Source organism: Oncorhynchus nerka, linkage group LG15, assembly GCF_034236695.1.
Source record: "Oncorhynchus nerka isolate Pitt River linkage group LG15, Oner_Uvic_2.0, whole genome shotgun sequence".
Classification (NCBI taxonomy): Eukaryota; Metazoa; Chordata; class Actinopteri; order Salmoniformes; family Salmonidae; genus Oncorhynchus; species Oncorhynchus nerka.
The window spans coordinates 62,962,874-63,034,962 of record NC_088410.1 but is presented as its reverse complement, the minus strand read 5'-3'; the positions used below and the strand labels follow the sequence as shown (position 1 = coordinate 63,034,962).

At 39.6% G+C, this 72,089-nt stretch overlaps 6 protein-coding genes across 6 annotated transcripts in view; all 6 read left to right on the top strand.

Moving 5' to 3' along the window:
• The window catches only part of LOC115143696 (homeobox protein Hox-C10-like), a 4,272-nt gene extending 2,077 nt beyond the window's left edge, over positions 1–2,195 (top strand). The window contains exon 2 of the mRNA XM_029684169.2: positions 1,580–2,195. Coding sequence (XP_029540029.1) covers positions 1,580–1,854 — 275 coding nt within the window. The 3' untranslated portion in view covers positions 1,855–2,195. The remainder of the gene's footprint in view (positions 1–1,579) is intronic.
• A 14,346-nt stretch (positions 2,196–16,541) lies between these two features.
• Positions 16,542–19,772, top strand: LOC115143695 (homeobox protein Hox-C9a-like). The gene is made up of 2 exons (XM_029684167.2): positions 16,542–17,166; positions 18,461–19,772. Exons 1-2 carry the CDS (start codon positions 16,596–16,598, stop codon positions 18,703–18,705), a joined length of 816 nt encoding a protein of 271 aa, XP_029540027.2. The 5' UTR covers positions 16,542–16,595; the 3' UTR covers positions 18,706–19,772.
• A 3,450-nt stretch (positions 19,773–23,222) lies between these two features.
• LOC115143694 (homeobox protein Hox-C8a-like) lies at positions 23,223–26,945 on the top strand. Its single transcript, XM_029684166.2, has 2 exons — positions 23,223–23,941; positions 24,502–26,945. The coding sequence occupies exons 1-2, from the start codon at positions 23,506–23,508 to the stop codon at positions 24,840–24,842; spliced, it is 777 nt and encodes a 258-aa protein (XP_029540026.2). The 5' UTR covers positions 23,223–23,505; the 3' UTR covers positions 24,843–26,945.
• Positions 26,946–37,895: 10,950 nt separating this feature from the next.
• Positions 37,896–44,460, top strand: LOC115143096 (homeobox protein Hox-C6-like). The gene is made up of 2 exons (XM_029683170.2): positions 37,896–42,534; positions 43,327–44,460. Exons 1-2 carry the CDS (start codon positions 42,135–42,137, stop codon positions 43,623–43,625), a joined length of 699 nt encoding a protein of 232 aa, XP_029539030.1. The 5' UTR covers positions 37,896–42,134; the 3' UTR covers positions 43,626–44,460.
• Positions 44,461–46,555: 2,095 nt separating this feature from the next.
• LOC115143095 (homeobox protein Hox-C5-like) lies at positions 46,556–48,865 on the top strand. The gene is made up of 2 exons (XM_029683169.2): positions 46,556–47,238; positions 48,190–48,865. Exons 1-2 carry the CDS (start codon positions 46,731–46,733, stop codon positions 48,402–48,404), a joined length of 723 nt encoding a protein of 240 aa, XP_029539029.1. The 5' UTR covers positions 46,556–46,730; the 3' UTR covers positions 48,405–48,865.
• An 18,336-nt stretch (positions 48,866–67,201) lies between these two features.
• Positions 67,202–69,239, top strand: LOC115143693 (homeobox protein Hox-C4a-like). The gene is made up of 2 exons (XM_029684165.1): positions 67,202–67,662; positions 68,238–69,239. Exons 1-2 carry the CDS (start codon positions 67,224–67,226, stop codon positions 68,621–68,623), a joined length of 825 nt encoding a protein of 274 aa, XP_029540025.1. The 5' UTR covers positions 67,202–67,223; the 3' UTR covers positions 68,624–69,239.
• Positions 69,240–72,089: the final 2,850 nt, after the last annotated feature.

The window sequence follows — 72,089 nt, the reverse complement described above, 5'->3', positions numbered from 1 at the left end:
GATTATTCCTAGACAAAAAACATCGTGTTCAATGGATATTCACCACTGAAAGTGCTTAGTCCAAAACTATGTTAAAACTGTGCACCAGAAACCGTCCCGGGAAGACATAGGCCTACAGACAAACTGACAAAAAACACATCACAAGGCATTTGCGTAGGAAAGTTTCTTGGAAGGTGAAGGGCAACGAAATGGCTGCTACATGATCGCTGCTGTTTTTCAGTTTGTCCACCTTTGAAACGACATTTTGAAGCTAAATTCTCGATAATCTATTGTTGTACGTTTTATAACAACAAGTATTATGTACTATGTTGTATTGTATGTATTATGTTGCTTCCTCAAGTTCATTACATTTCATTTAGTAAGTTATGTGAAATTTAGGGTAATGGTGAATCGATTAGTATTATTAGGCATGTTATTATTATTATTATTATTTATTCTACTTAGGCCTGTTATTGAGCATATGTTGCCACACCGCGTGCATCCGAAATTCACGCCAATGCTTACACAATGGTACTTTATCTCTATGTACGTGTTGTTGAAAACAACTTGTGATTTAGGTCGAAATAGAATAAGTTGCTTCAGTCCCTAATTTATCTCTACATTAAATCTGAAAATTAACGTCAGATTCGTTACAATATTAATAACTTTCTATTAAAATATAACTTTAATCCCAAATGTTTAAATAATAATTGATCAGTGATTCACTGAAAAATGAAGCGATGACTAGGCTACATAAAAACACTGGTCTGGAATAGTCTGAATGTGTAGGTTATAGGGCTATACCTTTGCGCAGTTCACTTACTAGGCCTATATGATTTCCAGATTGTGTGAATAGTTGTATTTTTCGTGCCCGTTGAGCCATGTAATCAAGACGGAAGTCAATAACATTTAGATTTGAAACCCCTCCGGACTCCTTTGTCGGTAGACTAGACAAGTCCGTCATATCCATCCCACTTACCAAGAGCTGTATTGTGGCATTCACTAATATAGGCTACATTTTATTTCTCTCTTTTGGGCTATTTATGAAGGGATTGAAGAACATAATGTAATTCTTATCGCCAAAAGGACCCAAATTGCCCAGATGAATTATCCATTGATTTCCTTTATTTGCCTGATGAAATCTAGACGAATGTTTTTCTATAGGCCCTGTCTTTGTACTTAATTACTTCAATTGAACTTGAGTGAGCGTAGACTACTGAAGATTCGCAAATAATGCAACATTATTTGTAGGTCTACCTCTAAGAAGCGGTCATGTATTATCTCACTAAAAGATAGAGTAGCCAAATTATATCGTCCGTTCATAAAGACATCGAAGTCAACGACAAGTTGTATAACAATTGGAGTAGAAATTAGAACGTTTTCCAAGCATCTCAGATTAGTGGGCCTACTCCTTTCAGCTAAAAATGGACGTTGCAAATATAATGGTCGAATAGATTAAAACAAAAGCTATAGTTTTGTTGTCAAGACGTGGCCTTTGTAACCTGATTAAGTCAGTGCATTATTGTTTTCTATCACAAATAAGCCTATGGTTAGGCTATACACTGAGAATTACGTTAATTTAACTCATTCCTTTTTACAGGGGACAGATTGGAGAATGTCTTTGGAAACTGGCTCACAGCGAAAAGTAGACGGAAAAAGCGTTGTCCTTACACCAAACATCAAATACTGGAACTGGAGAAGGAGTTCTTGTTCAACATGTATCTGACGCGAGAGCGCCGCTTGGAGATCAGCAAGAGTATTGACTTATCTGACAGACAGGTCAAAATATGGTTCCAAAACCGACGTATGAAGCTGAAGAAATTCAACAGGGAGAGTCGAGTGAGAGAGCTAACCTCTGCTTATGACTATACTTAAACCTTACATCTTATTTGGAGAGAAATACTTTTACGCGTAAGCTCCACATACAGGCTAGGCATGCACACATACAGGAGAAAACATCTAGAGCAGGATAGGAATTGTAAAGCCTTTCAAACATCTTCACGTTTTTTTCGAGCCCATGCATGGTTTTATGAAAAATGTAAGTTTCATGATTTGACAGTGAAATGCTATGATGCTCTAAAGATGCACATTGTTTAAAAGGCTGGATATTAAAGTGGCACTCCAGACTCCTTTTCACCTCATTTAACACCTGATGTAGTTAACAAAAGGCACATCTCAATAGGTGGTTCAGGTATGTCATGAAATACATAGCAAAAGTGGTGGTGTGTGGGGGGTGGGGGGGGCTTTCCTCTTTTCTTCTCTATTGCTCCTCTATTGTTCCTCAAGCAGGGGGATGCCGATGACATCACGAATTTCCATCAGACCAACTCCTTGAATGCCCTACTTCTTGAAGTTTGCGGTTGTGTCTAGAAAACATTATTTTGCTCAAAAGTTGTTGTTTTTTTTAACCTGGGGTGTACTTTACTGTATTTATACTTGGGATATCGCTTTTCAACAGTAAATGTTATAAAAATCACGAAAGGAAGTCTTTAATTGTTTGTGAAATGTGTCTTAAAGTGACAGTCCTGTGTCTGAAATGGTTTCCATGCACTTTTAATGAAAACGTGTCATTACTTGGTCTCTTCCTTTTCATCATTTCTGTTCTTATTGTTTTGTGTTTGATTATTTTGTCATTTCTGTGAACTTGTGCATTACAGCATCAAAGTGCATTAACTTCTAAAGCATTATCCCAAGAATTATGTTGCTGGACATTTGTAAAGATATCAAATAAATGGGGTTTGGAGCATCATTTACCCTGGTTATCCTTCCCTTTCGTGTCCTTGATGGCTTGCTTTGAGAAAGAGAGGGGCGAGAAAGGAGTGGAAAGACCGACCATATAGCGGTGATTTAAATATTAGCCAGGTGACCAATAAGTCAAGGTCATAAAATAGTAATGTCAGGATGGTCGGAGTACAGCGCCAGAGGTGGGTTTAATGATCTGCAAATATAATGTGCGCCGCGGCAGTAAAGATGCGTTTAAAGGTGAGGAGGAGGAACTCTATACCCACAGAGCCGCACTACGATGGGGCTGGTTTGCACGGGCACACGCCACTGCTTTCACCGGATGAGGGAAATGCGACATTCTCCAACGGGTGATGGAGGATAAAGAGACCGGGTGATTAAGGGAATGTATATAATGGCACAAAGTCCGCAACGAGACATGGCTGCAGGAGCATGGAAACGGATCCTCGCATGCAGCCAGGTTTGAAGGTAGGAATATAGCCGCTGGCATTTCTCTTCTTTGCTTTGGACTCGATCACGTCTGGCAACACATAACATTTATTTACACCGATGGTAATTTCGTGTTTTTCTGTTGTTGTCATTTTTTTTTTTTTTTACATCCTAAAGACATTCGAAATCCGTCCTGCGATGTTTATGGGGGTTTTGTATGTTTGCAAGTGGATTTTGGATTATGATGTGTGATGTGATAATTTTGTTGAATGTACCTCTACCTTGGATGGACAACGATGTTTTTTCATATAACGAACAGACGATTGTGCACCTGCATGTGTTCATGGAGTATGCTATCTATTTCACTATTATACATTTTGTGTTACAAAATATCTTCCAAAATATGTTCGCTCCTTGGTGGATGTCCACTCAGATCGTGGACATCATAGGCTGTATTACCTTGCCCTTTTCAAACTGGATTTAGATTCAAAACAAGACACATGCATGAATCATATCAAATTATTATTGGGTCCAGTATCCCGTTGTTGAAGTTTAACAGGTAGCTTTAGTTGATGAAAATGGAAACGTAGACTAATAGCCTAGGATCGTTCGTCCTTGTCTAGAAATACATCACGTTGTTATTCGCATTTTTTCTATTGATTTTCTTTCCCATCGGTCAAAAGAAAAGCGTTTCACAGTATGCGAGACGTTTGATATTGCGTCTAATTCTCAATGGATTGCCCTTTCACGCTTAGCTGATCCGTGGTTTAGGTAGTTTCATGTTGTTGGGATTGACTTCCTGGCTCGGCAACAAAAAACTGCCTTGATTACGTCAGTTCGCCTTCATCAAGGGCGTCCATTTCCGACAGATTATACTCTCTGCTCTGGAGTCGCCGCAAATGGCATTGTAAATGAACCGAGCCACCAATATCCACGACGATACCTTTTTTCTTTGCTCTTTGGCTTTATGTGGTGGACACTAAAGGTCTTTTGGCTGCAGTGGGAGAATTGGGGTTGTAAACATCACGGGGTAAAATCCTTTCAGCTTTGTGTTGTTGCGCAGACTTTTGAGGTCTAGCCTTGCAGACGGGATTATTGACCGGAGGTGTTTTAAGGATGGTAATCAGCATTCCAAGACCGTCTCCAGGTGCCTATATGGGACATCTGCCAAGTAGTGAAAATCCAAGTCTCATCTCTAGACTAATTTAGATATGCTTTTGTTGGAATAGATAGACTTGATCATGATAGTGTCTTTATCTATCATATTTTATCATATGATATTAGTGTCCTTATCACATCATTTGTATGATCATTAAATAATAATAAATGTGAATGTCTATTAAAATGACTCTCAAGATTATTAGGGCTTGTTTTATATTAACTGAATTCGTTATTTAGGTGGGCTTGCTTTCTCTTTTGCACTTCATCTCATCTGAAATAGCCTAAGCAAAATTGTAATTAGGCCTAAACATGGTTTTGCTACATAAACCATTTTGAAACATTACATGAACATTACATCCCGACGGTCTTATGTTTATCGAATGGTCACGGAACAGAAATGTGCCACACGCTCAAATGTGCAGCACGCTCTTGTGTCCACTTGAACCGATTTAGTAGACTAGATCTGGGCCTTTTTGCAATCTTAAATTTGCTGTTATGAATTTCTCTCAACGTTTTTGCTACATAAAGTGACTGATCTCCGTTTGTTATGACACTAAATTGAGTGACGGAAGCAAACAAATAAATCATTTTTCCGTAAAATGAGACATACATAATTTATTCAATAAGCGTTGCCTATAATTCACTAACAATTACAATTGGCCTATGTTACATTGTAACAAATATAGGCTTATCTGTGTTTGTATATTATCGCCTATTGTAGGCCTATTGTATTATATAAGACCTCGATTCAAAATCTGCTATTTTAAAATATTTTTCTGTGTATTTGAGTATTTTCAAATGGGCCTACACAGGCCAAAACAAATAATTTTTCTTAATTTTTATTTGTAAAAATCAAATAGTCTACCAAATTGTATTTGACAGTATTTTGACAGTAAATGCATGAGAGTGTATTTGATTCAGAGTATTTGAGTATTTTCAAATACTTTCCAAATGTATTTCCAAATTGGCCTACATTAAAATATTGTACTTGTCTTTTCCAAAAAAATAACATCTTAATATTTACTTCGAATGTATGTGAACGTAATTGAGTTATTTGAAATCGTATTTGAACCCAGGTTTGATGTATAATGACTGTATTTTGGATATTACAAGTTTAATGGGTTGAAAGAACTACACAGTTTCTGAGGCCGGTAACAGTAAATATTCACCATCTGCATGATATCAGGTTTCATAATGCAGAATGAAGGGGTTGACCTATTAGGCTACTAGCTCTTTTGTCTCAATCACGACGAAGATTTGACAAAATGTAATTGAAATCATCCATGAACGACAAAACATTGACATTTACCACAAACATGGGCCAGAGCAAATGTTGGCCCCGTGAGCACATATATTGATTGGCTCTTCCCTGGTCTGTATATTTAGTATTTAGTACATTAAGTATGTTGTGTATGTCATGGCTCACTTGTAAAACAGACATGGGTATTAATCTGACTCCCTATATAAAATAGGTATATGTATATATATTGGCTGATATTGTTGTTTGCCAGATGCTTGCGTTCACTTTTACGCACGGACCACAATCACACATAGGCCTATACAGACGGAACGTGTTTCAATGACAGCGTGATCTGGCTTGGTGTCTGCCTGCAGGGATGCAATACCAACGCGAGGACTCAATATGACGTATTGGAATATTATTAGGCCCTTTATTAATCTGCCGTGCGGCGCCCGTCTCCGTGACCAAATACATTTCTACCATTTATACATAGTCTTCAAAAGTAACCCTCGTAAGAGAAAGAAGGCCTAGCAATGCTTTAACGCCGAATTGCTGCCCCAATATGAATGTCTTTACTATATGATAGCTTTTATTCAAACGTTTCCTTTCAGTAAGGCCTTTAAGTGGTGGCTTTAAATGCGTTTACGAGTTCGCAATGTTACTCCAACTCCACCAAATGAACGTCTGTAATAAACAGCATTCTTCCAATCCCGACGGCTCTAATTTCGTATCCCACGGCAGAGGTATAGGCCTAAATGTATGTTATGCATTTATACAAAATATCAATACATACACACATAGACTCTCTATTGTCATATAATTCCAGAATTTAATAAACAACAACTGAAAAAATATTTCTGGGTTCATACTGAATATTAGTTTATAGGATTATTCCCGGGAGCATTGATGTTTAAGAAATAACGTGTGGCTGTTCATCTACATTTCAGGATATATGAAAGCTTGAGAGAGAGAGGGACAGACAGACAGACAGACAGACAGACAGACAGACAGACAGACAGACAGACAGACAGACAGACAGACAGACAGACAGACAGTGGGCTGAAGGTCAAAGAAAGAAAACATCAGGTTATAATGAACGATAGTCCCACCATCTTTGCTAATATGCTACCTTTCTAATACCTACTAATGACTAACTGGGTATGTTGTTTAATGTTTTCAATAACGTTGTTAATGTACTCAAATGGATGATGTAATAAAACATAGGCTACATTATGGACATTAGTCAGTAAACAGTCAGGGTAGCCTATCATTACAGATTTGTTGAAATGAAATTACCTCACATCTTAAAATACAGTTTCAATTTATTTATTTTTTTTGCCTTCCTAGAAGAGTGGAGGCATATTATTGCCATTCATTTAAAAAAATAGATGTTCGACTAGCAGGCGTCCACATACATTTGGTAATGTGATACATATAATGAATACTTCAACACTTGGATCCATATTAAATAGGCAGTGATTTCACCTTAAACTAGGCCTACTAGGCAAATGGTGACCGTAGATTGCCTGATTCGCATTGATTATCCGTCACTCAATATTCGTATCTACGTGCACATTCATATGATTCCAGTTGTAATTCCTCTTAGCACGTTGTTGAGTGTTTCAACACTCCCATGTGACTGAATAATATAGCTAATATAGCTGTAGCGGTGATAGAAGTCAAGACCCCATGTGTTCATGCCTTGCACTAGACTGTGGAGTTGACCAATGTTGCATGCGGTGTGGCCATGTCATTTTCTTAGCAACCGCATGGTGCTCAAAATGCACTGAAATGGGTGATGAACAAAGTACAGCATCCTATGTATTTTAAGTATATTCGGCTGTAGGTAATAATGCAAGAAACGTACGAAATAACACACAAAACCATACTGTGTGTGTGTTGGTTCGATTGCATCTTCCCAATATTATATAAAGGTTGTTTATGTCAATTTGATTTCAGATCCAGATATTTTATTGAAATGGAAAAGATCCATCCCTGAATCTTTTTAAAGAGGATCTAAGGCTACCTTTAGACAAACACACCAATTCAGATCTTTTTTTTCTCACTAATTGATCTTTTGACCAATCAGATCAGCTCTGAAAAAAAATCTGATTGGATGTGATTGGTCAAAGTGGATATAATATCAGAATTAGGTTGCCTGTCTAAATGCGTCCTTATATCTCTAATAATGTTGAGTTAATTGAAATGGAGTCAACACCTATCCTGGTTAGTTTCAAGAAATCACACTGGACACAAATGCTCAATGTTCACTGTTTATTTGTTCAGTTTAAGGTCACAAAAAGGGAAGAAAGGCTGACATGGATAATGTTACAAAAAACATGTGAAGGCTTACATGGGTGTAGATCATAAATAGAATATGAATTACGTATTAATAAGAGTGCAAACTAGTCCTACACCGACACAACTCAATAAAGCGCTAACTAGAACCTGGCATTTACATTTCTCCAAATGCGCTAGCGCGGAATGCATAAATGTGGGATAGAGCTACACACAAACATCTGGAATTATATATCCTATAAAACAACATTTGCATTCGAAAATATTCCGTATGGCTGATTAACCGACTTAAAGAACATATAATTCTAATTATAAATGTTGCATTATCATTCATGTAAGCTACTGTATACTTACCACTGAGATGGTAATCACACTGATTCCTCATAAGAAATAATATTTGATTTCTACGGGAGTTCTTTGCTATAGTTGGTACTAAAATGCAGAAAATGCACCATATAACCTTATATAGTTTATTACAACAACAACATAAAACATTTTACTAGTTTTTTTATCAACCTTCCAGGCAAGAAAGCACACTATCTGAGTGATACACTGTTGTATTTACAAATTAAACTATAGAATATACACTGAGTTTACAAACCATTAAGAACACCTGTTCTTTCCATGACATAGCCTGACCAGGTGAATCCAGGTGAAAGCTATGATCCCTTATTGATGTCACTTGTTAAATCCACTTCAATCAGTGTAGATGAAGGGGAGGAGACATGATTAAAGAAGGATTTTTAAGCCTTGAGATAATTGAGACATGGATTGTGCATGAGTGCCATTCAGAATGGGCAAGACAAATGATTTAAGTGCTTTTGAACGGGGTATGGTAGTAGCAGCCAGGCACACCTGTTTGTATCAAGAACTTCAACGCTGCTGGGTTTTTCACGCTCAACAGTTTCCTGTGTGTATCAAGAATGGTCCACCACCCAAAGGACATCCAGCCTACTTGACACAACTGTAGGAAGCATTGTCCACATGGACAAGCATCCCTGTGAAATACTTTTGCCAGCTTGTAGAGTCCATGGCCCAATGAATTGAGGCTGTTCTGAGGGCAAAAGGGGGTGCAACACAATATTAGGAAGGTGTTTCTAATGCTTTGTACACTCAGCGTGTTTAACTTGTGAAAATCTATCTCTTTAAAGAACATCTTAAAACATCCCCATGCCAATGACACCTACTACCATACCTCGTTCAAAGGCACTTCATCTTTTGTTTTGCCCATTCACCCTTTGAATTTCACACATACACAATCCATGTCTCAATTATCGTAATGCTTCAAATGTATTCTTTAACCTGTCTCCTACCCTTCATCTACACTGAAGAAAAATGCACTTGTTTTTTCCTACCAGCACTAACTTTGCTGATAAATACTTTGTTGAGGGAAAATGTACTTGCTACAATTGTGATATGTTGTCTCACCTTGCTATCTTAAGATGAATGCCTAAGATAAGAGCAGATGCTAAATTACAAAAAATGTAAATTGAAAATGATTGTCCATTCACAGGAACACAAGGTATTGCTTTTGCAAATCAGAATTGAGTTTTTTACTAGTAGGCTAGCATTAGCCTATAATTACTAGAACCCGTATGGTACTACTATAGTAGCAGTACTTGTATTAATAGTCGTATAGGTCTATAGTGGTTGGCTCCTTGTAATATATTATTTGAGAGGGGGCTCATTTGTCCATGAAGCTGTAATGTACAGCATCTATGTGTAACTAGACCATAGGCCTACAGCTCACAATCAAAGAGCAGTCGTGGAGATATTTTTCACTATTTTGTTGCATTTTGCTGATACAGAGGAACATATGGATACTTTGCATGATATGCAGGCTATTTGCCTACCACCTATTCATATTTTGAGACATACGTTTACAGAATCTCTGCAATATCCCGACCACCAAGATCATGAGACAATGAAGATCATAATAATTGAAATTGAGATATAGACAAGGTTTAGGCTTAGAGGAAATGCAAATGACTTTTTTCCATCTACTTTTATGCATAACATACAGCATTTATGCACACGAATAGTGGCCAAAAGCAATGCTCATGCTAAATGTTTGGCTTTGAGATACATTCTTGTTTATATATACAGTCGTGGCCAAAAGTTTTGAGAATGACACAAATATTAATTTCCACAAAGTTTGCTGCTTCAGTGTCTTTAGATATTTTTGTCAGATGTTACTATGGAATACTGAAGTATAATTACAAGCACTTCATAAGTGTCAAAGGGATTCATTGACAATTACATAAAGTTGATGCAAAGAGTCAATATTTGCAGCGTTGACCCTTCTTTTTCAAGACCTCTGCAATCTGCCCTGCCATGCTGTCAATTAACTTCTGGGCCACATCCTGACTTATGGCAGCCAATTCTTGCATAATCAATGGTTGGAGTTTGTCAGAATTTGTGGGGGTTTGTTTGTCCACCCACCTCTTGAGGATTGACCTCAAGTTCTCAATGGAACTAAGGTCTGGGGAGTTTCCTGGCCATGGACCCAAAATATCGATGTTTGTTTACCGAGCCACTTAGTTATCACTTTTTCCTTTTGGCAAGTTGCTCCATCATGCTGGAAAAGGCATTGTTTGTCACCAAACTGTTCCTGGATGGTTGGGAGAAGTTGCACTCGGAGGATGTGTTGGTACCATTCTTTATTCACAGCTTTGTTCTTAGGCAAAATTGTGAGTGAGCCCACTCCCTTGGCTGAGAAGCAACCCCACACATGAATGGTCTCAGTATGCTTTACTGTCGGCATGACATAGGACTGATGGTAGAGCTCACCTTGTCTTCTCCGGACAAGCTTTTTTTCCTGATGCCCCAAACAATCAGATAGGGGATTCATCAGAGAAAATAGTTTACCACAGTCCTCAGCAGTCCAATCCCTGTACATTTTGCACAATATCAGTCTGTCCCTGATGTTTTTCCTGTAGAGAAGTGGCTTCTTTGCTGCCGTTCTTGACACCAGGCCATCCTCCAAAAGTCTTTGCCTCACTGTGCATGCAGATGCACTCACACCTGCCTGCTGCCATTCCTGAGCAAGCTCTGTACTGGTGGTGCCCCGATCCCGCAGCTGAATCAACATTAGGAGACGGTCCTGGCGCTTTCTGGACTTTCTTGGGCACCCTGAAGACTTCTTCACAACAATTGAACCGCTCTGTCACGTTCTGACCTTAGTTCTTTTGTTATGTCTTTGTTTTAGTATGGTCAGGGCGTGAGTTGGGTGGGTTGTCTATGTTCGTTTTTCTATGATTTGGTATTTCTGTGTTTGGTCTGGTATGGTTCTCAATCAGAGGCAGCTGTCAACCATTGTCCCTGATTGAGAACCATACTTAGGTAGTCTGTTTTTCACCCTTGAGTTGTGGGTGATTGTTTCCTGTGTCTGTGTTTGCACCATACGGGACTGTTTCGATTTTCGTTTGTTCTTTCAATTTGTTATTTTGTATTTTTTCAGTGTTCAGTTTTACATGTTAAAATGGACACTTACCACGCTGCACATTGGTCCGACATCTCTTACTCCTCGTCAGAAGAAGACAACAATCGTTACACGCTCTCCTGCAGCCTTACTGGCAGCAATATCCTTGCCTGTGAAGCCCTTTTTGTGCAAAGCAATGATGACAGCACGTGTTTCCTAGCAGGTAACCATGGTTGACAGAGGAAGAACAATGATTCCAAGCACCACCCTCCTTTTTTTATATTTTTTTAATTTCACCTTTATTTAACCAGGTAAGCTAGTTGAGAACAAGTTATCATTTGCAACTGCGACCTGGCCAATACAAAGCATAGCAGTTTGACACATACAACAACACAGTTACACATGGAATGAACAAAACATACAGTAAATAATATAGTAGAAAAAATAGAAAAAAAAGTATATATACAGTGAGTGCAAATAAGGTCAAATAAGGGAGTTAAGGCAATAAATAGGCCATGGTGGCGAAGTAATTATAATATGGCAATTAAACACTGGAATGGTAGATGTGCAAAAGATGGATGTGCAAGTAGAGATACTGTGGTGCAAAAGGAGCAAAATAAATAAATACAGTATGGGAATGAGGTAGATAGATGGGCTGTATACAGATGGGCTATGAACAGGTGCAGTGATCTGTGAGCTGCTCTGACAGCTGGTTCTTAAAGCTAGTGAGGGAGATGGGAATCTCCAGCTTCAGTGATTTTTGCAGTTCGTTCCAGTCAGTGGCAGCAGAGAACTGGAAGGAAAGGCGACCAAACAAGGAATTGGCTTTGGGGGTGACCAGTGAGATATACCTGCTGGAGCGTGTGCTGCGAGTGGGTGCTGCTATGGTGACCAGCGAGCTGAGATAGGGCGGGGCTTTACCTAGCAGAGACTTGTAGATAACCTGTAGCCAGTGGGTTTGGCGACAAGTATGAAGCGAGGGCCAGCCAACGAGAGCATACAGGTCACAGTGGTGGGTAGTATATGGGGCTTTGGTTACAAAACGGATGGCACTGTGATAGACTACATCCAGTTTGCTGAGTAGAGTGTCGGAGGCTATTATATAGATGACATCACCGAAGTCAAGGATCGGTAGGATGGTCAGTTTTACGAGGGTATGTTTGGCAGCATGAGTGAAGGAAGCTTTGTTGCGAAATATATTTAATTTTTGATTGGAGATGCTTAATGTGAGTCTGGAATGAGAGTTTACAATCTAACCAGAACCTAGGTATTTGTAGTTATCCACGTATTCTAAGTCAGAGCCGTCCAGAGTAGTTATGCTGAATGGGCGGGTAGGTGCGGGCAATGGTCGGTTGAATAGCATGCATTTGGTTTTATTTGCTTTTAAGAGCAGTTGGAGGCCACGGAAGGAGAGTTGTATGGCATTGAAGCTCGTCTGGAGGTTAGTTAACAGTGTCCAAAGAAGGGCCAGAAGTATACAGAATGGTGTCGTTTTAAAGCTTCCAGTCTGTTATTCGAACTCAATCAGCATGACAGAGTGATCTCCAGCCTTGTCCTCATCCTTTGTTAACGAGAGAATCCCTGACATGAAGTCAGCTGGTCCTTTTGTGGCAGGGCTGAAATGCAGTGGAAATGTTTTTGGGGGGGATTCAGTTCATTTGCATGGCAAATAGGGACTTTGCAATTAATTGCAATTAATCTGATCACTCTTCATAACATTCTGGAGTATATGCAAATTGCCATCATACAAACTGAGGCAGCAGACTTTGTGAAAATTAATATTTGTGTCATTCTCAAAACTTTTGGCCACGACTGTACACTACCGTTCAAAAATTTGGGGTCACTTAGAAATGTCCTTGTTTTTGAAAGAAAAGCACATTTTTTGTCCATTAAAATAACATAAAATTGGTCAGAAATACACTGTAGACATTGTTAATGTTGTAAATGACAATTGTAGCTGGAAACGGCAGATTTTTAATGGAATATCTACATAGGCTTACAGAGGCCCATAATCAGCAACCATCACTCCTCTGTTCCAATGTCACACTGTGTTAGCTAATCCAAGTTAATCATTTCATTTTAAAAGGCTAATTGATCATTAGAAAACTCTTTTGCAATTATGTTAGCACAGAAGAAAACTGTTAAAGAAGCAATAAAACTGGCCTTCTTTAGACTAGTTGAGGTTCTGGAGCATCAGCATTTGTCTAGAAGGCCAGCATCCCGGAGTCGCCTCTTCACTGTTGGCGTTGAGACTGGTGTTTTGTGGGTACTATTTAATCAAGCTGCCAGTTGAGGACTTGTGAGGCGTCTGTTTCTCAAACTAGACACTCTAATATACTTGCCCTCTTGCTCAGTTGTGCACCGGGGCCTCCCACTCCTCTTTCTATTCTGGTTAGAGACAGTTTGCGCTGTTCTGTGAAGGGAGTAGTACACAGCGTTGTACGAGATCTTCAGTCTCTTGGCAATTTCTCACATGGAATAGCCTTCATTTCTCAGAACAAGAATAGACTGATGAGTTTCAGAAGAAAGTTCTTTGTTTCTGGCCATTTCTAGCATGTAATCGAACCCACATATGCTGATGCTCCAGATACTCAAATAGTCTAAAGAATGACAGCTTTATTGCTTCTTTATTAATCAGGACAACAGTTTTCTGCTGTGCTAACATAATTGCAAAAGGGGTTTCTCATGATCAATTAGACTTTTAAAATGATAAACTTGGATTAGCTAACACAATGTGCCATTGGAACACAGGAGTGATGATTGCTGATAAAGGGCCTCTGTACGCCTATATAGATATTCCATTAAAAATCTACCGTTTTCAGCTACAATAGTAATTTACAACATTAACAATGTCTACACTGTATTTCTGATCAGTTTGATGTTAATTTAATGGACAATTTTTTTTTGCTTTTCTTTTAAAAACAAGGACATTTCTAAGTGACCCCAAACTTTTGAACGGTAGTGTAGGTTAACAGTTAATCCAGATATTAGGCCTAGGCCTAAAATAATCAAAGGGGAGCAATTATCGGTAATAACATAATATTTTGTATAGGCCTAGTCTTTCCAAAGTTGCATTTTGATTGGTTATTGACAGTTGCATTGAGAATAATATCGATATGATCTTATTCATAAAAAAATGTGCTACACAGTAATTTCTCGTCTGTGTTAGTCCATGACCTACAGTATATACCTATTTTCGTGCCCCTGTAGGCTACAAGTATAATGTCGATAGGAACCTACCAAATACTAATGTGTACATTTGAGTGTGATTGATAGGTCCACCAAATAAACATAAGCCTAGACCTACTTTTTCCAACATTTGGTGTTTGATATACCACTTAATATATATAGCCGTTTGATTATCAGCATGGCACAAGGCTACATCGTGTCCAGCAAATTATATTTTAACATTTTAGGCTGATCATTTAACAATGGCGATTGATTCAGTTTCAGATTGGAGAAGACGTCAATGTTTGTTATTTATTTAGTCTACAACAGTCACAGAGTCATAGCAAGTCTGGAGGCCTAGTTGTTAGGCTTATTGAATTGATTAATCGAAATGGCTTAATCCAGTTGGCCATCTTTTCCGTGAGGTTTCAAAAGACAGCATTGCAAAAATACAGGTGTTATTGCATTTGTAGTTTATTGCATTTCTGAATAGAAGGTGATTTGAGCCTTGGTATCCTATTTGCCGTGAAAAGAGAGAAACGCAGACTGACGTGTTGAGCCAAAAGGAATATTAGGCCTAGCCCAGACTGAATTACAATGACTGGTCCTCCGACGCCCAGACACCGCACTGCGGAGTGTCCTAGAACATCATGCATGCCTATCATGCATCCCCCAATTGATCATCATGAATAGTAGCCAAAGTTACTAACACACGTATATAGATTTCCAGATGTAGGCTACCCATACCAAAGGTTTCTTAAAGAGATCAGGTGGCAATTGCAGGTTTGCTATTTTTGTAAGGTTATTCAATTGACTTATTATGCTTTATTTTCCCTGATGACCATGACTTAAAGTGTGAGGTTGGGAGGTGCATGTGTAGTAGAGCATGCACACAAACTGGTGGGCGAAAAATAGCAAAGTCAACACCCAAGAGACGAGCACAGTGTCACCCTTAACTGCACACCAGATATACCGTAATATTACCACTTAAACCCAATTTAAACTGGACTTACTCCACAAGGCGCTTAGTCATTATATAAATAGGGACTGACTAGCCTACATGATCACAAGTACACTATGTTGTGGTAGGTCTAGGCTATTTGCTGTTATCGACACACCATCCAACCAACATTTTATTTTATGGATCGGCCTACGTCTAGGCCTACTCCGAATTGTCCCTCAGACCAGGGATTCCCAACTCCTTTCTGATGCATAGGTTTAGCATGTGATTTTTTTTCCTGCATTAAATTGTTGTGGAATGTTGTTTTTATATTGTCATTCGTGCAATAGTTGTAATTTGCTTATCGCTCTTCGTCTATGTTGGATTTATGTTTATGCGATAATATGAATGAATCAGTTGTGTTTTTTTGATTAACGACACATTTATGAACAATCAAATGGTCCTCATAAACATTTATTGAGGGACATAAAAACACCAGAGGCCTCTATCCGAATTAGGCAGCAGTGGTGGGCAAGAGTTCCGAATCTACACAGACACAACGTTTTAGACTCCATGAACTGGTCTTATGTGTTTCTACAACATAAAAGCCTCATGTGAATCAAACATGTGTTGTGTATTATTGTATTATTGTATCTTTAATCTCTTTTCGCTATTGTGCATGTTACAGCAATGTTATTACCATTGAAGTCCACGGTGCTTTCAGATTGGAACAACTCTAAAGGAAAAAGGCATTCGTATTTTCCTAAATGGTTTCACTTTAAGAATATCCCTCAAATTTCAAATGTATCATTCAGATTATGGTCGAGAAAATAGATAAATTACGTCGGGAAATAGGGTATCGTGCTCTGTGATCAATGTACCTCATGCTACAATACGAGGGGATATAGCCTACCGTTCTCCATTTTTTTATAGACAAGGAAAAACGAAAAAAAAAATGATAGGTGGTGAATCCGTCTTAATGATTGCTCATACAATAGAAATCCTATACATAAATAGCATTCAAATGTCTGTGGTACATCACAGTCCTAGGAGTGCATGCGCATTAATCGACTGTATAATTTTGGGGTAAATATAATCACGTGTTCAGCGGTGGCCAATAAGAGTCGAAGAACCCCCGAATAAATAATTACCTTGCTTGATTGTTCTACGGGTAAGATTTGTTTTTAAAGTACACATACAGTCCATATAATAATCGGATGCATGTTAAAGAGACGAGAGGCATCGTCATGTCGACCACTGGTCCCATAAACAATTATTATGTGGATTCTTTGATAAACCATGAGAGCGAGGATGTGCTGACATCGCGGTTCTCAGCCCCAGAGCTTCTCCCCACCGGTTCTCGACCGACGACACTAGCACCAGAGTGCTCCGAATACCCCTCCTGCAGTTTTGCGCCGAAACCTCCTGTCTTTACCTCCTCCTGGGGCCCAGTTCACCCCCAGTCTTCAGTGGTATACCACCCATACACCCACCAACCTCACATTGGAACGGACTCGAGGTATGTTCGCTCATGGCTAGAGCCCATATCTGGAACAATATCCTTCCCAGGCTATCCTGCGAACGGCAGACACTACGGACTCAAAACAGATGGTTTTCCTCAGCCCGGTGCCGGAGACTCCATCGCCTTTAACCGCCACGGATACCCGGATTATTTCTACAACACCTCGGTGGACATCCGAGACAAGACACAGCAGATCATCCCTTCTCCAGAGACAGAGGTTTTGGCTTCTGGAAAGCACAAAGACGGCAAGCCAGAATTTGACCCAAGTAAGTAGAAGCCATGGCAGTTTACGCTGTTTTTACAACCGGCTATTGGAGTCGTTTGTTTGTGGGTGAGTTGGGGGTGTTTGTCTTCCATGGGGTTTTCGCTCCTTGTCTGTTGTCCTACTATAAAACGAAATCTCTTTTCCCTTCCCTTTGTACGCGAGGGGAACTGGGGGCTGTTAGACAGTGTTAGACAGGACAAACGCCAATCCCCTTAAGGTTGTAAAATAGGAAGAAGCTATAAAACGGCTATAAAATGGGGAACTCTGGAATCAAGCTTTTCATTGACGAGATTAGAATCTCTAGTAAACTCCCCTGTTTTACATGGCCTAAACTTGTGCGTAAAGGCATATTTTATTTTACTTAGATACATTTGATGTGGTATGCAGGATTCATACACAAGAGGTGTGGCCCTATTAATCATATAATTTGATTTACAGTGGATTATTTATGAATGTATTATTATTACTGTAATTATGATTATTATTTGCATTCTGGATTAATAGCCTACGATTGGAATGCACATCCAAAGGCCTAAAAGGCTAATACAGCTTGTAGGAACGATCAACAGTCACCATAGATTTGATCTGCAGTATGATTATAATAGCTCGTTTTTTTTCCATTTATTGTAAATCTATACTGGTTTATTGCCACGTATTATTTAGTCAGTAATGGCTTATTTCTCACGTGAATATTCATAGTTCTGGTACAACCGAAGCCGAGTAGCCTAAGTCACAAAACATAACGTTGAGATTCAACCTATTAAGCGAGGACCACAACCATTGATATTGAAAGTTCCTCATATCAGTACTTATCAGACAACAGCGAGCAAACTCCCTACAATAAACACAGAACATAATATTTGAGGCCACAACAGGAATGCCAGGGTGAAATGCATCTAGCTGTATCTGTTGCAGACCTGCCGAGACTTGAAGCTAAAGGCTTTTAAAATCATTTATGGGCCAATAAAACAAACGGGCGCACTCACAGTTTTACGACTCGGTACTTTTCTAGCACTGTTGACGCTCTTAAAATATGGATGTCTATAAGAGAGATACTTATTTATAATTATTAAGGAAAACATTGATGACACACTTGACAATGTACATAGATTATATTGAACCAGGCGTATTGTAGTTTTAGAAAATCAAGAGAGGTATGATGCTCTCTGTTTGGTTTATTGTGTGTTGAAGTGTTTATGATAATGCTTTTAAAGTAACTTGTAGTTTACACACTGCAAAAGTTCATCAGAAGTTTTCAATTTATTTACTTTTTTATCTGTCCTATCATTTTACAGGCAACCCGGTGGCGAATTGGATACACGCTCGTTCAACAAGGAAGAAACGGTGTCCATATACAAAATATCAGACTCTCGAACTTGAAAAGGAGTTTTTGTTCAATATGTACCTTACCAGGGACCGTCGTTATGAGGTCGCTTTGGTTCTTAATTTGACGGAGAGACAGGTCAAAATTTGGTTCCAGAATCGGCGGATGAAGATGAAGAAAATGAATAAAGAGAAGACAGAAACAAATGAGCAGTAACGTGTCCTATGGACACATTGACAAGTACACATTCAGAAAAATGCCACTCATGAACTGTGGGCGATGGTCTCTCCTCTTGATAGATACTATTTTCCTTTTTTATCTGATATAATTAAGCCATAGGCCTATTATTGGCAAGGTAGCACAGCGCAATTTAGGCCCACGTCTCAATATGAATGTATGCAGCTTGTTTAGACTATTTATTCGTTATTAGGCCTACTGTTTCATGTCAAGACCCACAAATGGGATTTTGGTAAAGAAAGGTAGCCTGTAAGGGGAAGTTGGATAACTATGCGTGAATGGTGTTTCATCTGTTCACGTGTATAACAAAACCTGTGTATTTTTGTACATGTTGCATCTTATTCAAGTGTAAATGAGTGTTTTGTACAAGAAAATGCAACAAGGTACATGGAACGTTTGTCTGTGTTTTCGTCTGTGAATATATATTTAGTTGTAGCCTGTATGTCTTTAAATCTTTTTTTTCTCTCGACACTTGAACTTTATACTGTATACTGTAGATTTTGGTCATCTTTAAATATAACCCAAATAGTCTAATTTTCTGTATTTGTTATGTCATTCTTATTAAAACGTTTAAAAAACTCTTACCTTGATCAGAAATATTAACATATGCAAAAATGACATTGGGAGATGGCAGTGTTCAAGACGCAGTAAATTCTTGTTATGAGATTAGTAATTCAACAATTCAAATAGGCCACATACTACAGTTAGATATACGGGCCACTTCTTATTGAAAGCAGCTGTGACTTTTAACTCATTATTCTTCATTTTCTATTTCCTTTCATAATGCACGTTTCCTGACCACTTCCCGCCTCCACTTTTTCTTCCTGCAATCTGAATGGTTCTGGGAGAAAAATTAGGTGACATTTGAGGCACTGTGTAAACTCATTGCTCAGAAAACATCACGTTGCTTCCTTCATACGTGTTATCCTTTCATAACCATTTCAGATTATTGCAACCATTTCAACGAATAGCTTTTAGGTTGACATTCTGGCATTGAAATGTTTTCTGTAGTACAAACGTCCGTATCAGTCTCAACCTGGCTATATTTCTAATGGGTGATCACTTAATAAAACTTGCCACACGGTATAACTTCATTATTGTGACTCAGGTATAATAAAGGCCTATTTTCTAGGTCAGGGTGCATTTCATGCAACCACGTTGTATGGACCTATCTCAATGTAGGGCTTTAGTCCGTGCTTAATTTTAAACAAGGTGTAGGCTAGTTTACGACAAAGGTTGTTAGATCTTGGACCACGTGAGTTGTTTTATTGTTTTTTTTCTCAGCCTTCTTGTGCCTATGGACTCCACAATATTTTAATCAAAATGTTGGCTATATGAGTGTTGTTGTCACATCACAAATCTTGAACATAGGGCCTACACGTTGATGGCATTACGAAGTAACTTTCAATAGGGCAATGCGTCATGCAAACTATCCGTCATTGATTCGAGGCTATTGTGGCTTGAGTTGGCGCTCTATGTTGCAGTTTAGATGGGTAATAATGGTCATGTGTCGTGGGTATGTGAGACATATAACCCACAACAAACGTCGACAGATTTGCTCACACCCTTTGTCATGATGTTATTTTTGAACACCTTGGACACCACACTAATTTGCCAGTCATATTTTGCATTCTATCAATTCATTTGAGAGGATGTGTGAAGTATCTTGTCTGGCGTTTATTTTTCCTTCTTGCTCGCTTTACTAAATAACTTTCCTTTGAAAAAAATGCCACAAACAATACTGACAGCATGCAGAGATTATAGAGCCTAGTATAGTTGGACAGTTCCCTCGTGCAGCGCTGTTTGTCTCGAATGTAATCTAACAAAGCAACCCTGACAGAGCTGGCTAGACGTCTGGAGTAAATTACTTTATTGTTCTTATTTGAGGATATGGTGTGCTCGTTTTAAAGGGGGCTTATTGCACTTGTTTTTGTCTACTGCAAACGTGACTCCCGCCCGCTTTATTTTTCCACTCTGCATGTGGCGGAGGGGGAAAGAGCAACCAACACATGAAAGGGCCCAAATTCCACTTCCTTTATTCCAAATCTAGCACAGTGCACCAATATTCTGTTTGAACGCTGGCACTGTCCCCGGTCTAATGGACATTTCCGTAAATCTGAAATAGCCTCGATTGAATTCAACCCATACCCATCTATTTATAACTTTGGCCTGTCTATGGCTTCTGTATAGCCTTTAAATGTCCACCATACCATAATTTCTAGTTTTGCTATGACTATATGCCAACAATGATGAAGACCGCTATGACTGATATAAATGTTATGCTCATTATTAAATGGTTATTATTTCTACTTTCACTATTAGGCTATATGATTTGTATCTTTAGAAGAAGTTATCAAATAGCAAGCTACCAGCCGTAGCAATAGGCCCATTTGTGGTAGAAGCATTCTATTGATATGATTCATACTGGCATATACTTTAATTATATCCAATCTTCCGCTATCATTATATAGCCTACCATACAACACCACCAATAGTATTATAGCCTAATAAATAATAATAATGATGATGATGATGATGATGATGATGATGGTGAAGTTTATAATAATAATAATACAAAATGAAACATACATTTTTAAAAATAATTTTCAGCAAAGATTTCGTTTTTCTGTCTTAGTTTTTTTTGTCTAAATTTCAATTCAATTGTATTTCCTAAATACAATATTATTGTGTCCATTCCCATTTTGTTTTCATTCGGATGAAGGCCATTGACTTTCGAAATGTCATGATTTGAACCTAGATTAGATAAATAAAGCATAAGTAAAGAATTAGATAAATAAAGCATCAATATTTTAATTGTGAGCGAGAGTTGCACCTATTCCTTCCAAATTGTCTAAATGTCAAGAAATGATTGTGGATCATAGTGTAATCATGCCAGATTGAAATAGAATTGCAATGCACTACTACTACACAGTCTCAACATTAATCCCAACCCAAACATTGAAGAAAGAGTAGGCCTATAATTATAAAATTTGAGGACACGAAATAAAATGTGTACTTTTCAAGAACCGAAGAGACTGAATCTTCTACCAAATGTGTAGGCCTAGCCTATATTTCCCGAAATCACACTCTCATGGCTACACGTGAAGTACTGTAGGTCTATCACTAGTCCAGTTAGTGTAGTACCACACACCAAAATGCCACGGGATGTCGCTGTTGACTAAGTATTGAAAACGTTCGAGCCCGTGTAGCCTGTTCCCCTATATATAGCCTGTATCGGAAGCCTGTGGGGGACTTCGAGGTAGATGGTGTCCTTACAGACTAGACCAATGATTAGGTCTACTAGTCACACATATAGAGATGAACAACCAATGAATACAACTGAACAACCAACAGGGCCAGTTTTTTTGTCAATAGCCTACCTCTTATTAATAGTCTACGCGTAACTTTTACGGAGAATAAGTATCTTTCTTCACTCTACTATGGGCAGTAGTTATCTGAGATATGCCAATCTTTTTTTTCTTCTTAAAAAAAAAAGATCGATAGCGCAATTTATCTAGACTATGTCTTACGACACTCATGTATCTGTCTGCCTCTATCTCCTTTTTTCTTGTTGTATTATTATGAAGAACACTTCGTTGAGTTCTAACTGATTAATACTATTGTATCGATATGTTTTATGGATAGCCGATAGGTGTAGTGTTGAGTAGCCTAAGATACACCTGCTATGGCCTCAAAAGAACATCAGAACATTTCGGCCAAACTTAATGTCTAATGTCTCGTCTTTGTTATTGTAAACATATTGTAATATTTGTATTATGTTTGCTTTAATGAAAGACAAAATAATTCAACCAACCACATTTATTACAGTTTATTTTCATTAATAATTGTGTAAGTCATGTACAATAATAATAATAATAATACATCAATGTCATCAACAACTATTAAAACATTATAAAATAATTCTGGCAATAGAAAAACAATATAAACAAAATATTTATGATTTGTTATTAGCAAATACAATTTTTCTACATGTTAACCATTTCAACTCAAATATTTTACTTTCAACAGGCTATAGGCTACAATACCTTTTCTGAATTCCACTGCCACTGGGTGCGGATGTAGGCTGTGTGCGCGCACGTGTGTGCGTGAATGTAAATTCTTTACGCAATGCATAAACCCTGCCTTAGCAGTCAGAATAGATTTTTTTATCACTTTCTTAAGAGCAATAAAGGTAGGCCTATAAACTAGATTTCCATGTTTTTGTGCTTATAAATGTACCACTACTCTTTCAAGTAGACAATGCATAGCCTATAAGACCAAACAAAAGGATAGTTTACATATAGGCCTAGTCTAGGCAACAGAAAATGTTTTTTTCTTGTTCTTCAAAGCAAAATGCACAATCCCTTCCTGCTAGTCGGCTTCAAGGTATAGACATTCGAGAGCGCGGTGAGAATGGGAGGGGGTTGACGGTTGGTGCGGAGAGAGGTAGGGGGGTCAAAAACGCTTGTGACTGTGTGTGGAAGGGGCTAGCCAACTTTAGCTATAGCACACATCAACCATTCACGACATAAGAAGCTGATTTGAAGCTGCAAAAGGAAAAAGCAAGAAAAAGCAAAGGACTTCCATTGGTAGCAGGGCAGTGCTGGAACAGAACGGTGGTGAATAAGGAAACAGGATTTATTATCTTATTCGTTAAACCTGTCTCTATGATTTTGTGGTTTCGTTCGTTTTATGTATTGGGTTTGGAACACGACTAGGGCAGTAATTGGAATGGTCGTAAACCAAGTTCTTCAGCTGTAACATTGTGAATAGAAAAACATGAGCTCCTATTTTGTGAACCCTCTCTTTTCCAAGTACAAAGGCGGTGAAACGTTGGAACCAACTTACTATGACTGCAGGTTCCCTCAAAGCGTCACCCGGAGCCACGCGCTGGTGTACGGTGCAGGATCGGCGGCGCCAGGCTTTCAGCACCCGCCCCATCACGTTCAAGACTTCTTCCACAGTGGGACGCCGGGGATCTCCACACCAGGCTACCAGCAGAATCCATGCGCCTTGGCATGCCATGGAGATGCCACAAAATTTTATGGATACGAAGCCCTTCCGAGACAAACGCTTTATGGCACCCAACAAGAGGCGAGTGTGGCGCAATACCCAGACTGTAAATCGTCAAATGGCACTAACCTCGGAGAAGGACAAGGCCACCTAAATCAAAACCCGTCTCCTAGTCTCATGTTTCCATGGATGAGACCGCACGGTTAGTAGGCTACGTTTTAATATGCTCCTGTGTGGTTATGTTGTTGTACTTTTCATGGCATGTAGCCTACATCTGCTAACGTATGATTACGTTTTCGGATCATCACTTATCACTCAGTAGGATTTTATCCGTTAACCGTGGCGCAATGATTAAAAAATGCCAGTTAATCTGAGTCAGTGCTGTGCCATTCACCGCGGCTCAGTTGATCGCTAGTAGTAGATAAGAAAATTAGCTGAGATGAATAACAACAGTAAAAACGAATTCAGTGAAAGTTCAGCAGAAGCCCTTGGCATGGCGTTTATCTTCACATTAATCCCTACAGCTATCCAACGGCAGAGTATTGGCTATAGTCTTGGAATATACTGTAAACAAAATGTGGATGTCACCAACCTCTAGCAGATTTCAAACAAGTTATAGTTCTACGAACTACCTCCGGCACACACACATACACCAATCAATCTTTTGTATTTTTTAAAACGATTTAATAGCAGTGTAAACTAATAGCATACAGGTCTTGCAACGATTCCTGCTTACTTGTAAGTGCTATTTCCATTCTATAGCCCCCGGAAGACGCAGTGGCCGACAGACCTACAGTCGATACCAAACACTGGAGTTGGAGAAGGAATTTCTCTTCAACCCTTACCTCACCCGTAAGCGTCGGATCGAGGTGTCTCATGCTTTAGGGCTGACGGAGCGGCAGGTTAAGATTTGGTTCCAAAACCGACGGATGAAATGGAAAAAGGAGAACAACAAAGACAAATTTCCGGGCCAAAGAGGAGAGATGGAGGTGGAGGGAGAGGCAGAGGGCGAGGGTGAGTGCGAAGATGAAGGCAACGATGACGGTGAAGGGGAAGAAGGAGACAAAAAGGAAACGGGAGAGGAAGAGGACACAAAAGAGTGATTTGAATTGCTATTTTTATGATTACATGGCTTAAAGTTGAAGATGGTAGAGAGAGAGGCCCGGAACATTGAATTGAGAGAGAGAGAGAGAGAGAGAGAGAGAGAGAGAGATCACATTTTATGACCACCGTTTTATTGGGTTAACAAGTAAGACAAATCCTTTAAAGACACATTTAAAACACAAAAACAAATATTCCACAATACTGACGACGGATCTTCTATAGAGATATTGCAATTTATGCCTGCACATAGGCTATTGTAGGCAGCATATTATCCTTACCCAATCATAATGCACTAACTCACAAATTGGGCACATCATTGCGCACATGTTGTCACACATCATGAAACACATAGAGGCAAAAATGACAGACATTAGCCTAGTCGCAAAATAGAACTCAATTGATTCAACATTACATTGATTTCAGTATTATTGAAATAGCCTATATAGGCTAATCTAGCCTATTGATATTTTAATGCAGTCATCTCAGTTTTCTTTTTAAGCGAAATGTTATCCTTCACTTGTTTGTAACAATTGTAAATGCTTTGGCAACTTTGTATTTGTAGTCAACTTCATTCTGAAGTTAACGGCAGTTACAGTCAGACAGATTGCCTAAACATCTTGATTTCATGTTTATCGGAGATCTTCTGTGAATAAAGTCACACGGAAGGGGAAAAAGCGTTTAAGGATGCACTTTGGCTGCTCTACGAGTGGTCTGGATCACTTCTACATGTACGAAGGTTGTTAAGAGCCACGATACTAACGAAGGCTCTGGGAAACACCTCGGCTATTAAAGATACATCGTATGAAGGTTCTAATGATGATCTTAACGCTACGAAGGCTCTGGGAAACGATGCCCAGCTCTGTTTTGCAGAAAATAACTATCTTTAGGAGAATAATCACTGCTTATAATATCTAGCTTAAAACGATGCAAATGCCCACAAAACACAGAGACTAAGCACTAGCAAAACACTCATATGGTCCACAGAATGTACAAGCGGAGGATGGCTAGAAATGTTTCAATGTTCAATCAATGTTGTCATTCGAGGAAAAGGGTTGATTATTAATACACATTATTTGTACTTTTTGTGTTTTGTTTTTCCTCCGAAGTATTATTTATGTGAATTTGTATGTTTGTTGGGGTGATGGGAGTTTTTTTTATTGGCCACTGTCAATTCCACATTTGGAGTCATGAGTAGTCTCTATAATGTGGGAAATTGCAATATGGATTATTGGTTAGGAGGTACATTTCATAAGGGATATTTCATATTATTGTCTCAAATATACTATTGTGTGTATTGTAATGTATTTTTTGGATTGCAACTGCTCGGGCATATTCAATCCGATAAACCTATCAAAAACAAAACAAATAAGAAATTCTCCATATATTGAATATTTATTGATTCTTGACCTAATTTTGATAAATCAAAGATTCTAACCATATAGGAAGGCAGCAATAACTTACGTTTATGTGATTATTAGCCTACTGCTGATTTGAATATCGTGAAATCAGCCTTTACTGCCTAAATAGGACGCACTTGGAGGTAATGCTAAAATCTACCAACAAAGCTGTATTGTCATTAACAATGTTGATCTATACATTTTTACGAAAGTGACAAGGCAGTCCAAGGACAGGCCTATAGCTATAACACATTTATTGCATTTGATTGCATGATACTTATGGTGCTACTTGTGGCGGTACAGTTCTAGGCCTATATTGATATATCTTTGAAACAAGTGTCTCTGCGTCACGTCATACTAGCTAGTCAGCCATTGGACTTTGTCACAAACATTGGTGTCCCAACAACTTAAACTGCCTAAAGTAGCCTAATGCACATTTATTTAACCAACAGCCTATGTTATAATTGAACGAGGAATTGTACTTCTTCGAATATTTCATAAACTTTTAAACATTATTACATTATTGTGGTGATCCAATAGACTCGTTTTTTTTATTGCACTGATGATGACCTCTACGTATGTCTTCGTATATCTTGTTGTATTGATAAGCTTGATTTCTTATGTTTTAAGTTAAAGGAGGGGATGTTGGTTCTGAATGCACACACCCTTGACATTGACTTGTTGAAATAAATGGCAAAACCTGAATTTCTCTTCCTCATTATTGATACAATAGCCCATAATCCACCCAACACACACACACACACACACACACACACACACACACCAGTGAATTATAAGAAAGATAACATTTAAACATCACAATTGGGGAGAGTGGGTTAAATGTAGCTATTGTTTTATTTCAGCATCACGCTGTATAGGTAAACATTAAACATAGTACTCTTTCTAACAAAGATATCTACAAATATTTCAGGATGTTGTGCATCACTGGAAATAATCAGAATTCATGTAAACATTACAGTTTTGAAAACAAAAAAAAATACAATTTTGTCCCCAGAAAAGTGGTCTCTTGGCACAACTAACCCTGGGTATGGGGTAAGTTGAGCTGTGGGTTAGGGTAAATTAAGCCTCCTACACATTTCTGTACTGAAGGAAATATTGCTACTACGTTTTTAAACCCAAGTCTATCTTTATTTCCCAAAGACAATTCAGCATATTCACAATCACTTTTTTGTCTTTTAATCATTTTAACCATCTATTCACACAGGCTTAACACCTAACACGGAACACAAACCTGCTGCGCGCGTGAGCCATCGTCCGCCATCGTGCATACATTTATTTTCTCCCCCCACACCAAACACGATCACGACTCGCAGGTTAAAATATCAAAACAAACTCTGAACCAATTACATGAATTTGGGGACAGGTCGAAAAGCATTAAACATTATGTCAATTTAGCTAGCTAGCTTGCACTTGCTAGCTAATTTGTCCTATTTAGCTTGCTTGCAGCTAGCTAATTTGTCCTGGGATATAAACATTGAGTTGTTATTTTGAAATGCACCAGGTCCTCCACTCCGACAATTAATCCACACATAAAAACGGTCAACCAAATCGTTTCTAGTCATCTCTCAGTTCAACTTTGAACTTAAATGGCGATTGGCATCTAAACTTTCATAGTATTACCACGATGACCGACAGCGCAGTTTGACTTTCAGTCACCCATGTGGGTATAACCAATGAGGAGAAGGCACGTGGGTATCTACTTGTATAAACCAATGAGGAGATGGGAGAGGCAGGACTTGCAGCGCGATCTGCGTCACAAATAGAACTGACTCTATTTTAGCCCTTGGCAACACAGACGCTCGGTAGCGCGCACGAGCAGTGTGGGTACAATAACTCAATAATATAGATTTCTAAATTTATTTTGCAACGCTCGCGCACGCGACGCGAGCGGTGTAGTCAGGGTGTAACAAACACTTAGTACTTTTTTAAAACACTTTTAACATAGGCCCAAGCCTTGTTGTTACCTCATATTCCAGCCATAATGCATTGCATTATGCCTGGGAAGAAAATACTTCAATTCTTTCAACTTGCCATTAGCTCAACCATTGGCTCAATTTACTCCAAGGCAACCAATTTGACAAATTAGCCCCCACAGCTACAATGATGCACTTTCATGCTAGGTTTAGGACCTCATATTGAAGCTAAGAGAGACCCTAACTAATGTATAAAACAATCTTAAAATGATCTACTTTGGTTTAGATAGAAGCACCATGAAAACTCTATAAATTCATTTGACTTGGTGAAAATCAGTTTTTCCGTGGGGTTTCTTCCTCCACAGACTCCATGAAATTATGACCTCTTCCTAAATATTTGGTCAAATTATACATTTTGTGTATGGTTTCCTAGAAACAAGGGTGGCTCAATTTACTCCTTTAGGTCAATTTACCCCACTCTCCCCTATCTTAAATATAGCGAAGATATGTTTTTATCACAACCTTGTTTTCATTCAGCTCAATGGACGAAGGTGTGGATACGGGATACACCCACTAGCCTGTACTGCTAGTGGGTAAGAGAAAATGTTTGTTTGAGACACAATTCATGTAAGGAGTTATTTGACCAATCAGCAGAGACTGTTTTGGTACATAGAAAGTGTTTGCTCACCTAAACTCTTGCCTAGGCCTTCATTTCCAATGCATGTAGATGCGTAAATATGGAATATCCATTTGGGTACTTCCTACCAAGGTACTAGGTGCCAAAAATATCATTGTTTGTGTGCACGTTCGTGCTTGTGCACAGAGCTATTCTTGTTTGAGGCCTGCCTGTATAGAGGTTGGTGACATTATATACAGACTGGCTTCTGCCTGGGGCCTCCAAATCCCTGTCTGCCCCTGTGTAGGGAAAACAATCGGTGCTTACGTTGGTTACCGAATTTGCACACAACACCTTTTTCAAACGCAATCTTCTTGTTGTCTGCTTGTTTAAAGTCCATTGCAAAACTAAATTTAAGAAAAGTACATGTCTAAAGATGTATTTTCAACATTACCTGCTCCCAAGCGTTCTCATTACTATCGTTAGCCAAGTGAGTGAGTGCTAGCAAACTACCAACTAGAACATTAAGGGTGCGTTCATAAATTGATTCTGGCTATCTACTCCGATTTCAGAATACTCTCGTCTGAGTGTGCCAGAGCGCAGTATAGCTGATTAATTTACGAACGCGCAACATCTGTTGTATATGACCGGTGTCAGTAAATGTTGGCATTTAAAAAAAATGTTGCCAGCAGCATAGTTAGTCACCAACACTAGACAACATGAAAACAGCCTAAACAGGTCTGCTTAGGGCGAGTAAAATGGTCAGAGTGAGGTGTTCTCTCATTTGTGTCTGGAAGGCCAACATGAGCCAATTAGCTTGGGTGCTTGACTGCCGTTGTGAGGTCAGAACACTCGGATCAACCCTACTCCTCGACCAGAGCATCCTGTGTGCGCTCTGAACTCTCTGAGAGCGAAGCATTATGAGTGTTCATAAATTCAATCTGGAGTGTCAGAGTGCGCTCTGGGGGTTTGTCAATTCAGAGCCTTGTCAAATTGTCCGTATGTAAATTCAGAGCGTTTCACTCTAGTCAGAGCGTACACTGGACGCTCTGGCGGGTTGATCTGAGAGTTCTGACCCCAAAACGGCAGTCAAGCACCCAAGCTAATTGGCTAATGTTGGCTAGCTTGCTAGCTACTTCTAGACACAAATGAGAGAACACTTCACTCTGACCATTTTACCCTCCCTAGCAGAGCTGGTTATGATGTTTTCATGTTATCCAGAGTGTTGGTGACTGTAACTGTGCTGCTGGCAACAATTAGCTTTTTGCCGACGTTTACTGACACAGGCCATATTCAACTGGTGTTGAGCATTGTAAATTCATCAATTATGCTGCGCTCTGGTACACTCCAACGAGAGTGCTCTGAAATCAGAGGAGATAGCCAGAATGAATTTACAAATGCACCCTATGAATGTATGAATGGACAATCTGACAATGCCCTGAATTTACCAATATCCAGAGCCAATCTGAGCACACTCTGGCACTCCAGAGTGAATTTACAAAAGAACTATAAAGCTACAAGTAGTGAGTGGAGTTACAAACGGACTACACTTAAATGAGTTAAATATCTTACCAGTGTTGAAATATTTTCAACACATATCTGCTTGTAGCCTACTTAGTTGGACACCTGGTCCCCACAATTTCCCACTCTCCACACCAAATAGTCTGAAGCCACAGGGCTTTTCTCTTAGGTTCTATTTCCCAACCTGGGAGCATTGCAAACCGTAGGTCGTGATTTTTTTTTAACCTGCTTACATGTACAACACAGTTGCTTTTTGGGCTTTTTTTGTTATTTCTGTATAACTAAATACCAACTACGAAGTTGGCTCTTTTACAATGTGGGTCAATGGGACATCATATTTGTTTTCCCCAATTTGTGGGCGTGGTCAAGGGGAATTTCTCATTATGGCTTAAATACCGACTCGGTGTATAGCTGTCCGGATGCATGGAAAGATTAACACCATGCATGTGTTTTGAGGGGACATTTTCCATGTATTTTGGAGTCAAAAGTCTACATCGCGCCTACCTCTTCATCACCACTATACAAGGTATACAATCACTAGATAGCTTAGCTGTATTTTTATCTCAATCTCAATTATCTCAGTTATAAAAGGACAGTCGGCTAGAATATTAGAGTATTGGGCCAACAATACTTTAGGTTTCGGATAAACTGTATTATGTAAATAGTTATAATTAGACTATATTACTGTAGTGTATTGTTTGAAATAGGTTGGCCTGTTGTTTTTTGACCAGTAACGGAAATGCAAGTGCAAATGTCTCTTTTTTTATGGAAAGATAAATATCTGTGTAGGCTTTTATGTGTATGTTTTATTCCCTTGTATTTAATACGTTATTATGAAACCATTGGAGTAGGCTACAATGCAAGATGTTTGTAATGTGTTACCTATTTAAATTCAATCAAAACATATAACCTACTCAGAGTAGATGATAAGAAATCATATAGTCTACACATAGGCCTACTTGTTTTCAGAAATAAACTGCAGTCTACAGGAAAAAATACATATTAATTTAAATGTTTAGTTATTTTAGGCCTATAGGCCTTGTCTAACATTTCCCTAATATCTTTTTAGGTTTTTGTTGTTTTATCGAGCTTAAACAAAATATATTTGTAACCAGCGCAGTGTGACAATTGGAATAGGGTGCATAGCCTATGCATATTTTTACATCATATTTTATTTAACTTTGATTTAACTAGGAAAGTCAGTTAAGAACAAACTCTTATTTACAATCACGACCTACCCAGGCCAAACTCTAACCCGGACGACGCTGGACCAATTGTGCGCCGCCCTATGGGACTCCCAATCACGGCCGGTTGTGATACAGCCTGGAATCGAACCAGGGTCTGTAGTGACGTCCCTAGCACTGAGATGCAGTGCCTTAGACAGTAGCGCCACTTTTTCACACCATCTCTTCGATTAAGATAAAAAGGACACATAGCCATAGCTGCAACAACAACTCAAGAACAGCTTCTGAGAAGTCCATATGTTCTTGTTTTATCCTTAATTTGATTTACTTTTAAGAATAAAAAGACTCACCATGTCAATCAACGCCACCACAGTCAGATGTTCATATGGCTTCTTAACTAAACAAGGCTCCTAACTTATAGTAAAACTCTCTTGACTTGAGGTTCTCAGGCTAGATTTAGACAATTCTATATGTTAACTGCTGTTTACTGCTGAAATTCCGGAAGTTTTCTGTAGAGTGACAATTGTCAATGAGCATTGTCTACCCGTCTCCCTTTGTACATTATATTGCCGTGAGGGAACACCACTTCCATAATAAGGTCGTAACCACCTGAAAACTTTATAGACGACATAAACTCGCCAGTGTCTCTGTGTTAACGTCTGACCCACTCCTGGCGCTTTCAGTGTTGGCCTCCACAAGCAACATGATTGTCTGGTTTTCTCTATTTTAAGCAGCGGAGGAAAACTTAATACACAGTTATATAGACAATTAAGACTCATATTAGCTATTTAATCCGCCCTACCCCAACTTTGATGTATTTATTTTGCTGACTTATTTCACGTGGGCTGAAATGAATTTACAATGTAAATAAAATAAATCGAGACTCACCAACACACATAGCCTATTCATTGTTTTCAGTGTTATCAATGATGGCCAATCTTGAGTTATCCTCCATTGCTAATTCACTGTGCACACAAAGAATGTTCTCCAAATGTCGTTTGTTCAGTAACAAAAATGGACTCGCAAATGTCAGAAATAATAATGTAGGTGGAAAGAGGAATATGCTTAATGTGAAGGCCGCATGCATCTTTAATCCTTCGAGGTCAAGTGAACACCTTCATTACAAAAGCCTTAATAACAATGGTTAACAATATAGACTTATATCATTAATTATATATGATAGCTATACAGACGTACGAGTTACCAGACCCGGTCTCAAATATGCATAGTGAAACGGTGTTCCTTTGTACAGATGAGAAGTTTATTGTTAAATGGGTGTGGTGCAACATGCTTCTCCCTCATTTAAGACACATATCCCAATGTGCTCACAGAGCCAACAAAATGTATTGGATGAACGCATGAATAAATATCAGGGCTGGTCTCACTATGGTTGTTATAATAAAATGGTATACAGACCAACTTGCAATATAGGCTACCCAATATGATTACAATCAAATCAATTAGGCTATTTCGATTCGAAGAGTTAGACAATATTGTCGTCAAATCAAATGGTCACATGCATATGTTACTGTTCCGGAGAATAATGTTTTCATGCAAATATATACAATATTTTTATGAATAAATATTTTAACTGGTCTCCATCATTTACAGAATGAACTGCTCCTATTGACCTGGGATGAGGGTACAGCATGCGCGCGCAGTTTGTCGCAGCTATGTTTATGCGCATGTGTGCGCATGTGGAGGGGTGTTTGGTGCGTCTGCTGGATACAACAGCGGTGTAAATGCAGTATTATGCCGTGTCTTAAATAATTGTCAACACATAGTATCGCCATAGGTCTTGGCTACCGTAATGTAGTGGATGTTTGAGTACTAGGCTATCAGCATCTCGGACCGATATTCGACTGGAGTTTGATGTTCTGCACATGTAGGATATGTGACTGTTACTGTTTCAGAGGTAGGAGCAAAGAAAAACATAACCAGATTAAAGTATATAGGACTAGACTGGCTGTACAATTGTGTAAAGGGTGGGACAACAGTAAGGAACGAAGGAGGAAATGGAGAAGGCTAGCTTTCATCGCCACAATGCATGAGATGTGGGTTTCTGGAGTTGCTGAGTTTATTCCAAAGATAGTGACGTGTCTTTATGAAGAAGGAAATATATAGAGAATGGGTCGAGGAGGAAGGGGGCGCAGCGCATTTCTGGTTGTTTGGTGGGAAATTTGCAGCTAATGAAAGTTTACGACTGAATCGGAACTTGGATTGGCTGTAGATTGTCATGTGACTCCCCCTCGACGAACATGAACTTTGATTACTAGCATCCTCAATCGATACACGACCTGCCCGTCTAAGCAACAGCATTTTTCGCGTGCTATACATGAATATGTTTTATTTTGCAGCACACCTACATGTTTAGCCATCCTATTTCATTGCTACCCCCTCTCTGACTTTATGGCTTCCCGTCCCTATTCAGTTCTCTCTCTCTCTCTCTCTCTCTCTCTCTCTCTCTCTCTCTCTCTCTCTCTCTCTCTCTCTCATCGCTGTTAAGTCAGAAGTGGAGCATGAGTAGTCTACTCGGTTACCGATAGTGTATTGTGACACTTCAGAGCCCGAACCTTTCGTTCTAGAGAGTTAAACAGAATACCAGCCACTTATAGGATATTAAAAAGTTGGGTTCGTCGGTCTTCTTGGTTTCCCTCCCGCCCTCGTAACAGCTGGACCAGTGAACGTGAGTCATGTAGTGGCAAGGAGAACGTGGGTAAGTTTGGGTTTCAACGGTCCTTATTAGTTTAAAATGAATCGAATGGTCTGTGGCCCATCTAATGATGTTATATATATTTTACTAAACGGGGAGTCAATTCAGAAGTTGACCAAATCATGCATATTATGTATGCTATGCTTATATTGACACTGTGAGGTCTATGGTCTATGGACATAATGTTTTGGCCTGATATAGGTATAAATATTGTAACGTCAGTCTACTTGTTCGTGTAAATATCAATTGCAAGACAAATTGTGTAGTAGCCTATATATTATGGTTTAGTAATAAGCTACACATTCTGCCGTTGTAATAAAAAGAGTGTCTATTAGGCTTTGTTTTGTTATAGAATTAATATTGGTTTGTGGAGTTGAATTAACTTTTTTTGGGATCTGAGCCTGCATCTCTCAAAGTTTTAGTGAAAGGCCAATGCATTTGCAAGTGGAGCTGCTCCTAGTAGCTTGCTGTAACCCATGTGAGCAATCATTTTGGTTCTGACAGAAATAGTCAAGAGGGCCAATGTGCATCACCAGGACTAACTTGTTGTAATGCTTATTGTATCAGACCATAGAAAGTAACTGGTACCTTGTGCCGTGGGAGTGTATTGATGCCTGGGATAGTTTACTGTAATTGTTCCTATTACATTTGAGCTACTTGTTTTATTTAAAGGAAAATTCCACCCCAAAACATTTTTTTTGTATTTGTTCCATTAGTCCATTTTTGATATAGTCCCAAAATGTTTCGCTTGTCAGCAATCAAGTTTTCTGCATATGTAACTGTCAACATACAGAAATGATCCCGTATGACGCATTTTGCATCACATGATGCTGCGTTTAGCATCATGATGCAAAAGGCATCATACAGGATAATTTATGTATGTTGAAAGTTACATATGCAGAAAACTTGATTGCTGACAAGCAAAACATTTTGGGACTATATCAACAATGGACTAATGAAACAAATACAAAACAAAATTGGTGGGCGGAATTTTCCTTTAACTCTTTAATGGTATATGCCTTAAACATCAAGTGTGATGCCTTATGATACCCTGGTGTGATTCAGGAATGATGTTTTCTCAGTCTGCAGTCAAGTAAACATTTCATTAGTAACCATTCCTTATTACCAGGCCTAGGCTATTGCTTTGGCTTTAATGTTTCGGACTCATGTCTTTAATTTGTGGCAATACATTGAGATGCGCACAGATATAGCCTTTTCTATAAACCTTCATACTGATATTATATAGGTAGGTAAAGCTGCGACACATGCGTAAATAAAAGACCCATTGTTCCGTTGGTTATTTATCTGAACCATATTGCAACATGAGCAGACAAAAGAAAAGGGCGTGTTGATGGTTCTGGTGACATTGTGGTGGTGTCATCATAACATTGTGAAAGTATTAGTTTTGTTTATTGAACTGGTACACTTGTGTATAAAGTGTAGGCTATAATCTACATATACACTAATGAGTATTGTGTTTAATGTACGTCGTATACACTAATGTGTTTGTGTATAATGTGTATAATGTACATACACTACTGTGTGGCCTATCAGTACAAGGAAGTTTATTTACACACAGTTAATCATCATGGATCACTAAAGCCAAACACTTTATTTAGTTAGACATTGGATAGCCTCAGTCAATAACTTATCACAGCAATACAACATCAGACATGTTATAGTTTTTGTCATGCACAGCAAATAAGCAGTGGAATGTGGCAATACCCTACCAATTCAGGCCCAAAACTCTTTTCTCACACCTAATTTGCATTACATTCAACACTGCCATCTAGTGTTCAATCACAACACCTCACTGCCAATATACTGTGTGATCCATACATTACATTTACATTTAAGTCATTTAGCAGACGCTCTTATCCAGAGCGACTTACAAATTGGTGCATTCACCTTATGACATCCAGTGGAGCAGCCACTTTACAATAGTGCATCTAAATCTTTTAAGGGGGGGTGAGAAGGATTACTTTATCCTATCCATACCGTGAGTACATGTGGCATAGGCCTATTGTCAATAGTGTATGTCCAGTCACGTTAGTTTTATCTAATTAGATCTTGACTATGACACAATATTGGACAAAATAATAACATGATGTTGTTTCCGTAGCCCACGGTAAGCTGCAAGAAGTGTTGTTTGCACTGCTCCCTATATACCCTGTATGAAATAGTTGGGCTGGCTCTAGACGTTTTGGGGCCCTAAGCAAGGTTTGGTTGGGGGGGGCAATGCAAAAACATTATAGTGGCCCCCATCTTGACGATGGAGAGAAAAATGTACATTTTATAGTTCATTTTCTGCAATTGCACACATTTTGAAGTGGGGCGTAGAGAAAATGTTGCAGTTTTAATGCAAGTTTTTGGAAGTTATACACATTTTGCCATGGGGCGGAGAGAAAACCTTTCAATTTTATGACATATTTCATAAAATTCTACTAATTTTGCCATGGGGTGGAGAGACATTTTTGAAGTTTTAAAGCAAATTTCCTGCAATTCTACACATTTTGTAATTACTTATGTCGTGTCAATATGATATCTGAGTGAGAATGACTAATAAAATCAATGAGTCCCCCATGGCGGTCAGAGACCCTGGGCACGTGCCCTGTGTGCTGGTCGGTATTCGGCCATGATTACTACAATTTTAGATGGCTGGCTAGACTAACTACCAACTTCTGATGCACAACCAAATTTAGAAATTGCACCTGGGGTATTTTACTACTCAATAGTAAATTGAGACCTGACTGAGTTCCTTTTTGGGGTGGTCAGGGCCCCCTAGCGACCGGGCCCTAAGTGACCGCTTATGTTGCTTATACCTGGAACCGGCCCTGCAAATAGGGCCTATTTTAAAGATTTGTCTGAGGGACCTAAGCTTTTGCACCAGCTAATGGGGATCCTAATAAAATAACAAAATATGACACATGGCAAAGACCTTGTGACTACAATGCAGCAACCAACAACCCAATGGCCTTACCATACTAAATTGCCATTCCTTGCCAGCAATAAGGTTTGAAGACTTATTCCTATTAAATAATAATAAGTTGTATTATTATTATAGCTTCTGTTGTTGCTTTCACAGTTTTTTTTTACTAAAATGAGAGCCAGGTGCCGCTTGGCTTTGTTTGGGATTTACCTTGCCTGTAATTATTACCAAGAAGACAAGACCACAATTTAGTAGCCCTTTAAATGCCTCCCATGTAAAAAGAGTGGGCTGCAGTCCGTTACCTGCAAGCTATAGAGTTTTGTCGCTTTCCAAGAAATGGGTCAAATAGCTGCAGCATATAGGAACCATAACCCTGACCCGAGATAGGCGCACAACTCACATTTTCCCGTAAATCGTGGATTGTCAGATAAATATATTTGCGTAAATTCATCCAAAACATGTGTCTTGTGCTAACCACACACAACGTTTGCCATGACAAAATTGTCCCTTAACGACTATTATATTTGACCTCAATAAATTCGGAACTATAATTTAAGAAAATGTACTTCTATTTCCTCTGCTATTTCCTTTACAATATTGTGCGGGACGAATGTCCACAAACGTGTTGTTATTTTGATGGAGGATTGCAGCAGATCCTTTTTATTGTTCCAGTTCTTGGGCCTCCTGGAGTTTATCCAAGGACACATGCGTTCAGATGATCTTTCCGCAGAGCTGCAGAGAGGGGGAAAAATGGGAGTGGGGGGTGTAAAGTTATTAAAGGTTATGGCCTCACAGTCAAGAAGTGAGGACACTTTGTAGGCCTGTCTATAAGGGAGAAAATATCGTCACAAACGCTTGGCATGCATTCCTGGCATTTAGAAAATGTAGTGTAGGCCTATAGCCTACTTGTAAATCGACTACAACAGGCTTTCATAAACATTCTACTCAACAACAACAAAAGTACAACATTAAGAGTAAATATTTATTCGAGTAAACAAATTTCATGCCAAAATAAAATGATGGGCATCTAGATAGGTAGACTAATATTTGTCTGACACCAAATAAAACCCAAAACGCTGCACTAAAAATGCAAGGCCTTAGGCGCTAGGCGCACCCTGTCCTAGTGCGGTTGTTTTCATTGCAGTTTATTGTTCATTTGTTGTGCCGTAAAGCAGGGTGCTATTGACTATGCGCTTGACTTCTCACCTTCACATGGCACCTGATCAGGTAATTGGTATAAAAAAAAGTGTTTTAGAGAAGGGCAACTCCACCCATCATAAGGCAAAGACACACTTTATATTTACAAGAGCAGGCCTTCAATATCTTGCTTTATTTGGTGATTCCCTTAGTCAAAATACAAAAATGAATGGTTCCAAATATTTAGATATTATTGAGGGATATCAATTGTAAATCGCAAGTGTAGGCCTGCATTTGTTTGGTAGGCTATTGGTCCTAAAATGCAGATGGTTATGATACCCCGTCTGCTATAGTGCTTTATTAAAACTGTTTAAAATAATCAGAATAAGCATGTAATTTAATAATAATAATAGCATAATGATAGTAATCATTTATTTCAAAGACTTTTGTTTAGGGTTGTTTTGCCCATGCAAAAAAAGATAATATTAAAATTTAGCGATGAGTTTCAAGACTATTTCAGCATTACACCAGTAATAGCGTATTGAATATATTCTAGCCTATAACCCGGATATCATAATTGTTATTATTAGTGAAGTCTAGTTATTTACTTACCAATTATATTTGTGCTACTGGCACAAGAGACAGAGTTAGAGTTGCAATACTTTGTGTTTAGAAATGCAAAATTGTGCTACTCTTGTATACGTCTACAGCTGAGTTAGACTTACTGTATCTGCAAATAATAATGTAGCACAGAACAAAATTCTATAATATTCAGGACGACAATTGGAGCCTTATTTATGTCCGATTCGTTTTTTGTTTTTTTGTCTGGTTCAAATGGTAGGCTATACCTCCATACCTCCAAAGGACATGAGTGACCAGCTGTTTTTTTCCGTGCAAATGCCAGACTGTTTTCCACAAAGGGTGCAATAAAACACTTCCCCATACACTTCCACTTCCAAAGTACAATACAACCGCTCTCTACCTCTCCCCCAATTCACGTTTCCTTCACAGAAAGCGCATCAACAACCTCGGCCTATGTTGTTAACGCGAAGTATAGAGCACGGTGCCTATTTTTCTATTCGAAAGATATAATCTACTCAACCACGTATAGCCTAATATTGTGTGTATGGTGGTGGTGGTGAGGTCTCAGTTAATACACGTATAAATTATCTTAAGAGTTGCATGATAAACCTGGCTTACATAGGTCAAATGTTCCATATTAACTAGTTCTCTATTCAATTCAGAGAAAGGCTCACCGATAACATCCCACTGCTGCGTTCGTCACATGGCCCACATTAAAGTAATAGCCTTTTAAAAGCATTCGGATGTAGAGATCAAAGCATGTTTGGGGAACACCACGTTTGTATCCGACAACTTCTGCCAACCCATGAGCTCATTAGTTCGATTAAACTGAGTGCGGAACTTTTATTTGGAAAACCGAGAATGATTGATTAGACTATGTGGATATTAATCGAATTCATCATACCTGTCATAAAAGTCCTTATTATCTTTCCCATGTTATTCCAAAAAGAAGAAAAAAAGCTTAATAGCAATGGCTTGTCATTCAAATCTAACTTTAGGTAGGCTGTATTGTTTATATGGAAGTCTAATAATCTGAGTTTGATATCGATTAAGACGCCACAGACACATTTGTGGCACGTTTACGGTGGATATTTTAAAAGCAGGATTTTCGCTATATTTAAATTTGTCATCGTTTATTTTATATTGTGTTGTCCTGCAATAGGCCTTTACCGTCAAATAGTAATATTTTCCACCTACACACTGGCTTAGCTATTTCATCAACTAAATATCAACTATTACAGTAACAACCCTCAAATGTTCACTGCAGTATAGCCTACAGTAGTTTAATAAACTTTGCTCTCTTGCCGTTTAAGCCTATTGGCCTCGTTTGTAATAGGCCTAACATAATTTTGTGGTTTTGTCCATTATATATTTTTTAAAGGCACCGCTTGACCATCCAGTGTCTTCACTTTAAGTTTATTCTCTTTCCATTCACTAAGTGCAGTTCATTTCTTTGTTGGGCTAGGATTTCCCACACGCGGATACACACAGTGCATGCAGTGGTGGAGCGTTATAGGCGGTAGACTGGAAGCTGTCATTTGTCTGGCTTTATGACTTCTGCGGCTTACACAGGCGTTAAAGACATTCTTTCGCTGTAAAACTGCAATAAACCCCCACTCTCCTTGCCCAAAGAATTCGCACTGAACAAAGGGGCAACGCGCCCCAAAAAAAACGCTTGTCCCAATATAAGACTTTCCTTACCTCTTCGAATAAATGTGTCGAATTTCGTGCACCAGCTCTAATCTAATTATTGTCCAAAATTGCTATAGACTATAGCCTAGCAGGCAACCTCATGTGTTATCAAATGTAGCATAGACCTGTCTTTTTTTGATGGAGAAGCCTCAAAAGATTTTGGCATATCCTTACATGCCTGTCTATCCACAACAACGCAATTTCAGGTAAAATAAAATTAAATTTATTACTCCTGTCGTGGAGGCCTATCGTGACATAAGTAACAGTGATCCCATTGCTTGGCGAACTATTTCGTGTAATTCCAGCTCTAATGATAAATTAGGTGTGTGTGTCAAAGCGCACGCTCCTGTGTTCAGTTTTCCTGTCAGCCTCTAGGCTTCAAAACAAGCCTGTGTTAGGACTTGTTTTATGTCAAACTGAATTAACTCAATTCTTACTATTTGGATTTTATATCATAAGATTAGATAACTGTGTTATGGCCATTCCTATTATCGAATACATCAACATTCAGTCCATTCATGTAAGTCTAAAGCCTATAGCAACGTTGCTATTACAAACGATATCATTAAATGTCACCCAAACATGTTTTCTAAACTCTATTTGAACAATTTGATTAAACCCCTTTGTTTATCATAAATCGTGCTTTTTAATCAGTTTATAAGCTATGTATCTCACACCGAGGAAAAATATATTAATCGATGAGGGCAATATTGTCAAGACTTTTTCTAACTGAATAATTCGATCACTGTATTGCAGTTGCCGACCCTAATCTTATTTTCTCGACCCGAGAGACTTGAAAACATAACTCTCCGTCGTCTCTAAGGTCCGTCTTTAAAAAAATAACAAGAGAATGAACTCAAGTCAAATAATTGAAACAGAGCATGCTTGTCTAGCGTTAGCATCTATTTCTCTCAATAATTCAATTCTACATTTAGGGTAATTGATTAATGTGATTGTTTATGGCCAATCTGATTCAATTCATCCACTGCATGTTCTTTATACATTTATGAGCATTAGCGTTATTATTTTTGCTTCAGTATAGTACAGGCTACTGTGCAACAAAGAACATGTGTTGCGGAGGCAGATTGGCAAGTATGTGACTTTGTGCGTGCGCATGCGCGCTCGCGCGCGTGTGTGTGTATAAACGCTCCCTATTTATGTAGTCCGTCTTTCTGTATGTGCGCACGCATAAGACAATGTATTCGCTTGCGATTGCGTTTGTGTGTGTACATGCGCGTATGTGAGAGTAGTTTCAAGCGAGGATTTTTTTTAATGAAGTAACGTTTTTTTTCTCCCTTAGTCCTCAACTCCTTGCTTTTTATTGGAGGAAATTTGGTCAGCTGACATTGTCATCTTGTCCATCCTAGAGTGAGGCTTTAGCAACAACATTCGGCTTTGTACCTTGTGTCTTTATTGGTGTCTAGAAATACATTATAAAGAAATCATTCAGCGTGCCGGTATTAAAAGATAGACTGACAGAGAAAAAAAGAGAGTGACTTAGTGTGAGAGAGGGAGAATAGAGAGAGAGGTGAGATTGTAAGGGAGGGAGGGAAAGAGAAAGAGGGAGCAAGGGAGAGAGGCAAGGTATGAATTCGTATTTCGCAAACCCGTCGCTCTCATGCCATTTAGCTGGTGGTCAAGAGGTTTTACCTAACGTGGCCCTAAACTCAACTACCTATGACGCTGTTCGACACTACTCATCCTACGGAGCCGCTGTGGCCCAAAATCGGATATATTCCTCGCCTTTCTATTCGCCCCAAGACAACGTAGTGTTCGGCTCGAGCAGGGGACCATACGAGTATGGATCCAACGTGTTTTACCAAGATAAGGACGTGCTGCCCAGCTGTAGGCAGAGCAGTCTGGGACAAGGTGCACAAACCTCGCTCCCCCAGGATTACCCGTCTGATCCGGGCAGGAACGGCTCGCAGGAACAGAAGGGGAACATTCAGATCTTCCCGTGGATGCAGCGGATGAACTCTCATAGCGGTGAGTATTACCAACTCATAGAGATAAATTAAACGAGCTGGCCCGTTTTACGACTAGGGAAGCTACGTTTTATCACCCCATAAACCATTATACTACAGCAGCACCCTGTCGCCGGCAATAAAGACCTTTTATCTTCGTAGGAAATCCCTTTTGGACAAACTATCCGCTGTTCTCCGTCACAGTCCATCCCTATTTCCCTTAAAACAAAAGAGTTTATAGCATTTAAGTTCATCTTTTTGTGACCCATAGCAGAGTTCACGGAATTTTAAGACGAGTATAATCTCTTCAAATATTACTCAGTAGACTGGGTTCCCCTGATAGCGAAAGTGTGTGTGTGTGTGTGTGTGTGTGTGTGTGTGTTGCGTCAGTACATAGGCTACCACAACTGTTGTTTATTTAGATAATTGCAAAACATAGATAGGCTAGCATGAAAACCGGACACGATAAGGCTATATCCTAGACTGCGAATGATTATGAATGAAGGCCTATATCGATTATTTCCGTGGGTTTTTGTGATTATGTGTGTTTGGGTAGTGCAGGGTTTCACAAACTCGGTCCGAGGGACCCCAAGGGGTGCACGTTTTGGTTTTTGCCTACCTTTATACAAATAATCGACTCATCATCAAGCTTTGATCATTTGAATCAGCTGTGTAGTGTTAGGGCAAAATTAAACGTGCACCCCTTGAGGTCTCGAGAACCGAGTTTGGGAAACGCTGGGGTAGTGACATTGCATATAGCTTACTTTAAAATATATTTCCTGATTATGCTCATTTAAATTGTGTTTCCACTCAGGAGTTGGATACGGTTCTGACAGACGAAGAGGCCGACAAATTTACTCCCGGTACCAAACTCTAGAACTCGAAAAGGAATTCCATTTCAACCGCTACTTGACGAGACGCAGACGTATCGAAATCGCCAATGCACTCTGTCTCACCGAACGTCAGATAAAAATCTGGTTCCAGAATCGCCGGATGAAATGGAAAAAGGAAAGCAATCTAACTACGACTCTCACCGAAAGTGGTTCGGCAGGGGTGAGTCAAGACACGGGTAAGGAGGACACAGAAGAGGCGACAGAAGAGAAGAAAGAATGAACAGAGTTCCTAACTTACTATATGCATCAATCCGCCGTTCTGTGAGGATAACATAACTACCTATCAAGTAGCCTACCTATCAACTATTGTTTGGCACAATAAAGAAACTAGTGTATTCAAATATGTGGCTGCGTTAAATGCAATGTGGACGCTACATATCTTCAGACATCAATGTTTGCCTTTTTAATTTCTTTCTGTATTGGATATGAACATTTCACCGTGACCAAATCATTTAATTCCTTACTTGACATTCCCTTATATACCCAAACTGTGTGTAACGCGAAGACATTCATCATTATATGTTCTTAAATGCTGTTTGACAGCAAAGAAAAACAGTGGTTCTCAGATGTCTATACACCTATGATGTTGGCAATATGTTTTACAAAAGTAATTGTCATAAGATGTGAAGGAAGGTGTAAGCTTTACATCCGCTTGAGTAACCCATTTATGTTTTTTTCGTTTTGCTGTTTTGTTGTACGAAAAAACTATGCTGAATTAATAACGACTCACACTACCTAAATTGTTGATATGTTTGTAAATATATGTATATCTATATTACACGCCTTAGTCCTGTGAGAGCATTCGTCCGCATCCCGCACCTTCTTTGTATTAGCTAGCCTACTTTATTTATGTTTAGATATGTACCAGTAGGCTAGCCTACATTGAGTATGTGGTCAAATCATAACTGACCGATGTGGCTTGAATTGTAGCGTTAGTTGAAAATCCGAAATAAAACAATAACAGTGATGAAGGCTATGAAATTCACTTCAAGTCATATTTAATAAAACTGTTAATAAAAAAAAGTTGTCGTCCATGTTTTTGCGCCCATCATACCAAGTTGGTCTAGTTCTCAATTATAGCCCTCCATGCAGGTAAAATATGTACATTATCCTTGTTCACGTTTTTTATTCGTCATATAACAGACCCAAAGCCAGCCACCCTATCTATATAATGGTTCTTCCACGTTATCCGTGAATTCAAAGCTTTGCCACTTCAAAGCAATGCAGTGAAGTATTTGAATAGTCACTTCAAATAGCTACAGAAATGTTGGAAGATGTGGATGGGGAGAGTAGAGGAAAAGCAAATCCCACAATTCGATATAAAATCACCGCTTGAGAGGCCTGTCTAATTGTTATGTCTAAATAGACTTCCATTTCAGCTTACACGGTATGATTTAACGTTTTCATACGTGTTATTAATAAAGTAGGCCTTCTTTTCTTAGAAAACTTGTCCAGTTATGTGACTCATGTCACACACAAGCCAATTCAAACCAGGAGATGTTGCAGTTGTTTAGATTACATTCTGTTTGCGCTTTACCTTTTCAACCAATGATGCAACTTGAATAAAGATCATTCAGGATTACTGTTATTATTATCACCATTATTATCAAGGTTGGCATTATCATTCTAAGTAGGCTATCAGTCGTTTGTAGGCTATACAATTACGCACAATTACTCACGTCGATTTCGAATTCTGGTATACCTGCCTTATCGAGAAAATTGTTCCTGGTGGTCAGTCAAGCCATTTAGAAAACAATTCCAGATAGGCCTAAAATACGATATGAAACATATAGTGTACTTACAGTATAGCGACCCAAACAAGTAGGATGTTCTCATACATTGCTATTACGTTGACTGAATATCAGTTGGCCAAAGTAATATGCCATAGCAATTGATTGTTTAGCCCATTAAAATGTGTATTATTACATTTTATTACTATTATCTGTTTATTGTGAAAAACAATTAAATAAATGCTACTGACAAACCCACTTGGCACACACGGGTTGAATCAACGTTATTTCCAAGTTGAACCAACGTGGAATTGACGTTGAATTTATGTCTGTGCCCACTGGGCATTTTGTGTAAAGTTGTGGTCACACATTATGTAGCCACCATTGATGCTGCCTATTCTATTGCCTTTTATAGTTTGGAGACCAACTGCCTGCTCTATGCTACACTTTTAAGGATGATTTTATACCTATAGTTTGCTGGATCGAATCCCCGAGCTGACAAGGTAAAAAATATCTCGTTCTGCCGCCGAGCAAGGCAGTTAACCCATTGTTCCCCGGGCGCCGAAGACGTGGATGTCGATTAAGGCAGCCCCCGCATCTCTCTGATTCAGAGGGGTTGGGTTAAATGCGCAAGACACATTTCATTTGAAGGCATGCAGTTGTACAACTGACTAGGGATCCCCCTTTCTGTTGTACAACTGACTAGGTATCCCCCTTTCTGTTGTACAACTGACTAAGTATCCCCCTTTCTGTTGTACAACTGACTAAGTATCCCCCTTTCTGATGTACAACTGACTAAGTATCCCCCTTTCTGTTGTACAACTGACTAGATATCCCCCTTTCTGTTGTACAACTGACTAAGTATCCCCCTTTCTGTTGTACAACTGACTAAGTATCCCCCTTTCTGTTGTACAACTGACTAGGTATCCCCCTTTCTGTTGTACAACTGACTAGGTATCCCCCTTTACTATCGGTAGTTTTGGTAGTAATCAATTAGTTTGTCTGCAACTGGTTATAACAAACTTTAACATTAGGCCTTCAATGCAGTTCTATCCTATGACAAAAACATGTTATATGCAGATACACACCACACAAATGTTGTGTTGTTGTTGCCAGGCAGATTACTACATAGTTTGCATGTGGGGGGGGTTGTGTGTTTTATGGCCTTATCCATCCCTGGCACCAGGTGACGCTCTCGGCCTTTCGTCCAGCACTGCACCGCCAGTGCCCCAACAGGGTCCCCGCTGCCCGGATATCAGGCGTTTCTCCTATTTCCATCAATAACCTCCAAGTGTGATCTAACCAAATTTATGACTGGCCGATACGAGCACGTGATTATTTTTAAACATCCCATATTTGGGCAATGGAGAAAAAAATAAAAAATCACCCACCTATAAATCGTGGTCATTTTTAGGATAAAACCCCATGAACTTCAAAAGAGCTACAAATCAAACGCAATAATAATAACAAACCGTTACAACTGCTATCTGTAGGCCTACATATTTTTACAATTATCGTGTTAAATAAAAACTTGAATGCAATAATTTAGTCCATATAAATGCTTCCATTTCGTTTCCTTAGCGTTTTCTCTTGAAATGAGCTCTTACGTAGCCAACTCATTGTTTAAGCAAACTCACGAGGCGTCAGCCTTCGCTTTGCACAACCATGGATACGGCTCTAGCTCCGAACTCAACGTGTCCGGCTACTGTGGTTTTGGAGGGCATGATCACCGGGGGTCATTCGCGTCCCCACCGTCCTCAAGCTCCCTTGGCATGGTAGAGATGAACTCTGGGCTGCATGGCAATCCTGGCGACCTTACACCACGACCAGAGTCTTCCACAGGAGACGCTTCCCAGAGACGCCACATGAACGAGCAGACAAGCCGCCAGGGCTCTCTAAATCTCGGACTGTATTGTCGCAAACCCGAGACGGACTCGGATTTCAGCGAAATGCATATATGCAAGACTCAAACAGGCGAGATCAAAGTCGTAAGTTTGCAACCCGTCCAGCCAGTAAGACAAGGAAACCATTCTACTCAGCCACAAACCAGCGAACCGCAACCACAAATATATCCCTGGATGACGAAACTACACATGGGTCACGGTAAAGTTTCATGTATATATTTTCTTTATTTTGTACAAAGGGAAGTTTCTTTCTCACACCCTCTCTCCTCCATGTGTGTCTCTATTTTTACCCTCCTGAGTCCATTCACACTTTTTCTTTCTTGCGTTTTATAGGCTGTATTCGGAAATAATAAAACTCGCAGTCGTAAATTTTATGGCAAAGTCATCAATTGCTCGTAAAAATGTCCTGTTACACCGAAGAAGCGATCTGCGTCCAAATTTATGACAGGGTAATTGGATAAGGGAGACACAAGTCCCTTAAAAATCTCAAGAAACAATGTTTTCATTCTACTTTAGAATCAAAACAAGATAGTATGATAAGTAGGCCTATGCTTATTTTGAGGAGAGTTGAAGGGTGAGATTGTGGATTTCACTGTGCACTTTAACTGAACGTTTATCAAATTTGAATAGTCTACTTACTTGCCATGGCAACTTATTTTGTGTTATGTAACAGGGCATGTAACCTACTTTAGAGGCTCAAATGATATTTCTGTAACTGTAACGACCTTGTTCTTGTTTTAGTTGTAGTTATAATGATTATTATAATAACAATAATATTATTAGTAATAAGCCTACTAGTAATATACTTTCATTGAGTGAACCCGAATGGCCACCTTTTTGCCTGGGTTTTGGTAACTCACGCAGCTCCACATTGATTACCATTTATCCAGCCATCCAGCTATCCTCATATAGGCTATATTCATTAAGCCATACAGTAACATTAAAATGTTAAAGTAATCTTTAACATGAGGATATAGTCACAGAAGAGGCTGTGTTTTGCTATTAATTCTTATTAATTGATATGTTACAAGTCATTGCATGTCCATTGACAAGTTAAGACGTATTTTAAGTGATAATGTTGAGAATGTTTCTATGAATTGTCACATTTCCAGTGTGGTCACATATTATTTTTCTCTCAATTACACTCCAGAGGCTGACGGTAAAAGGTCAAGGACGAGTTACACGCGCTACCAAACTCTGGAGTTGGAGAAAGAGTTCCATTTCAACCGGTATCTGACGCGTCGTAGGCGTATCGAGATCGCCCATACTCTCTGTCTGAACGAGAGGCAGATCAAAATCTGGTTCCAGAACCGACGAATGAAGTGGAAGAAGGACTCAAAGCTTAAAATGAAAGAGTCAATCTAAAACATGGAACCATTTTCAAACGTTATCAACGTTCCTTAGAGATGTCATTCAAAGACTGTCACCACCACCCATGTTTCCAAACAGTGACTTTTGTGATGCGATGTTTCAGTGTGATGACAAATATTGAACATTCTTCGATTATGGATCTGATTATGTAATATACCTGTCATTTGGTTTGAATGTTGTGTTGTTTTATTTTCTATCTTTGAATATGTACTTGTTCAGCAGAGTCTTATATAACTTGTGAGAATAGAAACGCTTGAAATATATTAATTAGCGAAAATTGTAACATTTCACCACTTACCTATTTTTTTTACCTTGAAGTATTTTAAAGCTGAACGTTTTATTGTTATTATCGTATTACTACTGTACTATCACTATTGTTTTCTTCGTGAGAGGTGCCTATTATTTATATTAAAAAAACAACAAGGTAAATAAATTCCTTGTAGTTTATCTTCAAACTCCTGAAGTATTTATTTTCTGATTGTGTTTTTTTACCAGCCCCGTTTAAACAACGGTGTAACATAGAAACATTTTAAGATGTAACATAGAAACATTTTAGTAAATTGCGAGGGCTATATCATTCTGTGATTGTATTTCAAATAGTCCACATAAAATGATTGGTTTTGGACATAAAGTGTCGTGAGAACAGTGATATACTTAAACCTTACTATACATTTCGTAGTTAACATGTATACTGTGAATGGTTTCCTCATCTGAAAAGGTATATTGTATTAGGCTACATAACTTGCCAGTATAGACAGGGGCTTCATATTTGGGGGAAACATAACATTTGGCCTGATTGTTGACTAAGATCTGACGTAATGTGCCAAGTATGATCATGGGATTTGTTTTTAAACCTCAGCATTACATTTGTCACAAATCATTATTAGCAATTTAGAATATTTTGTAAAACACGAAAAATACATGTAGTGGCAGATTACAGCTGAGAATTGGGCAATAGCCCAGCATCCTACATGTCCTGCAAATTTCACATTACTTGGGAACATGGGCAAACACAAATACAATCTGTAGTCTAGAATTTATGTAGGCCTGATGTGTAACTTATGTTCACTTCAATAATGATTCATTATTAATGTACCTAAGGTTTGAAAGTGAAGAACACAGACGTGGTATTGTTTTTCTTCTGAAAACGTATCTCTCCAACTAATGTGAGATTTTGGGTTGACATAAAGGTTGTCATGAGGCAGGAGACTCATGTCCACAATGAGTAGCTAACAATTAAACAATTTTCTCGTTTCCGGCGGCTGCCACAAAGCACACAAGTGTCAGAACCTTTTCTCATATGCTACACGGTTATAATTCCTCACATATACAACTTTGAAGGCCTTGTAGGTAAAACAAATTCACATATTGCATTTAACATATTCTTGACCAAGTTTCTTTTCACTTTTTAGAAATAATAATAATCTATTGAGTGGTTTAATGGAGGATGATCCTCTGGAACGAAATGCACTTGAATTACCTATATTAACTAGAACAGTTAGCACCATAGTATAGCTTAGATTTAAAATTGCTCATCTTGATTATAGATAGCTGAAGTTTTATCTTTGAAGTGGACTGAAATATTGAGGAGAAAGGCATTCGTGCTATGTTTGTGTTTTAAGTAATGAAATAAAGATGGGTGAATTTGGGGGGAAAAAACAGCGTCGTATGTGCTTCATATTACAACTATGTCTTTTGAATGTGTCACGGGGAAAACGGGGTGTGGGAAAGTATAATGGTATATTGGAACTTTGTGCGGCTAATTCAGTAGCGGTTTGATTAGCCAACTCCAAGAAGAAGTGGCTGTTTTTTTAGTCTTTGGCCCTTAGCAGTTCTCAACGTGCTCGCCGGTTCACTGTCAGGCTCCACTTCCTTAGTAATTGTTTACAGTACAGACGGATGCCTGTAAAACTTTATGGCCCGGTCGTGTCATAAAACTTTACAGCTTTCCCTAACACCGCTCAAACAACGACAGTTGTTTTCTGTCTAGCGAAACAGATGCACTTCCAGGGAGGCTCTGAATACAGGAGAAAACGCTATTTCCATTTGATGTAACCAATCTGTTCATTTTGCTAAAATAGTAACTTAATCACCCAAGATTGACAAAATGAATATCATTTTCCCAGGGAAAAGAAAACTTTTAATCAAAATCCCAAGCAGCAGTTGAACTAGAAATATATTATTCTCTTAGGCTATTTCCAGGAACATTCAACACAATATCTAACTTATGTGACAACGTAAAAGCTTTCTCTTGTCGTTTTGAATGATCCACCAACTTTGGACCCGAAACTATCATTTATCATTTATTTGATCTCAAAACAGGTCCAAACATGATTTCTTCCTTAATGTCACATGTTGTCCATATCAACGTTTCTGACGGAACTTTTCGATCAAAAACACATTTATGGAGCCACCCTTGAGCGAAACATGCACTAAAGTATCACTTTTGCATCGATCATTTAAAAAAACGCTGGTTATAGAGAATTCTGGTTTGGTGTAATTATTAGGGTCAACTATCTTGTCAGTCTGTAAAAGTAGCCTACATGCCTTCCCTCCATGATCCTACACCGGGAGCAGTATGACACCATGTAACAAATCCTCAGGAGGAACCTCTGTAGCCGTCATCACGCAGCATCAACCTTGCTGTCTCAAACATATCAACACAGGTAAACAGTGCTGGACAACCCCTCCCCTCCTCAAGCCCTTTCACATGTGAAGGAGTCCTTTCCACAAGAGGATAAACTGGTGTCTACCTTGCAGTCTTCTGCAACTTCTTGGTACAGTATTTCCCCAACACTATTTACATGTCAAACCCTGTTCCATGTCAGAAAGAATGAAACAAACATGACTCACCTCTTCATTATTGTGGTTATAGTTCCCCCAAGAAGTCGTACGTCTGACATACCTATCGGGTATGTCAGTTTCAGACATGACGCGTAGAGTAGTTTTTTTTTTTGTTCTATTGGATAGCCTGCTTTTTAGTTTCCGTCTGTCTGTCTTTTGTACTTTTAAACTTTTGGAGGTTGTGTATGCAGAAGGGCCTAGGGCGCTGACCCTGAGTGGCTCGCGGGGAACACGTGATGCCATTAAAGTAAGTTTTATGGTTTGGGTGAGCTGACAACCCAGTCCTCGATATATTTACATCATATGTAATCTTAACTGTCGTGAATCGCAGCTGTTGGACGCTCGTATCTGAGTGGACGGTGGGGTATGAGGCGTTTATTAAGGACTATCTAGCCCTCAATACTCTGCACTCTCATCGTTTGACTCAGGCAAATGGTTCCCAGACGGTGCAGTAAGTTAATAATCTTGTTTATCTTGCTGGTAATGAAATAGACACCTGCCCCTTGTAACACCAGGGGGGTTAATTAATACTGTAATTTTAATGTTAGCCTGATAAATGCCTTGGTGATCTGGCGTGAATGGTTTTCAATTAGGCTCTTTACATGTTGGCATTTTCTCTCGACTCAGATTACTTTTAAAGGTAGACTAGTTGCATGTGGTATAGATGTGATGTTGTGGGGGTTAACAGTTCAGTATAGGCTAAGTGCGTTTCATTTAGGTCTTTGTAGCTTGTAGCATATCGGAAGCCCCCTGTGTTCTCTTGACGTACGTGGAGTTGTCGTTACATAACTAGACGTCAACATTGTCTTTGAGTTAATTTTGTTTAGTTGATCCAGCAATCAATCAGCTTTGATTCAGCAATTACCATACAGAGTTAATAGAGTTAATAGCTTAATGTTTTTAAGGGAACATTGAACATAAAACAAAATGGGTTGATTAGTAATGAACAAATAATAACTCCTTTAAAAATTCAACATGGAAGCAATTGTAGGCTATCAATTTAGTTTCAAAAGTTAATCACAGCTCACTGTATTGAATAGTAATTGTGCTTATGTCTGTGTGAGTGGGGTGGGGTGGGGGTGGGGGTGGGGGTGGGGGTTGTCTACAAAGGAACCATTCTGCTGCTATCAGGCTACTTACATGCTAGGTTTCTACCCAATTTGTCGACAGATATATATTCTAAAATCCGCATAGAGGTGTATAGTCTACACAATGAGATTATTATGGATAAGAGCAAGAATATTCTTTATTTGTCAAACGGCAGTCAAGCAGAATAAGACCCTCTATATTTATTGGCAAGGAGCATCAACCACCCTGTGGAGCATCAACCACCCATTCACCACCCTGTGAAGTTCATCATAATTTAATTTCAGATGTATTCTAATAAACTGCATGGTTTCCCGAGTCTTAGTGGGAGGACACACCATATCATCGCGTGACTCCAAGTTTACTTCGACATTATGGTTATTATTTCAATATTTTAGCATAAAGGCGTTTCCACCACCATTTCTCGCACAATTCATTTTACGACAAAAACAGCTCACCATCTCGAATTAACAAATTATTTGTCGCATTTATAAAATTGTACCGGAACTCTCTGTTTCCATCACAGCTGTCGTGATTTAAAAAATAATAAGCTATGACTTTACTCGCATAAAAACTTTGAATGGTAACGTGGTTTGTGATAGCAATTATTCAATCTCAAAGTTTGTAGCATAACAGCCGGTTGGACCATTAAACCCTGTGATGCCTGCCAGTATCGCAGGCACCCATTCATTCATTAGAGACTCCCGGTCCTTACTGAACACAGGAACAGATTGTGCAAGTCTAATTTTCCGGCCCTCTGAATTTAACTTTAAAAATCTCAGCTGGGTAGGCCTAGTGGTTTGCTTGTGTTTAACGTTAGATGGTGGCTTGCTGTTAGTTCAATAGACAGGTTTTACAAGTGGTGATTTGTTTCTTTCTTTGTTTGATGTTTGTTTTGAATAGTTTCCCCCAGAGGCTGTATGGAAGTTTCCATGAGTAGCCTAGCTAAAGCTTCACCAGTAGCCTAGGAAATGTAGACAGGAGCTCATTTCTGCTCATTTCTGAATTAATTGAATATCAACAAAAATGTCAATATTGCTGGAATACATTTTTTACATGACAGATACAGTCAGGGCCCTATTATGGTTCAGGATATAAAGATTGGGTCATGTGATGTCATGTCTGTTTGACTACTCTCTTACAGACTGCTGCAATTCTGGCCTCATTAAACCTCTACGGGTTCAGTGTCCCTATACCGGGTCAGTTTAGCTAACATGCACTAATGTGATTAGCATGATGTTGTAAGTAACAGCAAAACTTTCCAGGACATAGACATGTCTTATATGGGCAGAAAAAAAAGATATATTGTTAATCTAACTGCACTGTCCAATTTACAGTAGCTATTACAGTGAAAAAATGCCATGCTATTGTTTGAGGAGAGTGCACAACAAAATAAAACTTTTTTCACCGCAACTGGATTGATACATTCACATCTGAAGCTAAATAATGTACTTACATTCAGTAATCTTGCTCTGACTTGTCATCCTGAAGGTCCCAGAGATAAAATGTAGTATAGTTTTGCTTGATAAAATATATTTTTAAATTAAAATGTGGGAACTGGGTTCTACAGTTTGAACCCCTGCTGTCTCTGGCTCCACACCCACTCCACCCGGCCATCTAGATGTGTGAAAGTTAGTATATAAGCTAATGATCCATCATGTATGACATTCTTGGGAGTGTGTAAACTTACATTTCGTATTACCATATCATTTTTGTATGTTCTCTGTAGGTATGAACTTGAAAATGTATCTATTGACCAATTCGGCACATTTGGGTAGATATTGTTCAGTATTGCAATGCTTCACTGGATCAATCTGAAACTTTGCACACACACTGCTGCCATCTAGTGGTCACAATCTAAATTGCGCCTAAACTGCAATATTATATTATGGCCTTTCTCTTGCATTTCAAAGATGATGTAACAGCAAAAAACATAGAAAAAGCATGTTTTTGTTGTTTGTATTATCTTCCAGATCTAATGTGTTATATTCTCCTACATTAATTTCACTTTTCCACAACCTTCAAAGTGTTTCCTTTCAAATGTTATCAAGCATATGCATATCCTTGCTTCAGGACCTGAGCTACAGGCAGTTAGATTTTTAGGCAAAAATTGAAAAAAAAGGGCCTGATCCTTAAGAGATTTTTAACATAACATTGGACAGGTACCTGTGATATTCAATGTTATAATGAGACTTTAAAAATACTACAGGCCACCGCTATACATTTTGAATGATCTTGACTCTAAAATGAAAAGTTTAGTTTGTTATGAGGTTCCGCAAGGGTGTAATATGGTCATGTTGGGCATGTTTATAGCATTGTGTAATTTTAAGTAACAACAAAACTGCTGGCTTCAAATCAAATGTTATTTGCCACATACACATGGTTAGCAGATGTTAATGCTTCTGGTTCCGACAGTGCAGTAATATCTAAGTAATCTAACAGTTCCCCAACAACTACCTAATACACACAAATCTAAAAGGGGTGTAATAAATATATGGATGAGCGATGGCCAAATGAGCGGCATAGGCAAGGTGCAATAGATGGTATAAAATAAGGTAAAAACATATGATATGAGTAATATAAGATATGTAAACAATTATTAAAGTGGCATTGTTTAAGGTGACTAGTGATCCATTTGTTAAAGTGGTCAGTGATTGGGTCCCCATGTAGGCAGCAGTCTTTCTGAGTTAGTGATTGCTGTTTAGTAGTCTGATGGCTTGAGATAGAAGCTGTTCTTCAGTCTCTCGGTCCCAGTTTTGATGCACCTGTACTGACCTTGCCTTCTGGATGGTAGCGAGGTGAGCAGGCAGTGGCTCGGGTGGTTATTGTCTTTGAATATCTTTTTTGCCTTCCTGTGACATTGGGTGCTATAGGTGTCATGGAGGGCAGGTAGTTTGCCCCCAGACTGCACCACCCTCTGGAGAACCTTGCGGTTGAGGGTGGAGCCTTTGCCGTACCAGGCGGTGATACAGCCCGACAGGATGCTCTCGATTGTGGATCTGTAAAAGTTAGTCAGGGTTTTGGGTGACAAGCAAAATTTCTTCAGCCTCCTGAGGTTGAAAAGGCGCTGTTGCGCCTTCTTCACCACACTGTCTGTTTGGCTGGACCATTTCAGTTTGTCGTTCATGTGTACGCCGAGGAACTTAAAACTTTCCACCTTCTCCACTGCTGTCCCGTCGATGTGGGTAGGGGGGTGCTCCCTCTGCTGTTTCCTGAAGTCCACAATCATCTCCTTTGTTTTGTTGACTTTGAGTGAGAGGTTGTTTTCCTGACACCACACTCCGAGGGCCCTCACCTCCTCCCTGTAGGCTTTCTCGTCATTGTTGTGATCAAGCCCACTACTGTTGTGTCATCTGCAAACTTGAGGATTGAGTTGGAGGCGTGCATGGCCATGCAGTCGTGGGTGAACAGGGAGTACAGGAGGGGGCTGAGCACACACCCTTGTGGGGCCCCAGTGTTGAGGGTCAGTGAGGTGGAGATGTTGTTTCCTACCTTCACCACCTGAGGGCGGCCAGTCAGAAAGTCCAGGACTCAATTGCACAGGGCGGGGTCATGGCCCAGGGCCTCCAGCTTGATGATGAGCTCGGAGGGTACAATGGTGTTGAATGCTGAGCTGTAGTCAATGAACAGCATTCTTACATAGGTATTCCTCTTGTCCAGATGGGATAGGGCAGTGTGCAGTGTGATGGCGATTGTATAGTCTGTGGACCTGTTAGGGCGGTATGCAAACTGAAGTGGCCGGTAAGGTGCAGGTGATGTTATCCTTGACTAGTCTTGCAAAGCACTTCATGATGACAAAAGTGAGTGCTACGGGGCGGTAATCATTTAGTTCAGTTATCTTTGCCTTCCTGGGTACAGCAGACTGGGATAGGGAGCGATTGAATATGTCCATAAACACACCAGCCAGCTGGTCTGCGCATGATCTGAGGATGCCGTGTGGGCCAGCAATCTTGCGAGGGTTTAACACGTTTAAATGTTTTACTCACGTCGGCCACAGAGAAGGAGGAGGGTGGGGGCACAGTTGTTGTTAGCGGGCCGGGATGGTGGCACTGTAGTATCCTCAAAGCTGGCAAAGAAGGTGTGTAGTTTGTCTGGAAGCGTGACGTCGGTGTGCATGATGTGGCTGATTTTCTTTTTGTAGTCCGTGATTTCCTGTAGACCCTGCCACATATGTCTCGTGTCTGAGCCATTGAATTGCGACTTCACTTTGTCCCTGTACCAGCATTTCACTTGTTTGATTGCCTTGCGGAGGGAATAACTACACTGTTTATATTCAGCCATATTCCCAGACCTCTTTCCATGGTTATAAATGCGGTGGTTCGTGCTTTCAGTTTTGCACGAATGCCACCATCCATCCATGGCTTCTGGTTAAGAAATGGTTCTCATCACTGGTGCATCCTGTTTGAGTTTCTGCCTATAAGACGGTAGGAGCAAGATGGCGTTGTGTTCGGATTTGCCGAAGTGAGGGTGGCATCTTGCTCCTACCGTCTTATAGGCAGAAACTCAAACAGGATGTACAAGTGACTAGAACCATTCAATGCTGGTCTGACCAATTGGAATCCACCTTTCAAGATTGTTTTGATCACGCGGACTGGGATATGTTCTGGTCAGCCTCAGAGAATAACATTGACCTATATGCTGACTCGGTGAGTGAATTTATATGGAAGTGTATTGGAGATGTTGTGCCCAGTCTCTATCTTCAATGGTCATAATCACTGCTGCTTTCCTTTATCTCTCTCTCAAATTTACCTGAATCATTGGGGTTATCATAGAAGGGGATGACGCTCAAATTTGAAATGATCTTGACTCTAAAAGTTAAAGTTGAGTTTGTTATGAGGTTCCGCAGGGGTGTAATATGGTCATGTTAGGCATGCAATAGTGTGGTATAATTGAAACATGTCTGATGGTTCGTCAGAGGGCGTAGCATATGTTTTTTATAAGCGTCCAGGTTAGTGTTAAGTTCCTTGAAAGCAGCAGCTCAAGCCTTTAGCTTAGTGTGGATGTTGCCTGTAATCCATGGCTTCTGGTTGGGATATGTACGGATGGTCACTGTGGGGACGATGTCATCGATGTACTTATTAATGAAGACGTGACGGATGTGTTAAATTCCTCAATGCCATTGGATGAGTAACGGAACATATTCCTCTTTGTGCTTGCGAAAAAGTCCTGTAGCTTAGCATCCGCTTCATCGGACCATTTCCGTATTGAGTGCGTTACTGGTACTTCCTGTTTGAGTTTGTGCTTGTAAGCAGGAATCAGAAGCATAGATTTATGGTCAGATTTGCCAAATCGAGTGCGAGGGAGATCTTTGTATGCTTCTCTGTGTGTGGAGTAAAGGTGATCTAGAGTTTCGCCTCTAGTTGCACAGGTGACATGCTGGTAGAAATGAGGTAAGGCGGATTTCAGTTTTCCTGCATTAAAATAACAGGCCACTGGGAGTGCCGCCTACGGATGAGCATTTTCTTGTTTGGTTATGGCCATATACAGCTTGTTGAGTGCGGTCTTAGGGCCAGCATCGGGTTGTGGTGGTAAATTTACAGCCCCCTGAAAAAATATAGATAAACTCTCTTGGTAAACAGTATGGTCAACAGCTTATCATGATGTATTCTAGTGATGTGTTCTATATGATTGTGTGATCATGCTCTCTGTAGGTGATATGAGTAAACAGGTTAAAGGCAAATTTCTACATTGTTCAAATTCATATTCATCATCTCCAGCACCACCTAAACATCAACATACAGTGGGGGGAAAAAAGTATTTAGTCAGCCACCAATTGTGCAAGTTCTCCCACTTAAAAAGATGAGAGATGTCTGTATGTCTTCCATTTCCTAATAATTACTCCCACAGTTGATTTCTTCAAACCAAGCTGCTTACCTATTGCAGATTCAGTCTTCCCAGCCTGGTGCAGGTCTACAATTTTGTTTCTGGTGTCCTTTGACAGCTCTTTGGTCTTGGCCATAGTAGAGTTTGGAGTGTGACTGTTTGAGGTTGTGGACAGGTGTCTTTTATACTGATAACAAGTTCAAACAGGTGCCATTAATACAGGTAACAACCGGAGGACAGAGGAGCCTCTTAAAGAAGAAGTTACAGGTCTGTGAGAGCCAGAAATCTTGCTTGATTGTAGGTGACCAAATACTTATTTTCCACCATAATTTGGAAATAAATTCATTAAAAATCCTACGATGTGATTTTCTGGATTTTTCTTTCTCATTTTCTCTGTCATAGTTGAAGTGTACCTATGATGAAAATTACAGGCCTCTCTAATCTTTTTAAGTGGGAGAACTTGCACAATTGGTGGCTGACTAAATACTTTTTTGCCCCACTGTATGTTGATGTTGGGGTGGTGCTGGAGATGAATATGAAGTGGACAATGTTCAATATTTCCCTTTAACATTCACAAGGCCATAAGGTCAGACGGCTTACAAAGACGCATACTCAGAGAATCTGCTGACCAACTGGCAAATGTCTTTACTGACATTTTTAACCTCTTCCTGACCCAGTTTGTAATACCTACATGTTTCAAGCATACCACCATAGTTCCTGTGCCCAAGAACGCCAAAGTAACCTGTCTAAATGACTATCACCCCGTAGCACGCAGACCACCATAATCCCTGTGCCCAAGAACGCCAAGGTAACCTGTCAAAATTATTATCCTCCTGTACTCCCTGTTCACCCACAACCGCGTGGCTGCGCAAGACTCCAACACCATCATTAAGTTTGCCAATCATGATGATGATTACGATGAGACAGCCTATAGGGAGGAACTCAGAGACCTGGCAGTGTGGTGCCAGGACAACAACCTCTCACTCAATGTCAGCAAGACAAAGGAGCTGATCGTGGACTACGGGAAACGGAGGGCCGAGCACACCCCCATTCACATCGATGGGAAGTGAAGGATCTATCATGGTCCAAACACAGCAACACAGTCATGAAGAGGGTACGACAATGCCTCTTTCCCCTCAGGAGGCAGAAAAGATTTGTCATGGGCCCTCAAAACGTTATACAGCTGCACAATTGAGAGCATCTTGACTGGCTGCATCACCTTATGGTATGGCAACTGCTTGGCATCCGACCACAAGACGCTACAGAGGGTAGTGGGAACCGCCCAGTACATCCTTAGGATTAGCTCCCTGCAATCAAGGACCTCTATACCAGGCAGTGTCAGACGAAGGCCCTAAAAATCGTCAGAGACTCCAGCCAGAGAAAAATTACAGAGGGTCAAAAATCATACCCCCCAAGACATGCTAACTTCCCTTGTTACTGGTAGTGGAGAGAGGTTAGCATGACTTGGGGGTATGATCTTTGACCCTCTGTAACTTTCTCACTCATCATTATTCCAGATTCATAAAGGATTATCACACTAAAATGTATCTGTAAAGATGCTTGTCAGTGCATGTCAATTCCACCAGTTACTCAAATCAGTGTTGTACCACCTCTAATTCTTCTATGCTCAAACATGTGTATTAATAACATGATGTCTTTACTGCATTTTTACAATAACAATAGAACTAACCTTTAAAATGAATGATGTGCATTATATTACAGTTTCCATCAGGGCCACATTTCTCCGGATCTGTCCTCCTAATTTTAAAAACATACCCTGCATGCTATAAACATACCCTGCATGCTATATATTTCATCCATTCCCCTCTGAATTATTATCACCTCTACTCACTTATCCAACCCTTAACAACATTGAGAATAGCCTATGCCTCAGTTATTAAATCAGTACAATCAATAATCTAGTCTGCTATCATACTCAGCTATTGCACCCCGAATACTCCTTTCAACTTTCACTTCTACTTAAAAACACTTGTTAACTGAACTTATTAGTTTCTATAGAAGGTTAACTTGTTTTTTAAGGCCTAATATTGTATTTTATTGTGTTAGCTTTAAATTCTGTAGGATTTCAATGCTGCATGTTTTATGAATGATTAAAACCATTCCCCCACTATTATAATGAGTTTATTGCTTTAACAAACGATTACAAAATAGGCTAATCATCTTTGAAGATTCCTCATCAATATCGATATCGAGTACACGTCAGTCCTTGGTAGGCCAGAAACACACTAATGACGTTGGGGTCAACTTTTGTGCAAGCACAGAGTATTCATTATTTGAGTGCATCTCAAGTGGTGTACGTGAAGGAACTTTTAAATAATCAAAATTCAATCAATAGACACATGTAGGCTGTTTTTTCCCAGTTAACATCTAACATAATTTGATTGCCAAACGGGTTTCATGGATTTGTGGAGAACTGTTTGTGAAAATCGCATTGTATGAATTTTAAGTAATTCATTAGCATTTTATTGTATTTGATCACCTACCAACCAGTAAGAATTCCAGCTCTCACAGACCTGTTAGTTTTTCCTTAAGAAGCCCTCCTGTTCTCCACTCATTACCTCTATTAATTGCACCTGTTTAAACTCGTTACCTGTATAAAAGACACCTGTCCACAGACTCAATCAAACAGACTCCAACCTCTCCACAATGGCCAAGACCAGAGAGCTGTGTAAGGACATCAGGAATAAAATTGTAGACCTGCACACGGCTGGTATGGGCTACAGGACAATAGGCAAGCAGCTTGGTGAGAAGGCAACAACTGTTGGTGCAATTATTAGAAAATGGAAGAAGTTCAAGATGACGGTCAATCACCCTCTGTCTGGGGCTCCATGCAAGATCTCACCTCATGGGGCATCAATGTTCATGAGGAAGGTGAGGGATCAGCCCAGAACTACACGGCAGGACCTGTTCAATGACCTGAAGAAAGCTGGGACCACAGTCTCAAAGAAAACCATTAGTAACACACTATGCCGTCATGGATTAAAATCCTGCAGCACACGCAAGGTCCCCCTGATCAAGCCAGCGCATGTCCAGGCCTGTCTGAAGTTTGCCAATGACCATCTGGATGATCCAGAGGAGGAATGGGAGAAGGTCATGTGGTCTGATGTGACAAAAATAGAGATTTTTGGTCTAAACTCCACTCGCCATGTTTGGAGGAAGAAGAAGGATGAGTACAACCCCAAGAACACCATCCCAACTGTGAAGCATGGAGGTGGAAACATCATTCTTTGGGGATGCTTTTCTACAAAGGGGGCAGGACACCTGCACCGTGTTGAGGGGAGGATGGATGGGGCCATGTATCGCGAGATCTTGGTCAACAATCTCCTTCCCTCAGTAAGAACATTGAAGATGGGTGGTGGCTGGGTCTTCCAGCATGACAACGACCCGAAACACACAGCCAGGGCATCTAAGCAGTGGCTCCGTAAGAAGCATCTCAAGGTCCTGGAGTGGCCTAGCCAGTCTCCAGACCTGAACCCAATAGAACATCTTTGGAAGGAGCTGAAAGTCTGTATTGCCCAGCGACAGCCCCGAAACCTGAAGGATCTGGAGAAGGTCTGTATGGAGGAGTGAGCCAAAATCCCTGCTGCAGTGTGTGCAAACCTGGTCAAGAACTACAGGAAACGTATGGTCTCTGTAATTGCAAACAAAGGTGTCTGTACCAAATATTAAGTTCTGCTTTTCTGATGTATCAAATGCTTATGTCATTCAATAAAATGCAAATTAATTGCTTACAATTCATACAATGTGCTTTTCTGGATTTTTGTTTTAGATTCCGTCTCTCACAGTTGAAGTGTACCTATGATAAAAATGACAGACCTCTACATGCTTTGGAAGTAGGAAAACCTGCAAAATCGGCAGTGTGTCAAATACTTGTTCTCCCCACTGTAGAACGGAAATTTGTTCCATATAGAACCCTACATGGAACCCAAAGTTTCTAATATGGAACCAATTTTGGTTCAGTGAAAAAGAACCCCTGGGGTTCTGATCAAAGAACCTTACAAAAGGATTCATACAAAACCTTTAGGGGTGCCATATGAGAAGCAAGCAATAGAATCATTTTTGGTTCTATCCAGATTTTCTTTTTCTAAGAGTGTACCTGCAAATGTCATTGTTGTACACCTTAACTGTGAGAGACGGAATCTAAAACAAAAATACAGAAAATCACATTGTATGATTTTTAAGTCATTAATTTGCATTTTATTGCATGACATAAGTATTTGATCACCTACCAACCAGTAAGAATTCCGGCTCTCACAGACCTGTTAGTACTGTTTTCAGTGAATGCCATGGCAACAGCATTGCTCAGTAAAGTTGTCTGTTTGATTGGATAAAATAGCATGTCATTGATCTATTACTGCAATCAATTGAAAGTACTTTTCAAGTGGGTATCACCACCAAGTCACAACATTTCAGGAAATGGCTAAATGTATAGTCTCTGTTCTGCGTAAAACCCATAAACCAGAGGGTGGAGGTTGCAGACAGTAGTAGTTTTAAGACGTTTTCCAAAAGCATGCGGTGAGTTGAAGAATCCTACATATTGCAACAGAGCCCATATGATTTCTATAGATGCAAGAAACATCCATTTGCCATAATAGAAATAACTTAAGATTCTTTACTCAAGGGGTTCATCTTTCCATCTCTACCTATACTGAGTTATTGAATAAGGTAACAGATCTAAATGGGATTTTAAGACAAATTTAATTGGTGATTCTTCATCAACCCCTTGGCAGTGAACTATTGGAACGAGTCAAACACAAGAGGTGAAACGCCGGTCAAGCTGTCTACCAGTTAATATTAAATGTGGCTTCAGCGAGAAAGGGTATGAGAGAGAAAGAGGACTGTGGGGGATGGTAAATAAAGCGATTGTCTTGTTCCCCCACATATAAGCCTATAGGAAAAGACTTTATAGATAGTCAAGGGCCTCTCTTAGACTAGCCTATTTGTATCAAGCAGGCTAAGGTTCTCAAATATGAAACAAAACAGAAGAGGGTGGCTATAGCCAATTTCTTCCTTTTGAAAATGCTGCTTACTCTTATTCTTCATATTAATATCCTTATTGCTCGTTGAGGTTTATATTTATTCAGTGTAGCTTACATTCAAGGTATTTTTCTGGGAGTTCCTTTATTTGATGTCTTGCATAGGCATAGTCTATTTCGTTTGTTCAGTGTGCCACACTCGGGTTACCCAGAGGTCAGTATGGTAATGAAGAACACAATAAACCCTTGGGGATAATAGAAAGTAATTTTTCATCTCTACTGTCACGTGGTCGCTTTGTGTCCTCTGTTTTTCCAAACGGAATATTTATGATTAGGAAGGGGTACACACCCGCAAGGTTATGTTCAGTGCAATTTTTGAAAGACATTAGACAATAAATGTAAGTTTTACGCATGCATATTCACTTGTTTGTGGTGTGTTTAAGCTACTTCTCATGGTTCCTTTGTGTAGCTTAAGCCTATACATTCCAGGAGTAGGCCTAACATATTAGGAAATTCAGCTAAAGGCATACATTTTGTGCCACAAAAGATTTGAGGGTGGAGAGAAGCAGTGCAGAGGTCACAGGGTCTTGCATCTACTAATCTATCCCACTGTGCACGTCATTTCAACGTGGAAATTTGGGTAATATTTGGTCGAGACAATTGATCAATGAGATTTCAACCTTTATTCACCCACTCAAAAAGACAGCCAGAAGTTTGATGAATTCTCAATGTGTTTCCACTATGCGTTCAACCATCTAAAAGCACAACCAAATTCCAATAGAAAAACAATGTCTGATGTTTGGTTTAGTATGGTATCAATATGGTATCACTGCGCTGTCAACCATTTAAATGCACAACAAAGTTCATATGGGAATATCGTGTCAGATATTTGGTATTTATACAAAAACTTAATGTGTTATCACTGTGCTTCATCTAAAAGCACAACCACATGATCTGGATTGCAGTTGAGATTACATTAAAAGTACATAGTACAAGTGATCAATGCTGTTCGAGATTCTGTACAGATTATTAAAGCAATTGTGAAGATCTCCACTGAGCTGCAACCTTTGCATGCTATCTTGAACATTCAAGCTCTCTATGATTACATAAGAAGGCCTTTACAGTAGGCTAACCTCAATATGTGGCCATGGATGTTACTCATTTTAAGGTTGAATAAATACTGTACATTAGTTTGTAAGAAAACCTTAACTTTAGACAATTTACTGTATTACAATAGCAATATTGAATTGTGTTCGGTTGACAACACAACAAAATATCAACATTTAAAGGATATTGAATGCCAGTTTGTCTACAAATTAATAATTGACATGTTGGATTCATGTCTCCATCTCAATAAAAAAATCTAAGGTAAAGAATAGGACTAAATCTAATCAAACTTTAAATGCACGTTAAATAAAGTTTGATTTGATTTAGGCCTATTCTTTAACTTTGATCTGTGGTTGTGATGGAGACTTAAATCCAGCATTTTTATGATTAACTTGAAGATTACATTTGAAATCAACCAAAGCTTTAAACCCTAGGCCTAATATATATTGTCTATTTTTAGTTGAACCCTGGGTTGAATTGAAACAATAGCTGTTGATAACTTTGCAACGTTGATTCAACCAGGTTGTGCGGAGTGGGATGGGTCTAATAGTTAACACTAACGGCGTCTCACAGTGTTACGGAAATGTCTTAAATGTTTGGGTTTTCTGTGTCCATCCTGTTTAGATAACACTATTCACTTCCAACGCTATGTTGACAGAAATGTTGAATTATATATAATTATTACTACAACTTACATTATAGTATTATGTGCACCCATTAATAGCCTATACTATAAGATATAGATCACTATGTGTTTTGTTGTGCGTATTGACACTTCACAACCTATAGTCTGTAAGAAAGTTTACAAGCCGAATAGGCCTATATCTCCTCCTGGATGACAATGCCCTCATGCCATTGGCCTAGGCTACTTATTATTCTGAGTGGGATTTATATATTATTTTCTCGGTTTCACAATCACAGCTCGCAGCATTGCAATGCAGTTCAAGTCGTCTATATGCACCCTGTAGAACCGAATTTGTGTTAACAATTACACAACCGCAAATTCGCCTCTACGGGAATACATGGGCGATTTCAATACCTCAGCTGTGTCAAGTACAACGTCCGTCAAGAACATTTGATAATGCTTCAATGGATGTGAGCAAAATTCGAACCTTTTGAAGATGGAGAAGGAGAATGAGATGGTGCTGCAAATAGAGAGGGGGGAGGGAGCAGGATAGAGAGAGAAGAATGATCTAAGAAATCGTAAAGCACGCGTGCAAGCGGGGATCATTTGAAGCTATTGATTTACTGCTTTTTACAGCCCAATAAAACTCAGACAACATTTAACCAGGGGCCTTCAACATCAACGGGCGGGCGCGCGATTCTAATAAATAAGCCATGCTAACTTTTATGTGTCGTTTTTATTTTTATCCGATAAAATCTGACACAGCAATGACGCCTATTATTTAGGAAGTAGAGACAGTTAACCTGGAGGTTCAGCTCTCAGTCGCTCTGATATAGAACTGTGAGGGGGATTCCGTCTGTAACCCGCCAGGCCATTATCACTCATAGGGTCATTAGATAAACAATAACTGCTAGTCTATTGCAAGGACAGCTGCCATGTAGGCTACTCCTACTATTAACACCCTACCACGACCTAATGCTAGACTAATGCTAGACTATTCTGTCTTCGGTCTTCACAAGATGGTAAAACATTGCAATCACAATATGGTTGTTGTTATAACAAGCCTACAATAGCCTAAATCAAATGTTATTGGTCACATGCGCAGAATACAACAGGTGTATACCAGGCTCTGATCAGGCCCTACACCCAAACAAGGGCACTGCGTTCATCCACCTCTGGCCTGCTCGCCTCCCTACCACTGAGGAAGTACAGTTCCCGCGCAGCCCAGTCAAAACTGTTCGCTGCTCTGGCCCCCCAATGGTGGAACAAACTCCCTCACGACGCCAGGACAGCGGAGTCAATCACCACCTTCCGGAGACACCTGAAACCCCACCTCTTTCAGGAATACCTAGGATAGGATAAAGTAATCCTTCTCACCCCCCCCCCCCCTTAAAAGATTTAGATGCACTATTGTAAAGTGGCTGTTCCACTGGATGTCTTAAGGTGAACGCACCAATTTGTAAGTCGCTCTGGATAAGAGCGTCTGCTAAATGACTTAAATGTAAATGTAAATGTATACTTTACAGTGAAATGCTTACTTACGAGTTCATTCCCAACAGTGCAGTAAGGGTCTAATAGTATATTACGCATACTATTATCATTATTAGCCTATTCATATCGTGAGTAGCATTAGCAGTAGGCCTGCTATTATCTATTAGTGGCCTAGTACTGGTAGTAGCACCATCTTCATTGGTTTAGAATGTGTTAATTTACAAATTGTTGAATTATCCATTTGCGTTCCGGTCTCCAACGGATTGGCTTGTCGATGATCAATAATGCCTAATTAATTAGACGTTTAGTGTGTTATGGTAAGAATGTGGTCCTGTTTCTTAACTCAATCAGTGTTAGCCATTGGGTTATGAGTTTGACTACGTTCTGCTGTAATGGTTTAGGAATTGAGTGGTTTATATGTGCCTAACTGCATAGTTCACATCACATTACTCCATTGCCACATTGTTCTGTTTGTTTTTGTGTTTTCCTATCCATGTCATAATACCTTTGCTCAGCCTCAGTCCCAGCCTGAGATGTATCTATGCCCGCATACCCACACAACATCCCACTGACCTTCGCCTCTTTCTGCCCTATTCAGTAATTTGATATGGATCTTCATCGAAGAGGCATAACCTCGAGAAAACTGTCACACCTATACAAAGAGTACAAAAATATTATAATAAATATTTGGTTCCCTATCCGGGAACTACCTCGCCAGCTGCCATTGGACTGCTGTGTCACGTGGTTAAAGTAACTTTACAGGGTCGCTTGCTAGTAGGAGGGCTTTATGGACCAGAAAAACGACAAAGGTAGAAAAATAATTTTTCACTCCAGAAATTAATGATCATGAGCTCGTATTTGATGGACTCTAACTACATCGATCCGAAATTTCCTCCTTGTGAGGAATATTCACAAAATAGCTACATCCCAGAACACAGCCCTGAATACTACAGCCGCATGAGAGACACTGTCTACCAGCATCACCACCAGGAGTTGTATCCTCCGCGAGTGACCTACCAGGAGCGCCCGTATAACTGTGTAAGCATCCCCGAGCCCGAGCCCCAGACTGGCCATGGGCTTACACACTCGGGGAATCTTCTCGCGGGGAAGGCACAGACAGCTCCACGTGAGCCCTTGCCACCGTTACCCACATCCCCTACGACCCCACCGACTGCGCCGCCTACCTGCATCCAAGCCACCCCGGAGCATCCCATCAGCTCTACCTCGTCTAAGCAGCCTGTAGTGTACCCATGGATGAAGAAAATCCACGTCAGTACGGGTAGGCAATCTGTGTAGTTATTCTAATAACTCGCCCTCCCTCCCTCTCGCGCCCTCTCTTCCACTATTTCACCATTATTTTACCTACATCGCCTGCCTATAACCGGCTCGTGCTACGTACGTTGTGAGAGAGCAGCCCCTTTGAAATGGCACATATGAGGAGGATTTACGAGTCAGCATTGGCAATTACACCCGCCATAAATTTTATAGCGGAGGGACTAGTCTGGACAACCGTATTGCCATGTGGCTTTTTGTGTTATGTGGGCTATGTGTCAGAGGGAGGAGAGAGTGAGAGAGAAAAAGAGGGATAAGAATATTTTTTTTATTTGTAATGTTGAATAAATAATTCAGCTGCTCCCTCGCTGTGGAGAAAGTGCTACCCATTATATAGACCATGAGTCGAGTCCCTGACTGTGAAATATTTGATTTGGGTCTAGATAAAAGTGATTCCACTCTCAATTTTCCGCGCTATTTCTTTTCATATTTCAATTTACGCCAGTCTTGCTTCACTCCTTTTCCTTCTGCTTTTCATTTCCTTTCTCCTCTCTTTTCTATTTACCTCTCCAAACCTCTCAGCGAATCCCAATTACAATGGAGCAGACGCAAAGCGGTCCAGAACAGCTTACACTCGCCAGCAGGTCTTAGAACTGGAGAAGGAGTTTCACTATAACCGCTACCTAACTCGGCGAAGACGCATCGAGATTGCCCACACCCTGGTTCTCTCCGAGCGCCAGATCAAAATTTGGTTTCAGAACCGAAGGATGAAGTGGAAAAAAGACCATAGGCTACCCAACACGAAAGTGAGATCCTCCTCCAACACTAGCGTTATCTCCGGGTCCAACACAGCGTCAACAACAGCCAGCACTCTCCAGCGTGCGGTGGTCTCCAACACTGTGCCAGCTTCGGAGGAACTCTCTCGAGTGTCCGTAGTCGAAAGAAACCAGGATATTACAAGGTTATAGACAAACAATAATATCTAACAAATAGGAAGAAAAAACAACGGATTATTTATAAAAAATACATATTATTTTTTATATATTTGTTCCTCGTAGTGTTCTTGTGCGTAAACGGGGTTTTCCTCTCAGTCCACAGTTATTCACGATTGCATGTTACATAGCATGGATTACTGTAGATATCAATGCATTATTACGGTTATCAGGGTTAATTTATTTATGATAGAAATTGTTACATTTTTTTAAAAAACATTTTTGACAACAATAATGGACATTATCAATGAATTTGAATGTCAATAGATCTACATGCACAATAGTTTTATTTATTCTCTGAAAAAGAATGGTAGGGTAATTTATTTATTTTTTAATCTCACAAGTGACAGTAACAATAGCAAGTATACGTACTATTAAAACAATATATTGCAATAGCCTACATGTGAATCAGTGAAATGTTGTGAATTATTTTTCAGCACAACCTCTTATCAGGAAAAGTCAATCTTAGGTAATGAGTGTAGTGTGTTTTGTGATGACTTTTCTGTGATTTAGCTTTATTTTGAATTGATCAGATGCAACAAAATACGTATAGTGTATTTGTGATGATCGCAGTGGTCAATAAAACAGTGTCGAGTAGTTTAAAATACGTTTGTCATCTTTATTTACGTATTTAGCACAAAAAAGCTATTCTATATACATATGGCCTACACTGTGTTTTGAAAGTTCATCCATGTAAGAGATGGGAAACGCTCGAGCGTCCCCAACGAAGAAGTGCTCGGACCCTAAAGTGGTAGTCCTATACGTCATTGGAATAACTTCCTTTGGAACAATTCTATTCTTCGGTGAGTGAGAAGGGCAAAGAGTTTTCCGAGTCATCTCACAAGAATAGCCCTTTCAGAGAACACCAAAGGGTAGAAAATATTTTCCTCAAATTCAGATTAACATCATGCACTCTTAAAACATACCCCCCTAAATAGTTTGGGGTATAGGCCACTATTCAATTATTGTGGAGGTACATTGGTCCATATCGGCTTTAGGCTAAAAGTCTCAGTGCCTGTATACCTTACACCATGGTCAATACTTTATTCATCACCAACTAACCAATCAAATCAAATTATATTAATCACGCTTTGCAAACAATAAGTCTAGACTAACAATGAAATGCTTACTTATGGGCCGTTTCCAACAATGCAGAGAGAAAGAAAATAGCGAAATATTAGAAAAGTAAAACGCATAATAAAAGTAATAATAAATACACAATGGGTAATGATAACTTGGCTATATAAATTGGGTACCAGTACCGAATCAATATGCATGGGTATGAGGTAATTGAGGTATATGTACAGTACCAGTCAACAGTTTGGATACACCTAGTCATTCAAGGGTTTTTCTTTATTTTTTTACTATTTTCTACATTGTAGAATAATAGTGAAGACATCAAAACTATGAAATAACACATATGGAATTATGTAGTAACCAAAAAAGTGTTAAACAAATAAAAAATATTTTATATTTGAGATTCTTCAAAGTAGCCACCCTTTGCCTTGATGACAGCTTTGTATTCTCTTGGCATTCTCTCAACCAGCTTCATGTCAATCTGGAAGTTTCTTCAAGTGCAGTCGCAAAAACCATCAAGCACTATGATGAAACTGGCTCTCATGAGGACCGCCACAGGAAAGGAAGACCCAGAGTTACCACTGCTGCAGAAGTTCATTAGAGTTACCACCCTCAGAAATTGCAGCCCAAACAAATGCTTCACAGTCAAGTAACAGACACATCTCAACATCAACTGTTCAGAGGAGACTGCGTGAATCAGGCCCTCATGGTCGAATTGCTGCAAAGAAACCCCTTCTAAAGGACACAAATAATAAGAAGAGACGTGCTTGGGCCAAGAAACACGAGCAATGGTCATTACACCAGTGAATATTGCTGAGTAGGCAAATGGATGATTTCCGCAAGAGTGGCTCCCACTGCGAAGCATGGAGGAAGTGTGATGGTGTGGGGGGGGTGCTTTGCTGGTGACACTGTGATTTATTTAGAATTCAAGGCACACTTAACCAGCATGGCTACCACAGCATTCTGCAGCGATACACCATCCCATCTGGTTTGCGCTTAGTGGAACTATAATTTGTTCTTCAACAGGACAAGGAACCAAAACACCTCCAGGCTGTGTAAGGGCTATTTGACCAAGAAGGAGAGTGATGGAGTGCGACCTCACCCGACCTCAACCCAATTGAGATGGTTTGGGATGAGTTGGAATGCAGAGTGAAGGAAAAGCAGCCAACAAATGCTCAGCATATGTGGGAACTCCTTCAAGACTGCTGGTTGAGAGAATGCCAAGAGAGTGCAAAGCTGTCAAGGCAAAACATTTTTATTTGATTTTATTTAACCTTTATTTAACTAGGCAAGTAAGTTAAGAACAAGTTCTTATTTAAAATGACTGCCTACCAAAAGGCAAAAGACCTCCTGCGGGGCTGGGATTAAATATATATATTTTTAAATAACATAAATATAGGACAAAACACACATCATGACAAGAGAGACAAAACAACACTACATAAAGAGAGACCTAAGAGAACAACATAGCAAGGCAGAAACACATGACAACACAGCATGGTAGCAACACAACATGACAACAACATGGTAGCAGCACAAAACAAGGTACAAACATTATTCGGCAAAGTCAACAGTACAAAGGGCAAGAAGGTAGAGACAACAATACATCACGCAAAGCAGCCACAAGTGTCAGTAAGAGTGTAAATGGTTGAGTCTTTGAATGAAGAGATTGAGATAAAAGTGTCTAGTTTGAGTGTTTGTTGCAGCTCGTTCCAGTTGCTAGCTGCAGCGAACTGAAAAGATGAGCGACTCAGGGATGTGTGTGCTTTGGGGACCTTTAACAGAATGTGACTGGCAGAACGGGTGTTGTATGTGGAGGATGAGGGCTGCATTAGATATCTCAGATAGGGGGGAGTGAGGTCTAAGAGGGTTTTAAAAATAAGCATCAACCAGTGGGTCTTGTGACGGGTATACAGAGATGACCAGTTTACAGAGGAGTATAGAGTGCAGTGATTATAAGTGAGTATAAGGAGCATTGGTGGCAAATCTGATGGCTGAATGGTAAAGAACATCTAGCCGCTCAAGAGCACCCTTACCTGCTGATCTATAAATTATGTCTCCGTAATCTATCATGGGTAGGATGGTCATCTGAATCAGGGTTAGTTTGGCAGCTGGGGTGAAAGAGGAGCGATTACAATAGAGGAAACCAAGTCTAGATTTAACTTCAGCCTGCAGCTTTGATATGTGCTGATAGAAGGGCAGTGTACTGTCTAGCCATACTCCCAAGTACTTGTATGAGGTGACTACCTCAAGCTCTAAACCCTCAGAGGTAGTAATCACACCTGTGGGGAGAGGGGCATTCTTCTTACCTAACCACATGACCTTTGTTTTGGATGTGTTCAGAACCAGGTTAAGGGTAGAGAAA

What these genes read in the sequence shown, in the direction of transcription:
- LOC115143095 (XM_029683169.2), top strand. Translation starts at nt 46,731, where the DNA reads ATGAGCTCTTACGTAGCCAACTCATTGTTTAAGCAAACTCACGAGGCG. An exon ending in GAAACTACACATGGGTCACG is followed by an intron (nt 47,239 to 48,189) that starts GTAAAGTTTCAT and finishes ATTACACTCCAG; the next exon opens with AGGCTGACGGTAAAAGGTCA.
- LOC115143096 (XM_029683170.2), top strand. Translation starts at nt 42,135, where the DNA reads ATGAATTCGTATTTCGCAAACCCGTCGCTCTCATGCCATTTAGCTGGT. An exon ending in GCGGATGAACTCTCATAGCG is followed by an intron (nt 42,535 to 43,326) that starts GTGAGTATTACC and finishes GTTTCCACTCAG; the next exon opens with GAGTTGGATACGGTTCTGAC.
- LOC115143695 (XM_029684167.2), top strand. Translation starts at nt 16,596, where the DNA reads ATGCATGTTAAAGAGACGAGAGGCATCGTCATGTCGACCACTGGTCCC. An exon ending in CAAGCCAGAATTTGACCCAA is followed by an intron (nt 17,167 to 18,460) that starts GTAAGTAGAAGC and finishes ATCATTTTACAG; the next exon opens with GCAACCCGGTGGCGAATTGG.
- LOC115143694 (XM_029684166.2), top strand. Translation starts at nt 23,506, where the DNA reads ATGAGCTCCTATTTTGTGAACCCTCTCTTTTCCAAGTACAAAGGCGGT. An exon ending in TCCATGGATGAGACCGCACG is followed by an intron (nt 23,942 to 24,501) that starts GTTAGTAGGCTA and finishes TCCATTCTATAG; the next exon opens with CCCCCGGAAGACGCAGTGGC.
- LOC115143693 (XM_029684165.1), top strand. Translation starts at nt 67,224, where the DNA reads ATGATCATGAGCTCGTATTTGATGGACTCTAACTACATCGATCCGAAA. An exon ending in GAAAATCCACGTCAGTACGG is followed by an intron (nt 67,663 to 68,237) that starts GTAGGCAATCTG and finishes CAAACCTCTCAG; the next exon opens with CGAATCCCAATTACAATGGA.